Source organism: Neopelma chrysocephalum, unplaced genomic scaffold, assembly GCF_003984885.1.
Source record: "Neopelma chrysocephalum unplaced genomic scaffold, ASM398488v2 Primary Assembly neopelma1_69, whole genome shotgun sequence".
Lineage (NCBI taxonomy): Eukaryota > Metazoa > Chordata > Aves > Passeriformes > Pipridae > Neopelma > Neopelma chrysocephalum.
Genome location: NW_020897729.1, coordinates 1,783,914 through 1,854,388, shown reverse-complemented (window position 1 = coordinate 1,854,388; position 70,475 = coordinate 1,783,914). Strand labels below are relative to the sequence as shown.

The window sequence follows — 70,475 nt, the reverse complement described above, 5'->3', positions numbered from 1 at the left end:
CATATTTATTCCCCCTCACTGATCTCAGTTCAAATGTGCTCAGCTCACAAGTCAAAAAGATGATTTCTTCTAATTATCAGTTCTGCAGAGCTCATCTTGGGCTCTGCAAATCCAGCTGTATCCTTTGTGCCTCTACCATGCTGTCACCAAGAATAAAGTGTTTGCAATCAGGAGGCAGTCAGTCATGTTTTGTTGCTAATATGCAAGGCAGAACGGAAGCTCATTTGCTCCTCCACCCTGCTACTGGCTCTGTTGAGTCAAGAGTAGAAAAATGCATGTTTCCAGCTGGGGCATGACTGCAGGAGGGAAATGCAGGGACTCGTGTGGGGAGAACAACACGAGAGGGATGTTCCAGGCTGCAGGAACAGCAGATGAGGTGAGGTTGATGAAAGTTGTGGGGGATGAAATCACTCATGAATCAGTCTCCTTGCACAAAGGTTGAGTGGAAGGGCCATGTCCCCTTGCTTGAAAGCTTCCTGCTCTGTGGGCTGGGATTTTACACCAGGCTCCTGCAGCCTTTGTGACTATTTCTGCACTCAGGAGTTTGGGTCACGCAGTCTTATTTATAGGTCTATGACACAGTCCCAGAGCTGAGGCCGTACTTGTATTGACTGATGTTTAAGCAATTTCTGACATAGACACTGTGGACCTTCCTCACTGAAGTTGTGGTCTCTGCTAATTGAATTCCTCCTGAACTCTCAGATCTTGCATTTGTGTTCTAAAACCAAATCATGGCTCTTGATGAGAACCCGGGGTTGGGCTACTCTTGCCATGGGAGTGGGAAGGGACTTGTGAAGGAAAGAGACACGAGAAAGAGACACATGTTCACAGCTTTTTCTCCCTGAAGCTGCTGTGTGAAGCCACTTCTTCCCTGTGGATGGAGCCACCATGGGCCACACTGACCCATCTCCTGGCAGCAGTCACAGTCAGTCTGACTCTGTGAAGTGTTGCTCTTGCCAAAGGAAGAAGTGGATCCACAGCTCTTATGCCATTCTCATCACTGTGCTGGCTTAGCAATGACTTAATTTTGTGCACAGAGCTGCCAGTGCTAATGGGTTTGATAGACAGCTCATCAAAATCCAGGGCTCGAATGGGCCTTTGCTAAGGACCTCTATTTAGCATGTCCATCTGTTGTGTGGATGACACAGATGGCAATAGCCATATTTTGGCAAGACCTCTGCACATCTCCTCACCTGGCAGCCTGGGGGGTGAGCTGATGGCAGGGCAAAGGGGAGAAGCTCTACGTGCTGGAGGGCTTTGTGAGCAGGTGGAAAAAAGTGACTGAGGATCAAGCAGCTGTGGGCTGAAGGCAGATTCCATGTTCCATGAGTCATACACTTTCACCAAAGTAGCTTCTACCTGGAACAGGCAGCCGAGGAGCATGGCGCCTTCTCCATCTCCCAGCACTTTCTGCCCCAGGCTGCAGGTCTTGCTACAGCACAGCTCTGTCAAATACAAGTGGGCTCAGCACAGAGCAGCTGAGCAAAGACCTATGGTCTGAGGTAGGTGGGAGTACAGAGCTCCAGCATCCCATCTCCTGAGCCAGGCATCTCTGAACTTCCCCAAGCAAACCCACTGCGAGTTCACACATTTGGTGATACATTTGCTACCTCTTCCCCCCTCTCCCTGTGCCACCTGAGAGCTGTGGTTTTGTTTTCTGACAGAGCTCCAACATCTCCAGGGGATATTGGGATGTCATGTTGGGGTGTGGACAAGATTCTCTGGGGACTCTTCTGCATCACGTGGCTGCCCTGGGGCTGTGATTGCCAGGGACGTGGCTTGAAGTCCCTTTTCTTCCCTTCCAGTCTTGTGTGCCTAATTCCTCTGAAACAATCTCAAAAGGGCAGTCAAACATTTCCATAATAAGGAGCATTCTAAATAAGCAGTTTCTGTCTCTGCCTCATCTGTAGGCTTTTCTTAAGACAGCAAGTAGTTACTTTTGAAAGTAAGAACAAAACCCCAAAGAAACTAAACTGAATTTATTTCCTTTAAACTGTTATAGGAAATGTTAATTATGATGGTGAGCTTGTCATTCTCTGTAGATTTTTTTTTCAGTGCTTCTACTTGAAGGGAATGAGTAAATTCTACCTACACAAAGTATGGACAATTTTATACACTTACACATTTTTATATATACATATATATAGCTTTCCTGATCTTGCCTAAAGCTTTTTTGGAGAAAACCTGTGTTAGTCTTGCAGATATGGGTACTAAACTTGATGCATGATGCAGTAGTTCTGCACCTGAAATAAAGATAAGGTGAACAATTCCCCCAGCTCTATTAATAATTTTCCCAGCAGGAAGAATAATATTCATCCTCCACTCTAGATTGGTCACTTTCTACAGTGTTATGCAATATCACTTATACATCAGAAATCCCCCCCAATGAAGGACTTCTTTTCTCTGACTTGAAACAAAAAGGATTAACACAAAGTACAAATGCAAAGCTGATAGATAAAGGCATTTCTTTCTAAAGCTCCTATTACTTTCAGATTTCCAATCACCTGATGGACAAGTTCACCCCGAGTTATAGGAGCAGGCGATCCCATTTGTTTACCCCTTCGGCATGATGAAGGAGATTTGTAAAAGCTTTTCCCATTTCTCCGAATTTGAGACTGACAAAGCAGACAGTCACAGTTAGTTCAGAGCAGACATTACCAAAAGTTGTCAAATATCTTGTTTCTGAGGATCTGCATTATTTTGCTATTTAGTGAATCCATCCATCCGTGCATCCATCCGTCTGCACTGAACCCCGCAGTTATCTGTGCACTGATGTACAACCATTACGTTTGCACAAACACACCAGCCCACCCATCCACCCTCGTATTGTGCTGGGGTTGGTAATGCAGTGGGAGCTCCCAGAGTGGGACCTTTTGATGCTTGTCAAGAAAAAACATCTTTTCTTCAGCAAATTTTTCACTGGTCCTCCCAAGGTCACCTTGCTGATTAATCCAACACTGAAGGGTTACCTTGGATGATATTTAACAGCCTCTCAACAGGCTATCGTGTCACAGCGTGGCAGGAGCTGTCATGCTGTGAGTGAAAGAAGCACCCTGCGATTTTCACATCCAGGCACACAGTTCAGCCAGCTCCCAGCAGAGCGTTTGGAAGTGCAGGGGTAGCAGGCAGGAAGGGCATGGCAAAGCCAGGAGCTGCTGCTCTGCATTTGTCCTCTACCCCTGCACATCTCACACATCCTCTTCCCACCTCATCTCGCCACTACTGTTGTGTCCCCTCCCGGGATAGGGAATGATGGTGTCCCCATCTCCACTGGCTCTTGCTGGGGAGGAAGGGGCTGGGAGGCATGGGATGAGGGAACAGGACAGCATTCAAGAGAGGAGAAACATGCTGGGACAGCTGATTCATGGCTCGCAAAGGGGAGGGATAGGAATCCACAACCATTCAAAGGCACCAGCCCAGGAGGTAAGGTGCTGAGCAAGCATCCCTCCCCTGCAGAAAGTGCCAGGGAGGGCTTTTACAGCTGCCCATAAGAGAGACCACTCCGTGGCACTACCATAGTATCACTCCTGCAAGACCTCTCCTTCTCCTTCTTGAGGGTTTAGAGAGCTCCCAGGGCAGCCCCAACCTTGCACGACCAAGGCTTGGCTCCATCACCTGTGCCTAGTCCCTCAGTCCTGCCCCTGCAATGCACAGCAGCAGGCAGCTCTCACCAGCCACACATCTGGGAAGGCTCTGCAGGATAAAACACTGGATTTTTCCTTCTGTGAGTGGCAGCAGGATGCCCAGGCTCTCCTGGCAGCTTCCCTGGGAGCAAGCACCTGAGAGGACCCTCTGAAGAGCAAGGCACCATTTTCCATGGGTGTTTGGCTTTGATACTTTGCCACATAGGAGAATGGAGAGCCTCAGTCATCAGGGCAACAGAGAGCCCAACTCATAGCCAGGCTTATCTGAGAGTCCTGGTGGTGTGGTTGGACATGCTGGCTGCAAACTGCTCTGTGTCCTCGCTGAGGTCACCCAGTGTCCATGCCAGCCATGCAGCAGCTGATGTGCAAAGCCTCCTGCCTGTCTTCGGAACCAAAAGAGGAGTAGGACTCTGGAGAGCCTCCACTGGCTGGTGTGCACCCCCAGTAGCCCTCAGACTCCCAGGCCAATTAAAATCCTCTTCAAACGATGTGTCTCATCTCCAGATCCCTCTGGGGAACTTGCACCTCATTAGTGTAATTGGGAGATGTTTTCACTATAGCAGAGCCCACCCAGCCACTGAACTACCATGGCTGTTGTGGGAGTCTCGTAACTTAAGACACAGCAGGGTGAAGGGGACCATCAGCTCTGACATCTCACAGGGACCTTCCGTAATCACTCCTTGAAGGGTTCAGCAAACAATGCAACAGCGGTTTTTTAATAGCATTTGTTGTTTCTGTGATGCCTTTGTTGAATCACCTCTGCCCTTGAAGAGCTCCACTCACTTCATAAATGCTGCTGCAGTGTCTAGGTACCCACTGGTTGTCTATAGCTTTGAAAACCTCCCAGTTTATCCTCAGGGACCAGGAGATAATTATCCAACCCCCTTGTCACAGAAGGGGGAAACTGAGGCAGAGGGCTGTGAATTAGAGCATGAACAGTGTGGTCTCCTCCTCTCTGCCCCCAGAGGGGTGTGGAGTTAGAAAAAACTGATGTGAGGAGTCCTCCCTAAAAAAAAACTCCCCCCAAGCTGTTTCCAAATTGCTAGAGGCAGGGAGCAGTGGCTTCATGGTGTGGATTTCCTAAGGTATCCTTTCTTCCAGAAACAGTCTGGATACGGCTGTCCACGTTCTACCAGACTCTCTGTCACATCAACTACGGTGTGGGTCAAGAAGCTTCTTGCTCACAATGGGGGCAAAAATGGTTTTAATGGGGTGGCACTGGAGGGAAAGGCGGGGGGAGGCAGGGGTGAATTAAACACACCAAACACAGAGGTTTCCCTGGATGACAGTTGGCATATGAGCCTGAAGTAAATGAGACAGCAGCATGGGGAGGTGTGAGACCAGTGCTGTGGAGCGAGGAGGGGACAGGTGTGCCGGCTCCTGCCCTCTACCCTGACACACATCAGGACTGGGGAAACTGAACCCTGGTACCCCGATACCCAGAGAGCTGCTGTGCTCCGGGGAGCTGGTGTCCTGAACGCTGCCTCACCAACATGGATTCAGGTAGCGCCATTGCCACCCCACTCCCAGCTGATCAAGGCAAACACCTTACTGAAGGAGAAGTAGCAGCACTAAAAGTCCACATGCTCAGCATGGCAGTAAGTCCTCCCTTAGCGAAATATCTGTAACCATATAAAATTGCCATTTTCCTGCATTTTTTCTGCCTGCAAGGATTATGCCTGCTGCCTAATGCTATAGACACAGAGAGGGACAAAGTAAATTCAGTGACAGCATAAGGACAGAAGGTTTTGATAGAACCTGGCTCAGTGGAAAACAAATTTGCATGCCATTTAAGAAGTCTTCTGCTTCCTCTAAGTATTGGCTCCAAACTGATATAGAGCAGGACCTGTATAGCAGGATTCTCCCCTTCCTGTCTTAAAAGTATTATGAAAGATTAGTGCCTGCTGTCATCATGGTTTGCAGGCATGTTATTGTTATTAATTATGGTTATTACTGTAGCACAGACCTACGCAGCATCTGGCCGACAGGCTGCCTGCAGAACCGGGCTGCCAGCCGCGGAGAGGCAGCTCCTGCTGCCCGGCCAGCTTGGGAGCCAAAAATCCGGCAGCTGCCCGAGCAGCAGGAGCTCACCCGTGCCTTGGCCAGCTGGCTTGGCAGCCAGAGCGCAGTGCCAGCGAGCCCGGCGGCGAGACGTAGCTCGCCTGCCCGCAAACACTGCCTGCTGCCTGCCGGGAAAGGTGAGAGACTAGTGAGTGCAGGGAGCTACCCCTTTGGAGCAGAGCAGCCATGCCGGGGTGTCCGGCAAAGCTGAGTGTAAAATAAGAACGAGTTTTCACGAGTGTTTTCAAGCAGTGAATTTAGCTCTGGAAGTTTTGCAGGGACCTGCCCTTTCATCAGCCTGGAATGCCTGGGAACGCCGGAGGGCTTTTATGTGGCGTTTTTGGAGGCGGGGGAGGACTTTGGTATTTTTAGAGTCTTTTAGAGGCTCTCCTTCATCTCTCTGTTGTCTCTTTGCTTTCTTTGAAGGAAAGTGAAGAGAGGAAAGGGAAAAAGGAAACACTCCAAATCTAAATGGGAGGGCTTGAAGCTTTGCTGGAAAGCAAAAGAGAAGAAACCTCCCCTGGTGGCCCTTCCCTGGGGGAAGAATGAAAGGAAATGTGGTGAAATCAAAGTATTTGTGGAAATGTAAATTCCTAGTAAACACCATGGGGGAAGGAGTCTGTGAATATTTAAGTAATTCTACTTAGTTGTATCAACGTCAGCTCAGCCCCGGTGGGGAGGGGACGTGGGGGGGCTGCCATCTCTCCGAGCCCTGTGATATGGGACCCCCCGAAAGCCCCACGGCAAGAGACTCATCCCAGGGAACTAATCAGCGCTGCCACAGAGAGACGCTCCCTGCTCCATGGGAGTTTCTATTTTTGCCATGACTTACAGTCATCGCTGCTCTAATGGGAATGACCGGGTGTTAATGAGCACCCCCGAATGGGATGTCTTGGCTGGCTGTGCTTGACAGCAGGATGCACGAGCCCCATCCAGCCTTGTCACTCCTGGAGGTGGCTGATGGGCCTCAGTGGGACCTTATGTGTCACTTGGACAGGAGAATTAATGAAGACATTTACTTCATCCAGAAGAATTATTTACTGAGAAAAATGTTGTAAGAGGAGCAAGGAGCAGCCCTTTGTAGGAAAGGGTACTTACCTTTTGTAGGAAGAGTCCAGATCCTTGCCTGAGAATCTGGGGTCCTGGGAGAGAGGGCTTAGCAGATACAATGCTTTGGCAGCACATAACTCTACCAGTGGCTTGTTGAATTACACAGCAGCTGGGAAAACTTTCTTATCTGGGAGGACATCTGTGAGCATCGCAGATCCACATGTTAATGGGGCACTGCCAGACACCCAGAGTGGAGGACAGGGACCCTAAGAACCCTGAAGGGTGAGCAGGCTGTGTCCTGAGCCTGATGCACTGACAGATATGTACTGCCATGGACACAGTCTGCAAAATTCAGACCTCACCCTCAATTGTCTGCTCCAGGTGATTCCAGCAAATTCAGGGAAGTCTGCTGCTGCTTAAACCCAGAGAAGGTGAAACCCTTGATCTGGTGATACATCTCTGTGTCCAGAGAACCCCTTCCCATTAAGTCTTTGGGCAGGAAAATGAGAGAAATCAAGTCATGGTATAAAAAAATCAGGACAGAACCATTTATTTTCCACATCCTGATGACTTTCTTCTCTAAGTCCTGGCCTTGCTGTGACCATGGGAGTTTGGAGCTTGGGCAGAGCTCTGGTCTGGCAGAAAAACAAGGCTGCAGGATCCGGGAAAATATGCCTGGACCCGGGAGGTCCCAAGGGTGCCCATAATGTTCCATGAGATTTCTCCTCCTGGTAGCCAGCACGTGAGCTCCTCACTGGACTGGGAATGCTGGTCCCATGTCCCTTCTGAAAGCGGGGATGGGTTGTTGTGATGAGGGAGGAAAAGGTGATTAGGAGCTCCTCAAATTTGCCAAATTAGTCTGGAGCTGGTAGATAGCAGAGGCAGGAGAGCAGACCTGCTCAGTCCTCAGCAGCATCGAAATGCGGCTGCAGTTCAAGAGCCTATTAAAGAGTCGAGACATACACAGACTTCATTAGCCACATGTCAGAAAGCACTTTTTACAGTAAATCCTACTTAATAGCCATATGCTAGGAGAGAATTAAATGCTTTTTAGCTCTCAGACAGTTATGTAAACTCAAGAGAGGAGAAAAAAAAGATAACAAGTACCAGCAGAGGAGCCTTCAGTACATACCAGTTATTAATGTATTTATCTAGGCCGTTTATTTATTGAAGATATATTTTTTTCTGGGACAGGCCTATTAAGTCTGACACCCAATGGGAAAAGTGCCATTTTATAAAGTAGTTAAACTCCCATTGATTTCAATATAAGCTCCATTTTTTATTTTGTATTTTTTCCCCAGCCATCATAGTCAGTTTGACAGACTCGTTAACAAGATATTAAACTACCCCACTCTTTTTTTGAGGACAATAAATTACTATGGAGAAAGATGCTGTTTTCTTAACAGATGCCTTTCACAGTGTAAACATCCCTTGACTGATAAGCAGGGAGGGAAGAAGTGTGCAAACCAGCCTTTTCATGCTAAATAAATAACAGGACTGGAAAACTGGCACTGAAATCAATGCTGTTTTGCTCTGCAAAGAATGCTGTACTGCAGGACAGGATGGTTTAGGAGATTCATAATAGGATACAGAGATTTTGCTTGGTTTGGTTTGCCATGTTAATCCATCCTGACTGTGGGGGAGAGGAGCTTTGCAGCTGCCTGGGAGACTCATGCAGGGATGTGGCTGATGAGGGCTGTGGTGTGGGGCTGGATGGTCACACCTTGCTCTGCCATGGATATTGGTCAGGTCCCTTCATCCAGGTGACAGGCACAGTATAGATTGCATCAGGAGCCAGGTGACCTGCACCTCAGAGGGCCAAAGGGATTATCCTGAGGAGACTGTGGTTGGTAGCTCACAAGCCAAACTGGCCCATGTTGCCACATCATTTGTCACAGGGGAACCCCTGCCAGCTACAGCACTGTATCTGGCAGGTGTTTGTCAGTGTGCACAGGGGTAGCTGATGGCAGCTCTCTGCTTGTATGTGGGTGAGAAACCCACCCCTTTGCACCAGGGAGCAGGATGGGGCTGCAGAGTTTGTTAGTGGGGGTCAGAGTCAATGGGTGCCAGCACCAAGCAGGATTTTCTGGATGTCCTTTCCAGGAGAGATGGGGAGGACAGACCTGCAGGTGTCTCTGCAGGGATACCCTGGGCAGGCACACAGGGGAATGGCCAAGCACATGGGGCTGCATGTGGTGGCTCAGCATCATCTGGCTCCTTTCAACTCCTCTCTGAGGTCTCTCCCTGACAGGCATTTTAGGATGGGTTCCTCCTTTGACAGTAGCAGCTCCACGCAAGGCGGTGTCACAAGACATCATGCCCCAGGATGTCAGCACTTTGTCTTCCAAGAAACAGATGCCTACAGTCAGTCACACCAGTGTGAGTTATCTCTCAGGGGCTGGGGCTTGGCCAATCCACCTGTGAGTCACTGATCAAGGCTCCCAATGCACCCTCATCTTTCACTGAATGCTGCTGGTCTGTATTGCTTCATGCTTCCTTTTCAACCACAAATAAAGGGACAGAGTTTTTGTTTTAAAACTGAGTTCTGCCAGACAAGACAGCAGCTCTGAGAGGGACAGTTCTGGGTGTGGCTGCAGAACATGGGCAAGATGCTCAGGGCAGCTTCCCCCCTGGCCTAAACAGATGGTCCCAGCTGCTGTCATGCCCATGGTGTTTGATGCTGGGATAGCAGTGGAATGTCACAGCTCCTGATGTCTCAGGTGCCTGGCACGCTCTCAGGGACAGACATTGGCTGTGCTCAAAGCCCAGGTGACCATCATACTGAGAAGCAAGGGGGAAATAACAAAGTTACATTTTTGTGCATTTATACTTAATGCTTGTATTTGACTCCGCTGATGATCCTTTTCTTATAACCACCACATCCAGGTCCTCTCCTGTGGGTGCTTTCTCAATATCATTACTAACCACAGCATTGAGACAGAAAGTTCCTGGTTTTCCTGGCATCCCCTTTCTTCCTCCTCCTCCAACCAGCCCTCTCCATCTTTGTGTTCCCATCTCAGAGCACTGCATTAATGCTCCATTTTATTGCATGCTCTTAATGACGCATCTGCAGATACTTCCCCTCTCTAACTGAGCAAATTCTTGCTGGGATGGAAATTTTAAAATGAGAGTCAGATTGTTTCCACATCACAGGGCACAGCCAGGCTTTAAATACAACGAAATTCCTGAAATTCGTTATCCTGTCACCTAAGTATTTAAATAATTAACTACAGAAACATCCCACAGGCCTAGCTAGGAAGGCGAGAGTGTTTGCATACTAATTGATCACTAAATGCAAAGCAAACAGCTCATGGATCTGTCAATAATTACTTTAGAAGAGGCAGCCACGGTCACTAAAATGAACTTAATCTACTCAAAGACTCAGCAGCACTTACAGGTGTAAGCACCAGCTCTGGCTGTTCACCCTAATGACTTTATTATTTCAATGTCATTAGTCCTGTTCCTCTCAAAGTTTTGCTAATGGGCATGCACATAACCAGCTTTTGCTACTGAATCATTCTCCCACTCCTTTATTTATTTGTTTCACTCTGTGGGGGCTGCAATTGCTTTATATATCTATGCACACACACATATTGATCTTTTCCTTTTTTTTTTTTTAATTAGAACTGAAAGGACAATTTTCTTGCTGAAGGTGGCAATCAGAGGGAAGCACGGTTCATTTCCAAGGGGCTTCCACCTCCAGATCCCCAGCACATGCTGTGTATCCTGGGCTCCCTTACGTAAAGACACATCAGAGCGAGGAAATGAGCCTAGCTGTTGTTTAACCATTGGGATGCTATTGCAGACCTTCTTTAGGAGCCTGGGATGCTGAAACAAAGCCAGATAATCCTCTGAGCCTGTTGCTTCCTGTATCCATCATGCCCTAGCACCTGGTCCATCCCTGCACCTCTCTCCAGGAGCTTGGCTGAACCATCCCCAAGCACACTTGCTCTCTCTGCCTAGCCTCTCTCTTCTATCCCCCTCCTTCCCTGCTGCCCCAAAGCCCCTGACCATCTTGGCTTCATAATGCTGCCCTGCCTGTACCAAAAACCCTGGGTTTGCTCCAGGGAGGCAGCTGCCTTCGCTCGGCTTCCTTGGCTCCCCCCCCCAGAGCCTGCCACTGCGGCAGTGGCTTGCTGGAGCCTCCGTTAATGAGGACTGGTGCAGGGGGCTCTGAAGCTCCCTTAGTAAAAATCTCCCTGGGACTGACCCAAATCCATCTCAGAACTCCAGGGGTGGTTGTTTTTCAGGATTTTCTGTGAAATGACATGTCAGCAGCTGCATTCATGTGGATCACACATGGAGATGGCTGCATCGGGGCAGTGGCTGCAGGGAGACAGGTAATTTTGCACTTTCTTGAATAAAAGGAGGATGGAGATGAATAAAAGGAGGTCTTGGAGGATAGAGAGCTTTACAGACTCACTGAGCTCTGCTGCACACCAGTAATGCCCCTCACTGTGCACACAACAGGTGAGGAGTCCAGGGACCATCCAGGTGTCTCTGCACCCCATAGCCAGGTGAACATGTCCCCTTTCCTTTTTGCCTGCTGGGACAGGGGCTTTTTCAAACAGCCCCCGCCACTGCATTGATGCAGCACATATGACTCCCCAGGCCATGCTGGGCAGAGGATGGAATTCCACTGCAGGATTGCTTTAAAAGCACTGGTATTTCTTTATTGAGCAATGAGCCCAAACTCAACATCCTTGTTTAGTCCAGACTCTAGCAGGGCAGAGGATCAGACTCACCATTTTCAAAGTCATTCAGCTAAAAGATGGGAGCAAAATTTCCCTGCAGGCATCTCAGCATTGCCTGGAGGTGGTGATGATGTTTCTTTGAAGTCACACAGCCCCAAGTGCAGGACAAGTGCAGCAGCCGGCTCTGACTCTGCCATCCCCAGCCCTCCCAGGGATGCAGTAGTCATGGGGGCTGCTGCTTTTAACCCAGAGCACAGAGCATCTCACTGAGAGTGTGAAAAAGTGCCTCGTAGGTGGATTATTTTCCTTGGCATTAAGCTTGAATAAACAGGCAGAGGACACTGGGTGAGGGATGGAGGGCACTGAGCTCAGAAACGCTAATGAATGTAGCATCCTTGAGTGTGTGAAGGAAGGAAAGGCAGACAGAGCTGTCTGTGTGGGAGGCCTCAGCACTGACAATACACTAATCAGTACAGCTTCTGCCTCAGCCCTGCTATTGCTCACCCATTAGTTGATCTGTTATTTTAAACCTTTACCATAGCTCACCCCTTTGGTCATGCTGGCTCACAACAAAAGGCAGCCTTTGGCTCCTACTTCCAGGATCACCTGTGACCAAAGAGGGGAAGTTCCCACATCCACCAGTTGCATCCTGTATTCCACTCTCCAGATTGCAACCTGATGGAGCCAGTCTCTTTTTTTTTTCAAGTTGTGTGGTGCAAATAATCATTCAGCCACTTTGCTCAGGGCATCTTCCTTTGTGAGAGATTGAAATAATTTAAAAAATCAGGTCCCCTTTCCTTACTTTGTGGGGCGAAGGGGTGATTTGTGTCACTGTCACAAGCTCCACTGTCATCCGTGGTCAGCAATGTCCCAGCCCCACTGTCCCTTGTGTCCATGAGGTCCCTGTGCTGTGTGTGCTGGGTTGCAGCCTTTTTCCTCTTCATTGCATTAATCACTGAGGTAGGAATGAGCCCGGGCTGTTCGGCTGTGTCTTCCCCTGAAGTAGCAGAACAAATAGCTCCCTTGGACAGTCTCTGGGAGAGCTCCCAGGAAAACGGAAAAGGCTGGAAACAGCTTTTTTAACAATTCCTGCCATGGCTCCACCACCAGCCTCTTTGGCTTCATGATTTATTTCTTTTTAGGAGTGAGCTAGACCATGAAATCACTTTGAAGTTTTGCTCCTGAGACAAAACATCAGGAAAGTATTAATACAACCATTTTTTTTCTGTGATAGAGGCAAAAAAGAAAACCAAGGCAGAAATAAGAAGAGCTCCTGCAGAGTTGTTTACTCTATATTAAACTGTCCCAGACTCTCCAGATTTTAACAGCTTTAGCTGAGGAACAGACTGAAAGTGATTAATTTATAAGGTGACAAATGTAACTTGCAGGCAAGAGGCAATTTGACTGAGAGCGAAGAGGCTGTAAACAGGTTGTTTCACCATGTGAACAATATATTTGCTTTCAAGTTGGAAATAAAATTCAGAGCTCTGTATACCTTGGGTTTTGGTATCAGACCCAGAGCCTTTCAGTCATAACTTTGCTGGTCTCACTGATGGTCTTTTACCAGCTGATGGCCACTCACAGCTCTGCGTGGCCCGAAGGTCACATAACCCCCTGAGAGATGCCACAGCGAGTGACTCAACCAGAACTCTGCTGGGTTGTTCTGCTCAGGATGGGGAGTGGGGGACACACACATTCAGAGGGAAGGCACAGCCATGTTGCCCATCCCAAGGGATGCAGCCACGTCTCTGCACCCATCTGCAAATGGCAGGGGCTGAGCTGGGACTGGAGCTGCATTCTGAGTGCAGGCAGTCACCTGTCTCACAAGTTACCCACAGAAAGCCAGATCATCTCTCAGGACTAATGACATTAATTGTGCCTGGATGAAAGCAGACACACGCCGCTTAATTTATTCTTCCTGTATTGCAGTTGATTGCTTGTTATTCTATTACCCCCTCACTGGATAGATCTTGTACTCAATTATTACACTGATGACCCACCTTTGCTGCTAATGTGACACTCTTGTTTCCTCTTCACTGCAACAACATCTGAAATAACATAATGCATCAGTTCTGTGCAGCGGCACACGGGGCTGGATGCTCTGTGGATCCCACGAGCTGATGCCGAGTGATTCTGGCAGTATGAGACACCATCCTTCTGTGGTATCACTTTAATGAAATATTTTGTGAGTTGGATTTGTCTCTGCTGCTGCCCCCAGGTCCCATGTTTTGTGCAGGCCTCAGAGGCCTGAGAATTATTGATCTGGATAAGTTGGGGAGTTGTGAACAAGCTTGTTCTCTCCAAAAGGAGTGATCTTGCAGGAGATATATGAAGGCATTGGCTCACTCCTTGTAGCTGCTGCAGCCTTGCCATATGTTTTCATGGTAAAATTAGCTCTGGCTCAACTAAAATAGTAATTTGAGGAAGGCTGAGAGCTGTAGGAAACACAAAAAGTTGGCAACCCACAACTGGGATGTGGGATGCCTTTGTAGCCCAGCAGATCACATGATGAGGTGCAATACAGAACAAGACTTGAACTGTCTCCTTTCAAATCATGTAGACTTGGAAAATCACTCCTTCTCCCTCGCAGCTGTGACACGATACCTTTTGTTCATCAAGATGGGATATTGGTCTGCCACCCAAACCCCCAGTTTTCACCTTCTGCATGGACTAGCCAGGCTCAGCGGGAAGAGGGTCACAACCACGCAGATTGAATGAGACTCAGAGGAGGCATGTCTGCAGAGCAGATGTTCATTCTGCCACAGCAATTTGCCTTCAGAGAACACCTGTCTTGAGCTGTCCACTGAGAACCTTGGGTCCAGGATGGCTTCCTTCCTTTGTGCTCTCTGTGGGGTTTGTCTCTAATGCCTTCAGTGTCCGGCAGTTCCTGTGCACTCTCAGTGTTGCTATGCCCATTCTGCAGGAGGAACATGCTAGAAATTGCTTGCTTATCCCCAAAATGTACCTGGGGCTGCCTGGAACAGACAGGTACGGAAGAGTGAGAGGTTGGTCCTCTGCAGAAGGGTGCAGGGTAACTGACCCTGCTCCTAGCAGACCCACAGTCTGTCCTCTCAGCCTGAGTGTACCTGCAGCTCCCTGGTACAGTGCAAGAAAGGCCTAGGTGGTTTTCCCTTCCTCACTGCCTTCTTCATCACTAATGTATTTCAAAACAAGGGTTTCTGTAGTTCATTTCTACCACTGTCAGAGAAAAACCCTTGATCAAGTAGGCATTCAATAGCTGTGTTTGTATCAATGACTGCAAACAAGCTTCCAGAAGCTGAGCTCCAACTTGTCTCCTAATAAAAAAGTTTCAAAGAAGACTGGTTTGAGGGAGGTTCCTGAAAATTACTATTTGTCCAGGTCTGACCAATGTTCATTTGCTCTCTGATAAAGCCAATGCTCAGGATAGTTTCTGGGAGCTGTGACCCTTGCATGGACATTGGACAGACCCTTTGCAGGGGTGGGGATTGTCTGCTACCCTGCGCTGGAAAACATAAATGCAAATTATTCTCAAAAGTCAGCCCCTGAATGGCAGTTAAAAGCTGTGCTGGGGTAGATTCTTCCAAACTGCAGCCAAAACCCATTAACTGAGCCACTTTCTGCCGCCAGTGGCATTTTGTCAGCTCTATGAATTCACAGTCAAGGGCTTGCTCTTGGCCTTTGGTGATGACCGTCTGTCTGGCTGCTCAGCCCCTGGGGCATCTCTACTGCTCTTCCAAAGTTTCTCCCCTGGACCAGCCAATAAAAATTCCCTGGTGCTAACAACTGATCTTGGAGATGTTTTATTCCTCCTTCACATAATGTCCTAGTTTCTTGTAAATGCAGGAAGATGCAGCCTCCAGTTCTGCGTGGTACAGAAGTGCCATTAGGGCAGCCGGTGTGAGCACTGAGCAGCAGGCAATTTAGGATGATAGTGTGCTAAAACAGTTGAACAACCCACAGTCAATTCAAAAGCTTTCTGGCAGCTCTCCCTTCATTTTGGAAACTTTTATCTTACAGATCTATATAGGAATGGATTAGTGGAGATAAATTGGATAGTAACTTTGCATAATGTGTCAGCAAGGCTAGATTATGGCTCTCTGATGCTCTGTAATGCTTGGTAGTGCTGTCAGAGGTTTCTCCTATCTCTTGAAAGAGGCTTTTGTGAGGCTTTGCTCAGAGCCCAGAGGGGAGCAGGCAATGCCTGTGCTGAGCTTTATGGTGGTGCTTTACTGCTGTTATGCACCCAGGTGCTGCCCTATCCTTGTTTGGCTGTGCTGGCTGTTGGGATCCCAAACTTCTCCACGGGCACTGAAAAGAGAAAGGGGTCTGTTAGAGCATGAGGAGAACTTCAGGCTTGGTGCCATCTCCAAATTTCTCTCTGGAGATGTTGATCCTCCTCCCTGGCTGCATGCAAAGCTGAGGAAGGACCCCCTACAAATTTATCCTGTTTGAAGTCCTGAAAGGCAGCAAGCCCTCCTCTGTGGGCGAAACTGCCTTGACACTTCTACAGTTCCCTTCTCTCTGATCTTGTCCAGATGCCACCACCACTTGTTAAATACAGCAGATTTTGCATCTTTGTATCCAGCTGCTTAGCATCACACAGCTTTGATACCACGAGCTTCACAATGGAGGATATCTTTGAGCACGTTCCTATCTACCCATAAATACAGATCTTCTTCCTTTTAAATCCTGACTATATGAACTCCATTCTATTTACTCCATTACCCACAGGCAAATTCTAAAATGATAGCCCTGTACTTTATCTGGGAGGCTGTGCTTTGAGCAGCCTCTGCAGCTCAGAAACTCTTATTAGTGCTGTGCTGTGGAGGGAAGGGTTGGAGATCAGGGAGCCTCTGATCACTCAAGATAAAAATGATGGGAAATCCTCCAAGAGGAATGTACTAAAAAGGCTCCCCAGTCTATTAACCACTGAGATTGGGGTGTGTACTGAAGCTATTTGGTTTAAACCTTACTTGCCACTCTAGGGGATTTTGCTCACTTTCCTCATTTAATCCACTTACTTTGTAGGCAGACAGGCAGATGGACAGGGACTCATCCTTCTCTCAGTCCTTACCACGTTATCTGCTGACTTCCCTCTGCCTGACACTATCATTTTGTGGCCTCTGACTGCATTTCTTTAAGGTGTTCAAAGTTGTTCTTTGATAGATAAATCCTCCTGCAGCTTAAACTGACAAATTTGAAATAGTCCTGGCTGGAGCAGGGATTAAGCAGCAAACCCTTATTTATTTTCTTCTCAATGCTCAAATCAGACCTTTCCTGCTGTTCCTATGAGGTGTGTCCTGTCCTGCCCCTGCAGACCCATGCTCTGCAGAAGGGCATTTCTGACACCCACCTGCCCTTGGAATTGAGAGAGAATCCCCAGACTGAGCAAGGGATGTTCTGAGGGATGGCTGGGGACCACAGGGACAAGGGAAGTAAAATGACCTCATCTGTCCGCAAAATTTTCCGACATCACGCTTTTCAACTATTTGTATTAAAAGCACTCACATATGTGGATGGGAACATCATTGGGCATAGTTATTTTATTAATATGCTGGTTTTTAACGAAATACACTACATCTGAACATTAAGTTGTGCTCACTGTACTTCTGGAGATGTTTTGGAAACCAACTAGCAGTAATCTGGCCTCTGACTGTAATCAAAATGGGAATCCCCAGAAAAATCTATGAAAGATGGTATCTGGGGTCCAAACTGGCAGGTAATGGAGTCTTCAGAGCTAATAACTTCATGCCCTTTTGTTGACTGGCAGCTGCAAAATTGAATGTCTCTGGTTGTTGCTCTTGGGAGCAGAGCTTCCTGTGGCTGTTCCTCGGCAAACAGTGATTAAACTGCAGCTTTATGCTGCTGGAAAAAAAAAAAGATGAAAAAGAAGTAGCTTTGTAAACAAGCTCTCAGGAGAAGCCCTCCAGCTTGCTCTGCTCACCTCGTACATTCACAAAGTGAACATAACCCTCCTTCTCCCAGAATCTGAGGTTTACTTAAACATTTCCAGACTGAACTATTTTTTTTTTTAATTATTATTATTTCAAACAATGTTGGGAAACTCAGTTGTCTTTTTAATTTTTCCACCTTGACTGTGATCTGCACTGGCAGAGAAGAGCAGAGACAGGGTACCTGGAGCCCTCGCTGCACAGGACAAAGACGTGGGCATCGCTCCTTGTCCAGGCAAACCAATCCACACCCCAAATGGGAACTGCCTTGGACAGACCTAGTAGGGTGCTAAGGAATAGCAGGTCCATATGGTATTGTTCCTGACGCACAGAGTTACAGCCTGGATGCAGCCAATGCTCCACTCTCAGCTGCTGTTTGCCCGTATTTGCCTGCTGAGCAAATCTTCTGACAGAACGTTTGAAAATGAGACACCCCTAAACGCCATAAATGAACTATCACTTTTTTTTTTGTTTGATTTGCTATCCCCTGACTTGTTTCTCCTCTCTTCTCCATTTTCACTTATTGGTACTCAGGGTCAGATATGACTGCAATGGGTGCAACACATGAGCCACCTCCAACTGGTCCCTTCCCCGTGCTGGGGCTCTGGAGCAGACACTGGCTGTGAGATCAAAGCAGATGCTGATAACAGTAAACACTGAGATTAAATCCAGAAAAATCACTCATTTTCCTTATGCCCTTCAAATAAAACCCACTCCTGTTGAACGGGGGCTTATTATTGCAGCATCTTGAGAGGAGGGATGTTGCCATATAGCTAATGTGATGATCTCAGGTATAGTTGCTGATGCCTGATTAAACATCTCTGGGATTGAGCAGACTGCTTGGATTGAATGGGCCATTTTTCTATCCCACTAACAGCAGACTCACAGAAGCATGTTATAATTAAAATCAGCATAAATGTCATCACTAAACTTTGATGAGAAGAGCTTCTGGCTTTGTGCATATCCAGGCATGTCGGGTGAAACGCAGAGGACAGATTCAGCAGCTTCCTCTGTTTTGGCACAGGGGAGCACATTGTAGTTGTGCTGCATTGGGGAATTTGGGGTATAAAATATAAGGTAATTCCAGAACTTGAAGGACTAGACTGGATCAGTTGCTATTGCCTGAGCTGATGATAGTGCCTGCCATGCCCTGGGTTCTGTCACAGGAGGTGGGTGGTGGGACACTGAGTCACAAGTCCTGCTGTGGGTTTTGGGATGGACCTGAGCATTGTGGACAGCCCGGTCTTTGCACTGATGTAGGATGAAGTGGGTTAGAGGGACTTCAGAGAAGACTGAAGTGATGCAGGAGATGGGAGAACTGCCTTATGAGGAGACAATAAAAATGCTGGGATTCTTAGCAGGGAGAGGAGAAGGCTTGAGGAGGATGAAATCATGAAGATTTTAGGTAAGGTGACTGCAGACTTGTTCACTGCAGCCCACAGCACACTCACTGAAACTAGTGGGATACCAATTTAAACCAGGTACAAGGTGGCAGGGATTTGCACAGAGGTAGGACATTTCTTAAACATGCTGTCTGGAGATTATGGAGTCTGACAGGGTCAGCAGGATTGGTGCAAGAGACAGTGTTATTGAGGCTGTCCTTCAACCAATTGCACAGGGCAGAACAGCACAGAGCACAGCACTACCCTGCTGCTCAGTGCTCAGCAAACTCTCCTTGTTTCCCAGTGTAAGCTATTCAAGTAAAGGCTGTAAAATTCCTGGGGCTGCTTTGCATGTGGGATGTTTGTCATGATCAGCGTGGGGTGTCACTTAAAACCTGATTCATCCAGATCCCCCTGGAATGGCACGTTTAAAATGAATTATTTTTTTATCCTCCAGCAATTTTCTGACTGCTCCTCTCTATAGATCTGTGAGATATAGAAAATGGCATATATCTCCTTCCATGCAGCCAATGTGGAAATTAAACATCTCGCTTCCTCAAGGGACAGAATTTCCCCCAAGCAGGAGCCCAGGTAGCAGAGCTGGCAGGCTGGTTTGTCACTTCTGGTTGCAGAGACACAGCCCTGGTCACAGCCCCTTGGTTACACAGGCCGTTTGTGCCTGTCAGCCTAGGTGGCACCCCTCTGTTCAGTGCAGCTGGCTCCCACATCTCTTTCCTTGAGATAAAAGCCTGCCGGGGATGCTCCAGAGCAGTTCCTGCATCATGAGATACCTGGAACTTTTTGTGAAGGTGAAGCCCCCAAAATTGTACAGATGAGGCATAAGAAAAGGGATTCCATCCACACCTTCCTGACCTGCACAGCATGGGTCATTTCCCAGAGCTTTTCCTCTTGGAAGTGCTTTCCATAATTTCTCTGGGTTTTCCCCTCCAGCCTCACCGTGGCTCAGTACCATTTCATTGCTCTCTCTCAGGTTTCCCTCTCTAAGCAGGATACGCTGCCCCAACCCTTGAGCATCAGGGGGGTTGCTGTGTCCCAAAGGCCCAGTGGAGAAGGCAGCCCTATGGCCGGGCTGTCCCTGGCCCATTTGCAAACTGCAGTAGCCATGCATGGAAAAATCCCTGAGCAGGACCAAGGTTATGGGCTGAGCAATGCCTGTCTTTGAGTCTGGAGTAGGACCATTGGCTGCTCCTCAAGGCTCAGCCTCATACTCCTGCATGGGTGGCTCAGGGCACAGCAGCCACACGTGGTACCAGTGTACAATGAGTGCCCATGAGTCCCTGCATGTGTCCAAACCATTTCCTTGCCTCTGGGAGTACGCATGTTTGCAAGCCTGCATGTCCAGACTCCTCACCCCATTTCTCTGTGAAGAAGCCACTCAAGAGCTCTTTCCAAGTAACATTTCCAATAAAGAAACCTGCGTAAGTGGTGCGTAAAGCTTTTATGAATCAAGCCCTTAATCAGAACGTCGGGTTTCTGAGCACATCCTTCAGGCCCTACAGCCCTTTAATGCATTCATCACATTAAGAGTTAATTTACAACACGCGGTTTGAGACGAGCTCTCGGCCCTTCGGTGAGGATCTGCCTGAAGTGTGAGCCATGCGTTAACAACCCAAATGTATTCTGCTCTCAGGAAAAAAAAATTACCCCTGATATTTTTGCCCTTCAAGGGAGACTCTGGGCCATGGAACAACATAGCAATGGTGTGACGGGACCACCACCGCGTTCATGAATTTTAGATGCCTGCAAGAAATTATCTATTTTTCTGGACCCTTGCTGGGCTCAATCAGCTCCTCCGTGGTTGGTGGCAATTAAAGGACCAGTATGATGCAAAAGGGATATTTCAGACACTGCTTGACACCAAGGCTCCCATCCCATTAGCTTTTGTCTCTTCCCTACCTCCCAGGACATGCCCCTTCTCTCTCTTTCCCCAGAAAGGTTCAGCACATTCAATGTGTTCCCAGTTTCGAGGAAATGGGCTTTCATGTCCAAAGGTTGTGTGGTTCTATGCAGAAATGATAATTATGTTGGAAGGAGAAGAGTTCATTGCCTAACACTATCTACCCACGCAGGATGCTGGGAAGTCTGGGGGCTGGACTGTGGAGCACTGTGGACTGTGCAGCGTGGGTGTCAGAAAGGCACATCTTCCCCTACTTCTCACTTCTCTTTCTCTCTCTGTTTTCTAAGCAGATGACAAATTTCAGACCATTTTTCTCTTTTGAGACTGCTATTCTGGAGCCAAGCAACAAATCTGCTAGTGAAATAAAAAGGCCATGCAAAGGCTTTGTTAAGTAACATCTTTCCTGGGGAGATCTTGCAGAGCTTTGCAAAGCTGTGCAGATCCGGAGGGTCACAATGGTAACAGTGTATTGTCGTCCCCATGTCCTCCTTTGTCTTCCTTCTCATAGGAACAGGACAAAAACTGAGACACAGGGGACAGGAAGGGAGATTACAAACCACATTTCCAGCACTGGGACACTCTCCTCGCTCCTCAAAACCACCGCCCCCCTTTGCTGCACCAGTATTGCTGCATGGCACAGCTCCCTGTCACATCCCAGCTGCAGGCGTGGGTTCCGTTGTATTCAATAAAGTCATACCAGGAGAAGGGAGATGGCAATCAGCTGTGTCCCTAATAGAGATGGCCAGAAAAGCTTTACAGTTTTGGATGAAAAAAGGCTATTTTGATTGAAATGAAAATCTTTTCCAAAACATATCAATTTCAGCACAATATTGTCTAGGGAAAAGAGGCTCAAATTATCCTGTATTCATATGCTGGCATTGGATGATTTCCATTTTTCATCTGTTTTGATTCAAAAACAAATCCACGGTTTACAATATGTATATACCTCTCATATAGCTCTAAAGATCATAGCAAAGAGAAGCTTGACTTTACTAAAACTATATATTTCAATTAAAACAGTTTTTACAAGTTAATAACATTGGAAAATTAAAACTTTATGGTTATCTACTTCAGAGCTGGAAAAAAAAAGAGGAGGATTTATGGAAATTTAATGAAAAAAATATGGGGTTCCCACACTGCTGTTCTGCTAAAGGACTGTCATGAGGGACCCAGGAAACCTGGGCTCACATCCACACCTGCTCAGTTTGGACTGGAGATTTGGATGCCTCTTCAAAAAAAAAAAAAAAAGCTCTACTTGTCTGTCATGAGTTTCTCTTATTTTGTCCCACTCAAATTGATTCACTTTTCTACAATGTAAATAGAATAAACCTGTTAAGCTTTGCCTGGACCCTGCTAAGAGAGGCATCCCTTCATCAGTGTGTTTTCTTCTGCCTTGGCCTGACTAATTTTAAACAGCCAGAAGATGCCATTGCTTTTCCTAGGTAAAGTTTGCTCTATCCTCCAGTTAAAAAAAAAACCACAACAAAACATTCCTTGGTATGTAGTTTCTTTCCCAGTCTCTGCCTATTCCTCCTGTTGTGTCTGCCTTGGTGTCCCTTGCTCAGCAGAAAGTCTCTGACCGTGAGCACCTTCCCACTGTTGCCAAGCCTGACTCACAGCTGGGGACATGTGCTCTCTTCTCTGTTATACACGGATCTGGGTTAGTGTAATGCCAGCCATTGAACTTTTCCTGTGTTTATAGTGGATGGTGAAAGCTGTATTGTGTTATTGAGAAAGCTTCAATTTCCCAGCCCATGCAAATACTTTGACTTTTCCAACAGACCAGAGACAAGTTCTCTGATGCACAACAGGCAGACAAATAATCCTCATGCAATTTATCACAAATCTCTTGATCCGGTCTTTGAATTTGGGAGCCTTATATCATGTAAATACATATGAAAGCCTATTAGCTCCTTTGATCATACTAACCTGCTGCTGTTCACAATCAGTTTGAAATCTTTGTCTGAAAAGCTCCATATTAGTGTAAGAGGAGGCGCAGGGGAGGCATTCAGCCTGTCAGAAGAAACTGACTCTCGAGAAGATGAAAATTTTGTATGGTTATGTGATTCAAACAGTAGTCTTGCTAGTCCAACGTGGAAAACAAATCCAACTGTAGCACAGAGAGGTCTAGGATGTGACTGAGCCCTCTGCAAGGCTTGTCTTGGGGCAAACACACTCTGGCTATGGGAGGACAGCATATGAAATATTAAGGTGACAAATGGTGACAGCACAGAAGAGAGGATGAGGTCAAGGTCTTGATATTAAACAATTTATGACCTACATAGATAAAGGTTTTGGAGAAATAAGCATAATGTTGTTCCTATTTTAAAAATCTTATCAGTGGCTGGTATAAAAAAATTTCCAGGGGAAATGCTGAGTTTCCAGCTTGGTATCTTCCCTTATCCATGGGATGATCATTCTTTCTCTGGAGAGACATGGTTTTGTGTTCTTTGAAAACTTGTTGATCAGCTCATCTGATGTAAGACTTTGTATAGTGCAGTTTCACCTTGTCTGTTGACTGTATCAATTTCACTGCCTGGAATACCCTTCTCTGGAAGTCCAAACACTGCCTGACATCTTTCTTTGAGTAAGCTATTGGGGAAGCTCACAATCCTTGTGAGATCTCTGCTGGAACCCATCTCCTCTGTCCCACGTAGACCATTCACCTATAATTTATGATTTTTAGCCTCTTCAATTAGGTGAAAGGATCAAGGATCAATGACAGCATTGTTTCTCCTATACAAGGCATGGGAATTAGTGCTTCTGCTCATGGATTTCTGCGTCTGCCTTGGTCTTACTGCTTGAGGCAGCTGGAGCTGCAGCTTCCCAAAGGAGATATAAAAACCAGTCACTTCTCCACTGTGCAATAGCAGCAGTGTCTCTTATCTGCAAAGATCATATAAGTGGTAAAATATTCTATCTGAGCCAGGCACAGCCAGGTTTCCAGTTTAATTAAATGTGAGGATCAGTTGTAGGGGGAAGGGAAGAAATCTAACCCTGTTCAATGAGGGTATTCCAGAGGGAGCTGGTTAAAGTTATCCATAAGGCTAATTAGGCATTTCATTTTCTTGTTATTTCTGTATCCTCTGCATGGTATCAGATGTTTACAGTGGCTATACTCCAATCACCAGCAAAAGGAGACAAAGAGCATCCTCTAAACACCACACTGGAAGAAAGTTTGCTGTATCACATCTTTATCTGTGCAAGATCTGGGGAGATCAGCATCTTTACACAGCTCCTTGGTCTGTCAGTGCTACCAAAATACAGTGATTCTCCAAGTTCCATGTGTCTGGAAGTGCTGACACACTCTGGTATTCCTGGAAAAAGCCACACTGCTCCACACTGCTAGAAAAATCTGTTAAGCTCCTTGTTCTGCACTCACCCTGCTGTCATCCCTTAGCTGACAGCCAGTCCACACAATTAGAGTTAAGTGCTTTCTTTCTCAAGAGGGAGACGGAGGCAGACAAGAGAGCTACACATGCTGCATGTTTTGTATTTGCACACATGCTGATTTAGCCCTTGCAAAGGTTTAAGCAGAGCAGCAAGGTCCTCTGAAGGACCTTGTTGGCAAAGGGACATGGCCTTATCGAGCCATCTATGAATTGTGTGGGGCAGAAGTGCACCAAGGTGGTGAGAGGAGAGTGTGAGTCCACTTTCAAACCTAACTGGAGTTTGGGAAACCTTTGCCTGAATGTGACATCCTGGTTTGTATCAGACTACAAAATTTTGGCTTATAATACCACAGCCAAACATTTTGGTGCACAGAGCCAAATGTTCAGAAGTGGGAGGAACTGGGCGTACAGGTCATCAGTTACTTGGTACCTGGCTCTTTCAGGGGATGTGGGACCTCATCATAGGCAGAAAACATGCACAAATTAAACCCAGTTTCAGACCTGTTCTTGCCTTTCTAGATGAAAAACACAGTGTCACACCAGGCAGTGAGCAGCAGCAGGGACAGAGGGGATGGCTCCCCACAGTTGCACACACTTATTGCAAAAGCAGTGCCACTTCGTATGGACTGTGGAAAAGCTGTATTCCTTAGACAATTTGATAGAGGATGATACTGGGAATAATGATAGCATCTGAGCATTGCCATGCTTCTCTCCTAGCTGAACTGAGTGACATGTACACTTTTTTGGCACTATGAGGGACTGCCTGCTAAATGAGACAACACCCAGGTGTTTCCAGGCTTGTGATAATTTGGGGAATTATAAAGAAATAAATTATTTAGCAGTTGAATACAGAAAAGAGAGGAAGAGGGAATGCTAACACTTGAGATATCTGTTCTCTGCTCCCCTGTTAGTAATGATTCTCTGAGCAGTGATAATTCAGGAACAGCCCTTTACCCGAATGAGATGATTTTCCAATTAGCCAAACTTTCAGGTTGTCTCCCGTGAGCTCTGTGGAGAATTCACTGATGCATTTTACCGCTTGTCATTTCTGCCCTTTCAACTCACCTTGCTTTCTGATCTTCAAAAACCAGGAGAGCCAGGAACAGGTTCATACCTGGACATGTTCTGTATACAGGAAAAGGCCGAAGAGCTGCTTTAAAACAGTTGTGGCAATAAGGAAGAAATGAAGGTAAAGGGAGCTCTGCTGGTCTCTCTGGGGTTTATCCTGAGTGTTGGACCCTTGCAAATGCTAATGGATCAATGCCAGTCAGGCACTGCTGCAGCAAAGGGGTCAGGTTCAGGGAGAGGATCTGCTTGTGTCCAAGCAAGGAGGCACCCACTGAGCTCAGCTGTCCCTTGAGCTCAATCAGCTCCTGCAGGGCTACACAGAAAACTTGATGTCCAGGTGAAAACTAAAGAAACCCACTGCCTCCCTCCCCACAGCGATTCCTTGCTGTTGGATGCAAATCACCACAGCCTCATGGGTGGATCTTGCTCTAAGCACATCTGTTCTGTGAGTACCAACTTATCTAACACATTTTCTTCCCTGAATCTGAGAGGCTTACACATGGCTTTTCCAATGCAGCCTGCAGGACCTTCTGCACCCACCAAAGTACCCTGGCTGAGGGGATTGAGGTCTCCATACAGGCTGAGTTAGTCTTGGAGATGCAGGAGTGCCAGGACTTTTCAGGTTTGCAGATGTTCAACATCCTGAACATTGATGGGAAACCCCCCTAAAAATATAAGGTCCATTCAATCAGGAGTGCTCATTGGATTTCTGGGTGGAGCTGTCTGAACTGTGTAGTGCAGAATGTCAAAAAAAATAATCAGATTAACATTTCTAAACTTAAGAATTTACTAAAATCCCCTGCTTCTCTGTTGCTTGGCTTTCCCTGACCAAAGACCAACATGCAACCAGACTTTCTACTGCCGTTTATCTTCCTGAGACTCAGAGAAAGAAAATTCCAGGAACTGACTTTCACTGTTTTCTTTAATAAGGACTCAAGCTATCCCTTCCTTGGGGTCTGTGAGTATGCTCACTCTGGTGACCTGCCTGGGCAAAGGAGAGTGCTCAGGACAGGAAAAGAAATAACCATAAGGAGGCAAGTGTCACCCAATGAAAAATTTCTCTGTTCTGCCAACCTTTAACTTTCCAATGAAACAGTCATCTCTTGTGCCCTGCTGACGAGTGGCCCCCAGCCAGTCTGCCTCTGTCATGGGCTCATGGGGCTGGAGTGGAGATATTGCTTAGAGTGTGATCACAGAGTTAGGATCTACTTGTGTGCTTGGTCTACAGCTGCTTTCATCACTGCTGAGAGTTGATACGTGGCAGCAGCAGGGAGAGGAATGTGTCAGGGGTTCCTCTCCTTGGGCATTTTTGCTTGTGTGAAGATGTAGTCATGCAAAGTGGCCTCTCAGCATGAGGCATGTACCTGTTACTGAAGCACTTTGTTCTCATTATTTTCTGAGCCTGGCGATAAGTGCTGTTGCTTCATCTGAGACTGTTTCTTATGCTTCTGAGGAGCTGATAGGAGCCCACCCACTCTCATTTAGCAGGGAGAGCTCCTCAATAAGCACCCTGAAGCCAAAGCACCAGCTCAGGGCCCAGCCTTACAGACCAGGATTGTATTCATAGCACCAATAAGCAGCCATGTAAGGAGGATCTGGAGAATATCCTGGATACCTAATCCTGGCTAGATCTGTGCCAAAAACAAGCTCACAGCCCACAGTAGCATCTCTAGCCCAGGCAGCCTTTACTAAATGGATACTGGAAGGCAAATAAAGGTGGTAGAGAGAAGCTGGAGGCAGGGAAGGACTTCAACTATAAGATCAGAGCTGTCTTGGTATTTCCTTTAGATATGGAAATTGTAATTAAACTTTTCTATTCGTCTATCGTTGGGTTTTGGTTCAAGCCCTCTAGGTCACTGCTGAAGAGACAGTGAGTAACAGACACTCAGAGAGTAAATCATGTCTCTGCTGGACTATTTGCTGTAGTGGCATTTAGTAACATTTCTCTCTCTGTCAGACCCGTCAGTTGTGAAGAACATCAGTGCAGAAATGCTGTAAATCCCACTGACCCTGGCAATGGGACTTTCAGGGTTGGGTGTATGCTATGGGAAATCAGAGTCTGAGAGAGACATTGGAAAGCCAGGCTACAGGCTGCTGGTATGCTAAAAGTCCCATTACTAAAACCTTTGTTTCTTGGGCATAACGGCATGCTTCCCAGTCATGATCCCTTCTTTCCATTGGCTCGAGAGTTTTGAGCCATGCCAGGTACATCAAATGCTCTCAGATCTGCGTGCTGAAGTGTCTCAGAGATGAATTACCATGTGCAATTGCTGTGATGGATAACACAGCAAGGTATTGAATGGGGCCCTGGAGTCATTCAGGACCTACATTCGCCCCTTTTGTTCAGATGGAAAATTAAATGATTCTTAAAATAATAAATGTTCACCCTGGAGAGAAATACTCAGCTGCTCCCTCAAGAGGTGCTGTGCTGTTCTTGTGTTGAGCAAGGAATAACGAAGGTAATTGAAAAATTATTACTTTGGGGGCAAATTTATCTTGGCTTGTATCGCCTTGCAAATAGACTTGGCTGGTGAAGCAGTCCGTGTACTGCAATGGGGGAACAGCCGTGCTTCAGAAAACCAGGCCATCACATCTGGGGTCAGATTTTGAATTGCCTTGTTCTTTGTGTGGGCACGAAGGTCTTGACATAATCCCAAGCCACGACAACTGGTTGTACGGTGCTGCCTGATCCATCCAGAGTGAGACTGTGCAAGCTAACCAGTGCCATCTGGGCTGGGACAAAGACCAATGCAGGCCAGGTCACGGGGCAGAGCTCACTGTGCTGCAGGCGACTGGTCAGGGAATTGTGTGCTTGGATATAAACAGCAGGATAAGTTCTGTACGGGAGAGGTTGACCCTGGTCCATCTGTTGGCATTACTGAATCATGTCAAGGGAGACCACAAGGATTTGGCCATGCTTCCTCTTGCTGTTACCAGCCTTTCCATCTCTTCCATGCAATTTTGTCTTCTCTGTGACCATAGCCAAATGGTGGATGTGAAAGCAGGATGAGAGGACCAGGTGGTGTGGGGAGGACTGGCCGGACCATCTGACTCAAAGCATAGTGAGCTGGAGAAAGCCTGTGAGAAGCCACTGAGATGGTGGAGGCAGATGTATGAGGTGGGGTGAAAGGGTTGAATTTGTTTGAGCCTGAAGATGAGAAGGATAAGGAGGATCTCACTGTTAGCTTCAGCTACTGATGATGGAATGGAACGGATGTCCTCAGGGATGGACAGGAACAGGACAGGAGACCATGGGCATGTTGCCCCACAGGGGCAATACCAACGAGGTACAATGAAATAACACCTTCATAACATGCAGTGTAGTCCCAAGACAAGGCAGCAGTTGTGAGAATCTGTCTTTGGAGGTATTAAGAACTCAGTAGGATGAGACCTGAAGCAACATGATCTAACTTTGATATTGACCTCTTTGTGCAGGGGGGAGGACTAGAGACCTCCAGAGGACCCATCCTGCCTCAGTTGTGCTGTAATTTTGCTACTGGTTTGAAAAGAAGAGGAAATAAACCTTACTAGTTCTGCAGAGGCAAAGAAGCTGTGGGAGCTGCACTCTGCCTCAGTAGAGAGTTATGTCTCAAACTAAGGTATAGCTGATAAATTCTTTATTGGTTGTGCTAAAGGTGTTGAAGGGCTTTTCTTGTCTCTTGGATGAGGAAATGATAGTAACTTTGTCCCCTGCAGCTCAAAGAAGGGTGGGAGTCTCCTACAGAATGTGCATTGATTCCTTGAGATATTTCAGTGATAGTGCAACAGTGGCTGTCTGAGCATCCAGTGTGCGACTGGTCACCCCTGCCCTGCACACCCTGAAGAGAGAAAAGCAAGAGAAAAACAAAAGGGAAGATATGTCCCAGGTCTGCCTGGGACGTGGCCTGGCTGCAGGGAAGTGAAAGCAACACTTTAAAAAGGGACTTTTGCTTTTTAAAAATTTGTTTGCATTTTCCTGTTTCTTTTAAAAAATTAATTCAAATGAAATTAAAGTTTTCACATAACAGTTTTCTGTTTTTAAAAAAAGCTCTCAAATAATTAGACTACTCAGAGTAAACAGTCTGTTCATGCTTTATTACCTGATGTGTGTTATGTCTCCATTAAAGCACTGTTGCACTTCTGCCATTTTCCGTATTTCAAAATGCTTTAAAGATGGGACTCAAATCATCAACATCAATTGCTAGCCAAACAGAAATGAACCTTCTAAAAGGGAAATAATTTTATAGCTCTAATTTGATTAAGTAGTAAAGCACATTGTTTCCATCTTAGGTGGACAGTATAAACATAAGTAAAGTTAATATTTATTAATCTTAATGTGCAGGCCAGGTAATTACACAGCCCACAGCAGCAGTGGGGGCTGCGTGACTCTCACTTGCTCTCTTGCTGTATGTTTGCACACCCTTCAGGTAAACAGGAAAGAGAGGGGGGTTTGGTGCTAATGAGATGAAATTCTCTTTCCAAACAGCTCTGGATTTTAATCGTGTTCTCAGGACTATGGATGCAGGTAGGTAATTGTTTGGTGACAATGGCCAAAATCCAGGAGTGGATGAGCAACTCTGGAAGAAGCTGTGACTTACACACACAGAAGTACATGTGTAGACATGCACACACCCACTCACCCAGCCACACACCCACCCACACACAGAGTCACACACATGCTCTCCCTGTGGGGTGGTCATTTCTCACACAGTAATTTTTCCACACTTCCAAAATAATTTTTTTCCTGTTGTTTTTTAATTCTTGTCCCTTTCCTTGCAGTCTTCAAGCAAACCCAGCTGAGATGAGCATCCTAATGCTGTGAGCAGGACCAGCACTGCACTGTCACCAGCACGATCTGTGGGACAGACATGCTGAGGCATTGCTGGAAGCTGAGACTTGAGTTCAGGAACTTTAGGGTCTGTTTCTGCCCTGCTGTGACTCTCCATGTGCAGATCATGACACAGGGATAGAGTGAAGGCAGGGGCAGGGCAGAGCCATGCATCCTGGCTGGCAAGGAGGAGAGGCTGTAGACCAGTAGAGCTTTAGCAGGCAGAGGAGGATTGCCTCTACTTGGCTGTGGATTCAAACTCACCTCAGGACAGACGTGTCTGAAAGGATTTGCCTTCAGCAGTTTTACTTGCCACGTATCTGTAATTCTGCTCACTTCCATCACTCCAGTGAGCTCCTGTCAGAACCTTGGCTGGTAGACATGGGGCTCTTCCATAGGAAAGAGGCTTTTATAGGGCAGGTGGAGATACACGTGTGGGAGAAAGGCCATGACAGTTGGCCAGGGCAGATCAGACCCCATTGCTTTGCTAAGCCAGAATCATGCAACATGCAAAGAGCTTTCATGTCTCTGACTTGCCTGTGCCTATATCAAGCTCACTCAAGCCATGTAGGCTTCACATGGCAAGCTGAGCGTTGCCTTCAGCCAAAACTTCATGGCTGTTCTAATGCCAAGCCTGGCTGGCACCTGCCAAGCCAGGGCAAGGTTGGTCCCACAGCCCTGCAGGCCAAGCAAGTGACCTCTGGCTCAGCACTGACCCAAATTAACACGAGCTACTTCCAAGACCATTTGTGCTGGGCAGAAGAAGATATAGAAATTTTCTGGCCTCCTCTCAAGTGACTCAGTTGAGAAGAAAAGACCCCCAGGACATCACAGGTCTAACATTTGATTTCCCCACCAAGCCTGCTCAGCATCTTGCAGGATTTGCCCTCCTGCATCCTGCCTTTTAATTGCTGACTGATTGTAATATAGGATTTTATTTTCCCTATAATGACTCTTGGGGCCCCCAGATGTTCTCCTCAAGTGTGGTTGCGTCAGCACTAGAGATTGAATGACTGATACCAGCAATTTTTACAGCTTGAAAGAAGAGAAATATGTGAAGGGGATTTAATTTAGCTCCAATATTGTGTCTTCATCTTCAAGACTCTACAAGAAAATGACACCAAAAGGTTATTTTACAATGAGAGGAGGGAGAATTAGCCCGAGAGAGGGAGAGATCACCAAGCTGGCTTTCTAATATCAGTTCATTACAGAGAACACATTTGCGCAGCCACTTCACTGCTGCCGTTAATTTAAACCTGGATGATTAAAAGCTGTAATTGCACCATTTTAAATAAATGTCCACTATCTTGATTATTATATTTTTAATTAGTGTGGCTCTGTCGAATGTTTTTATCCCTCTGATTGATTTGTTTATACTGTATTTGTTTATAATTTCTTGATCTCCCTGACCCTGCTATCTCCTGAGCACACAGTTTGGTCGTGATTCCAGCAAATGGAAGAAGACTGAACCAGGAAAGAGCAAAAGGTACCAGGTCAGCTCTCCCTTATGAGTTCTTTGCAGCTCTCCTTCTTTGCCTCCTGACCCAGGTGCTCTTCTGCTCTTTGCTCTTCCCCAGGGCTGTGAGGGAGGATGAACAGCCTGGAGGACTGGCTGGCTGGGAGGCAGGAGTGGCGAAAATTGAATTGCCATCCAGCAAAGCTCAGGCTGTGGTGCTACAGGAGCATCATCCTGTGTGTTAGGACCCATTCCTTAACCATTGCTTCGCAGGCAGGAACCTGCTCCTCTTTCTCTGGGGTAAGATCCAGAATAAGTACCTAGACCCACACGAGGGGTACCCATGATACCCCATTGCAGGCTGTTCTCTGCCAGGGGCAAGGAGGTGCAAGCAAGAATGGTTTGTAGATCATCATCTTAAAGCTCAAGGCACTCCTGATTCCTGCTCAGGGGCTGTCCTGAGGGGCACAAGTGAGAACATGCTGAGAATATTCAAGAGGCCACGTATTCCTGTAGGACTCCAAGGCATCTCTGCTGATGTACTTATCTCCTATCACATGTAATATCTGCAGGACAAGGACTGTCACTTGCTCTGACTTTGTTCTGCACCCACTACAGGGGGCTTCTGACTGCTGACAAGGCACTCTGATAACATGATGCATCATGATGCATAGACTGCCTGCCAGGCAAATATTGCAAAGCTTCCAAACACTTGACTTTCCCCTGTTTTCTACAGTCTCTGAAACCCTTAGGTAATGGATCAGACCTTCAGCATTGTAAAAAAGGAGTCTGCCTGTGTCCCCTGGCTACAACATAGTGTGTGGCCTCATCATATCAACTCTATCTGCTAATTGATAGCTATTCCTCTAGCAGTGAGCCAGATTTATCACTGCAGCCTCAGTGTGGGGCAGGAGGACAGCCTGGTGAGAGCACATGGCCAGAGAGGCTTTTGCAAGGGGAATGATATTGCTGGTCAAATTTCAGTGTGGACTGAGTGACTGTAAATGGACAGACTTCTCAGGTAACTGTACTTGATGTTTGGGCATCTGTACAGAGCATTTCCAGGAGCAACTGCTCATGGGGCCCTGGCTACCAACAAAAAACATTGCACAGCATTGAAGGTAACCTCCTGGAACAGCACATCCAGTTGCCTGACCTCACAGCTCAACAAGGATGTGAATTTGCTTTTGGAAGACCACATAAAGGGCAACCAATTATGCTGCATGTAAGTGACACATCTCCACTCCAGTGTATGTCCTTTAGCACAAAAAGAGAGGGTGTCACAAGGACAGAGTGGGAAGGAATCAAACCTGTACCGTCAGCCATGTTTTCAATGTGAATCCTTCAGCTACAGAGCCAGAAAATAAGGCAGAAACCACACATGGCTGTATTGGAGTGTGGTTTCATGGGTACTGGAGCAGCCCCTGGACAGGTACAGCACTGGATAAATGGGGTAGGCGAAGGGGTGGCCTTGGCTTTATAGCAGCATTAGAGAGAATTATAGTCTTCAACAAACAAGTCATTTTGGCCATTCAGAAAGGGTAATTACACTTTGAGATCTCAGGGTTGTAATTTTCTTGTTGGCTAGCAATCAGCCTGTGTGTTCCTTTTTTCTTATTTTAATTAAAATATTGGTTTGCCCATGTTCACCAGGCGGCTAACTCGCTCTGGCTGAGCACAAACGCTTAATAGCATTCTGTAATTGACTGAATTGTCTATTAGCAAAAAAGCCTTGTAATTTAGTAAGCATCGTTGAAGTGCTTACTTTTATACCTGGCACAAAGCTAAGGACTCCCACCTTAAGAACTTACAGACAACAGGGGTGTTAAAGACAAATCAAGGCAATTGTACATGAGAACAGCAGCATACTCCTTGGGAAAAGTGGAGCGGATGAAAGGGGCTTGAGACATTGGCATTCTGTAGTTGTCCATAGCAACTCTGCTCTCTTGAACTCCTTCAGTCTGACAAGTGGAAGTGGGTTTGAAAGTCTATGTCTTATTGATTTTACCTAAGAGAAAACAGAGACTTGTACAAATCACTTTCGTTAATGAATTTCCTCTTGCAACCTTTGTCTTTGGCAGGCTCTCCGGGCAAAAAGAGGTAACTCACACGGTTGTTCATGCTGGAGTTTATTCTTTATTAGTTCATGGTTCACACCATTTGCCCACTGATGTGTGTGTGTGGAGGAGGCCTGGATCATTCCGAGGTCCCAGTGCTATTTCTGCTGGTAGTTCCTCATGCCCCTGTGAGATCCCTGTGCAGCCCTGGAAAGGGGGGAGGAAGCATGACATTGGCATCCTTCAAGGTGACCTGGCTGGCAGGGAGTCTGCTGCGGGCTGCCTTGCTCTCAAGGTTGTGTTGCTGCTACAGGTGAATGGCAGGTTTTCCAAGTGGCAGGATGGCATCAACTCCTTCCCCTTTAAGGATCCTCCTGGAATCTCTGCTGACCTAAGAGGATATTCCTTCACCTAAGGATATGTCCCCAAAGGAGGAGGAGGAAAAAGCTTCTCTGGTGTCCTGTTCTGTCTGGATGATGGCCAGGCTTTGCTTCACATAGCTCTGCAAGAAGAGGAAGAGGTTTTCTAGGAAAAATTCTAACTTCCCCCCGGCCATTTTTTCTTACATTCATGTAACTCCTCTGGACCTTCAAACTCCACTTGGAGCAAATTTTCTAGAAGACGATTTTTAAAACATCACCCACTTTGTTTTTTGCAACTCTCTGAGCTGCCCTGGGCACCTCCCCTCCTGTTCCTACAGCTTTTCATTTGCCCTGTGCTTGGCAGTAGGACTGACTGTGTTTTGGAGGTAAGCTTCCACCTGGGAGCCAGCTGCATTCGTAGTCAGGGTGAGGTCGTCCAGGATCCTCACTTCTTTCAGTTGCACAAATTATGCAGCAGTTTTCAGGGTCTGCAGGGGGAGTTTGTGTGCTGCCTCAGTGCTTCCTTTGAGGAAGTCTTCACGAGCATGTGAGCATCCAACAGGATTTCATCCAGGTTGATGGTGCTGATGGTGTTGATGGTGTTGATGGTGCCTGGGAGGAGATATGTAGTCCTCCACAGGTACTAGACCAGCAGGTCAGAAAACTTACCTAGGCTGCCCTCAGCAGACAGGCTGCTTTGTAGTGTCAAGCAAGGCACAAAAAAAAATCATCATCTGGTCAGATTTTTCCAACACCCTCTTCATGAGGACATTAATGGCCATATTAGCTTCTGATATTTCTCTATGTCTCCATCCAGGAATTCTAGTATTAAGGTAAAGAGATTGTTCATTACATCCTTAAGCACTTCCACTAGGGCCTCTTGAGCCAGTTTCTTCTCCTGGAAGACACAGTTACGGGCCTGGATGACACAGTTACATCACAGAATGATTTGTTCCATCCTTCATTTCTTGTCTGCTTCCTGTTGCTGGTTGATAAACTTGACTGACTGAAAGCAGGCTACAAGGAACTCATTAATGTGCCCAGACATGGCTTCTGCTTTGTTCCTTTGTCTGAGGATCTCCTCAATTTCTTTTATTGCCTGGTTGCTGGTGTCAGTATCACCCCTCCTAATGTGACAAATAAGGGAATTGATGGTGGAGGTGACATTATGACATGTGTTATCATTGTCTGGGGAGATAAGCAGGGTTTGGAATTCAGTTTTCATATCTAGCTGAATGATATCCTTCAATCTACAGATGTGTATTTCCAGAGATCAGCCTGCTCACTTGCTCACCTACATGTGGAGGCAGTTTCTGGAAAGCCACATCTGCCACACTGAAATTTCCTCCTTGAGAGCAGGTGGGCCCTATCTTCGAGGGTGCACCTCCTGCATGCTGGCAGGAGACTTCAGATATTGTGTTTGAATCATGCTGAGGTTTCTCACTGAAACACATTGTTGAAGAAACACTTGACCTGCCAGGTTCCTGTTTTGCAATGTGACCCAGCATCCTCATATGTTCTTCAGGAAGAACTCCAACTGTTTTGAACAGGACACTTCCTTCCTCTGCCCCTGCCATTGCTGCTTAGACTGTGAAGTTTCAGAAGAGCTGAGTGAATAAGAAGAGGATGAACAACAACAAAAAATATTGGGGGAAGAAGGTTTGCATGGCAGCAGATTCTTGCAGGTTGCCATTAGTAGAAAAGCCACTGCATTTAACCCTAGGTAGAACACTTAACCTACTTTCATATTATTTAACTTTCTTCTAACTCATTAAAAATTGTCAACTCCGACATAAGAAATGCCTTTTAGAAATTATGAGCAGCACTGCCTGCATCCTGACATGGTCTGGTCCACAAAAATGCTGCTCCATGAAAAGCCCCTCTTTGCAGGACCCCTGACTCCGGCTCATCTCCCTGTGGTGAGGTCGTAGTCAGAGCTCGGAGAGCCCCTGGCACAAAGGACCCACATCCTGCGCATCTGCTTTTGCAGACACAGACCATGAACTGGGCAATCTGTGCACTTTGGCTCTCTCTGCTGGCTGCAGCACACCCCGACCCTGGGCTTGTGCTCCACACTGTCCCCCCACACTTCACCCTGAGAGGAACAGGCTGGCTTGGGGGGGAGACACAGGTGAAGCAACATTGTGTTTAAGCCTCTGGGAAGAACCACAAACCCTGACAGTACAAGAAGTAAAACGGGGAAGAAAAGAGGTGGCAGAAAAGATTTAAAAAAGAGCCTTGCAAATGTGACAGCCTGTTTCCAGGTGGATCCTTTTTCTTCCTAAACCTCGGTCCTGAGCAAGAGGAGATATTTTCCTTCAAGGAAGAGCACAGAACAGTGTAAGGGAGCAAATGCTCTACCTTGGGGCAGAGATTCACCAACTTTGGCTCTGTGCCCAGGACATCTCCTAACAGGGCTTGAGGGATGAGCATGCAGGGCCTGGAGCATCTCTCAGCTCACCTCCTGGGAATGCTTTGCCAGGGCTGTGGGTCAGGAGCGTTTCATCCCTCTGCACATGCAGCACAGCAGTCTGTTGACTGCAAGAGCCAGTTGTACAGGAGGGGGAGGGAGGCAGAAGAGAGCATCGGGAGGGACGCTCTGTTTCTGTACACAGGACTGCCTCCCTCTCTCTCTGGTCCAACAACCAACCCAGGTGATGAACAAAGTCTGGATTTGCATTATTTTATGCTTTCTCAGGGAATCTCTTTGTAGGAAATGCTGGGGACATTCGTTAAATTAATTTTGTTCATTAAATGAGCAGGTGTGTTTCTTTATCAGATCACGTTGGAAATAATAGGTCATGGCACAAAATGGCATTTGAGGAAAACTGAATTTGGGGATTTTTTGGTGATCTTGTTAATATTTTTTTGGTGTTCTACAAGTTGTTCATGGGGTAAGTTTCCTAAGACTGGGATTCAAAAAGTCTTCTGAGGTACTCACTGCATCTGGCCAAACAGCTATTCTCAGAAGTAGAATTAGGTGTTGGGAAAAAGTAACAAATAATTCCCTAATAAAACAAAGACAAAGGAGAAGAAAAAAGAAGAAAAGTGTGCTTTATTGCATTATTCTGGTGAGAAGCTGTCAAAGAGTCAGACGGTGTTCAGAGAGCAGAGAGTACAGTCTGTTCCTTTATCATAATAACTTTTATTGCCTAGGTATAACTTTTCTCACCCTGGTCAATAAACATCCTGCTGCTTTTCTTGCTGAGAATTAGGACTCAGTTGCAGCAGTGAATGCTTCTTTCCGAGTCCCTGGTGCTGACCCATACAGGGGCTGGGGATTGCTCTGGTGCTCCCCAGAGATTGGATGTTGGATGGGATGAAAGGGAAGAAGATTCCTGTGGCGAGAGCAGAGGTCTGGGAATCTGAGATGCTCTTGGTTGCTGTGGTCAGAGTGCTGGTGTAATGCTTGCTAGGAGCCACAGAGGCAGAGTAAAGGCAAAGGCAGTGCAGAGCATCTTATGGGCTGTTCTGGGTGGAGGATAGTTGTGCCCATGGGTCCAGGCTCTTGGTCATTTCTGTGGAGCCAAAAGGAGTGAGCTGGTGCCAGAGTGGACCCAGGCTACGAAATCTGGGTCCCACAAGTATTTCCTCTGCACCACAGCGAGGATCACTTCAAGCTATCAGTCACCAACAAGCCTTCTGGACCAAGGCAGACTTGCCTTTTTTACCAATTTGGGCTGCAGATAAAAAAAATTAAATCCCAGCCTGCTTGCTAGACCAAGAGACACCTCCTGGCATCACTGGATGCTTTGCCTTTGGGGATGGTTGAGAAACTGCTCACTGACTTCCAATAGAGGATGTGTATTTCCAGGCCTTTAACAACTTTTTCTGGTTTGCAATAAAAACAACTCTTCAGGCAGCAGATTCCAGTCCTTTTATGTGGTTCCTCACTGACATTTCCCTGCACTGCCTCAGATGAATCACCAGGCTGAAGGTACCTGCTGGAGTGGGATTGCTCTGGGTCTGCCTGTGGCACCAAGTGCAGGAGGGCACATGAATCAGCCGAGTGTGGATCATCGCAGCCCCTAACCTCCCCCAGACCCTTGCTGAGGCTGTTTCTCCATGGAGCCTCGGCTCTGACCTGCAGAGAATGTCACTTGAAAACCTCTTACAAGAACTGCTCTCGCCTTTGGCAGCTCTGGCCTGTAGGAGCTGACCATACCTATGTGCTCATCCCAGAGTCAGCCTTGCCCAGCAAGAGTGTTCCCAGCCTGGAACACTGTTCCATGACTATGTGTCTAGGGATTAAATATAGCCTTTTAGTCTCTTTAGCCCATAACTCCCACCTATCAAAGAGAAACAATAAATCTTTGTCTTTCTAGTCTTTCTAGCTCAGCATGGCAAGGCCATCTCTTGCATTGTGTTTGCACAGCTCCCAGCACCTGGGATTGCTGGAGCTGCCACAGTGCAGTTAAATGTAGTGATACTGTAGTTAATGCCTTAGAAGCCATGTCTCCAGACTCCAGGAACTCCTGAGCTGACAGAAGGAGCAGGTTTGTCTTTCTGTCTCTGAACTGAGGGCATTTGCGTGTGCCTCCACCAGTATATCTTCATTAAGCTTCCCAGAACCTGCCATGCCGTGTTGTGCCGTCAGCTGTATTGAAACAGGCTGGTGTAGCATGTGAATCACCGTCTTTAATTCCTGCTTGTGCTTGAGGATCATCCTCATCCCTATTTGGGATGTTTCACTCTGGCAATTGGCAGGATTAAATTCCTTTCAGAAGCACTGGTTGAGCATTATGAACAAGGGGAAAAGCCTCAGGCGAGTAGTGGTCTATTTATATCCCATGAAAGATGGACTCAGTGCATAAGAATATTCAAGCCCCTGGCACCTCCACCCCCTTCATGTTCCTATAGCCGCTCTCTTGAGGCTGTCTCAGCATCGAAAAATCAGATGGTTTTTGAAAGCTAAAAGGAAGCTCAGTCAACAGAGGACTGAGCAGCCAGGGATGAGGAGGTGTCTGCTTTACTAGATTCCCTAAAATCTGCTCCCTTGACACTACACAGCAGTGCAGGAATCAGATGTGAGCTAGGACTGTTGCTCACTCTTCACACAGTCTGTCTCCACGCTTTCAGATGGGGTCCTCTTCTCACCCTGCCTGCTTTTAGGGCTGAGAATTGATCTGCGTTACCTACACTTCTCAAGTGTCTTTTTGGAGGCTTTCCCCTGCACAGTGCCAGCCCCCTCCCTCTCCCAAGGGTGTGATAATCCTGCACCCTCCACAGCTGCACCAGCCACAGAAATCCAGAAGGTGAAAAAGGGTAAGGCTCTCCCTCTGTCCTCCTGAAGTGCCGGGAGGATCACCGTTCCCTGCCCGGTGTGCAATGCATCCAGCTCCAGTAGAGAGGGCAGAGCCCCTGACCCCACGGCACTGTGTGTAGGGCAGGGGAGGCTGAGGGCTGAGCATTTCCCCAGGTCACACCACAAAACCTGTTCCACTTAGAAGGAAGGAGGAGAGGAGGCTCACAGGAGCTGGGAAGACACAGGATCATGTCACAGCAAGTCTTCTCTAGCAGGTGCAGGATCTAGCAGTAGACCTTAGCCCAGCCTGCAGCACAGGCGACAGTCACTGCTGCCCTGTTCCAGGGAGGGAGGACAGCATCCAATCCTGCCACCGGCTCCCTCAGGGTTGATACCAGCAGGTCCTCTCCCTGTGAACATTCTTGCTGCTCTCGCCTGTTGCCAGTCGGCTGCAGAGCAGCCCAGCCGAGCTCTGCAGGGAGTTTGCGTGGTAGGGCTGGGATTTCCTGCTGGCACTGCTATAGTTCCCAACAGCAAAGGGTTCACCTTTCCCCCTGCTGGAGTCTAACAACCCCCTGCCCACAGGGAGAGGAGTGCAGACTAAGAATAAAAGCAATGGTCCATATGAACCATCAAGAATGATGCCCCACAGAGAGCTACGCTCAGTACAGACCAGATACAATTTAACATGCATTCATCTGGGCAATCCACCCCCACTGGGGTCCTGCTCAACTCTCCACCCAAGAAGATACCCTATTTTTCATCTTTCTTTCACATATGATGGCTACAAAATATTTGTTATCTTTAATCCTGAAGGATGAATTTCTCATCAAAGTGGCACTTTTCCCCTGTGCAGACTGTATGGCTCCAATTCACCTGTGAGTGTATGTCACAAACCAGCATGGCCAGAAAGCAAAGACTCTGCAAAAGCATGAAGAATTTTTCTTCCCTTAAGAGAAGAATGTCTTTCCTCTGTTGCTATCTCCTACCCTGCTGAACCTCTTAATATTGCCTTTAATGTTGATGAGGTAGGTAGAAAAACTGCTGTGACTAGTTTATTAGATGAAGAGGGGATGATGGCATAGGGTTAACATCTCAGCTTTACAGGGATGCAAAACCTCTCCCTGCACAGCAGAACAAAGAAAAACTTCCCTGAGGAATCCCAGAAGCAGTGTTTGTCAGAGATGCTGCAAGGAGTAATGTATGCCAGATAAGAAAACCTTTTAGTGTTTGTGGCTGAGGAAGGAGTAAGATGTGTGGTGTAAATTTGTATGGTGAACCACTTTTATCATCCCCGTCACTTGGAATACACAGCTGTGATTTATAGTGATGCCTCTGGTGATGGGTGTAAATCCTCTAGACTGACTTGGAGTGCCAGTGATACAGATTTGATTCAGCCACGATTGCAGGGATTTGATATTTAAAATACCACTGTGACTCTAGATCCTTTAGTAAGACCACAGAAAAAATATCAGATTAAGAGATACCCTGTGTGTGTGTGTGTGTGTGGATGTGGATGGTGTTTGCTGCTGCTGCCCTGAGACGGGCGGCATTTCAAAGACGAGCAGCCTGAGAGGTTACTTAGGTTTTCTCATTGACACCGAGCCTCAGCATCACCGTTTGAAACATAAACTTTATTGCAACAGAGAATTAAAAATAGTACATTTGAAAGAGTTGCGGAGTGCATGTCATTAAAGAACTAGTCAGAAATCACAACTCAAGCGTATCATGTACAATTGGAACAGAAAGTTTTATTAAAACAAGTGGAAATCAAACTCAAAATTTCCTTGTTTGTTTAATTTCACCATAACTGTGGATTGTGTATTTACAGTCTTCGCCTCTTGTGGTGAAGGTTCTGCTCAGGGCAAGGGGCTAGGAAGAAGGCAGGGATGGATGGGGTGGAGAGGTGGATTTCAAAAGCTAACAGGATGTGAAAGTTTTCCAGAAGAAGTTTTTGCAGCCTGCTTTGCGTTCCCGGGGTGCCAGAGCGGGGTTTGAGTTAGCCGAGCGCTCCAGCTCCAGTCTCACTTCATCCTGCTCAGCCCCTCGGGACAAGTCCTCAGACTCCAGGGCTTCATTTTCTGTCTGACTTGGCTCTGAGAGCAGTTCTGCCAAAAAGTACTTGGCCAGTTCCTTGGGAGACAAGAGAGAGAAAGGGAGAGGTAGAGAGACCACAGTTACTCCTTGGCTTTTGAGGGCTCACAACTCTGTCCCTCTAAGACACCTTTGTGCCCAGATTAGAGACATTCAGGATGCTGGAGGAGAAGGGGAGCCCTGGTTTTCCCAAGAGCCCAGCCCAACAGCTGCTACGCAGCAGCTGCATCTGTGACATAAAGCGGAGCAGAAGAGCACTGACATGTACCTGGTGTGTGGCAGAGACTGCTGCCCTGGCTGTGACAGGGAATGGACTCATTCAAGCCCCACATCACTTGTCCTTCCCTTCCCACTGCTCCAGCACACAGTGCCCTACTCAGAAAGGATGCCATGGGGCTGCTACTAAAGTAACACGGGAGAAGTCTTTGGGCGAGCTGGCAAGGGAGGTTGAGTCGAGTCACTGTCTCACTGGGACTTATTTTTCTTCTTGTCCCTCCAAGCCTTAGCTGTCCCCTGCCATGGATAAGGACATCCTCCTATGCACTGGGGCAGCTCCCTTAGTTCAGTGACCCAGAAAAACCCTGGAGAGCTTCAAGAGGGGCTCTGCCGCCCGCCCGGCAGCATCGGCTCCTCATTCCCCACCAGCTCCCAGCTGGGCTGTCTCACCTCCCAGCCCCAGCTGCCTAGCCTGCCGCTGGGTCAGCCCCAGCGGGGAACCAGGGGATCTGTCATGGAACCAGGATCTGCAGCAAGGAACTGGGCGTCTGAAATGGGGACACTGGGTAAATCTGGTGAAGAACTGGAGGTCTGCACTGAGGGTACTGGGATGTCTGGTGAGGAACTGGAGGGGTCTGCAGCAGGGGTGCCAGGCGCTCTGCAGCAGGGAATCAGGGGGTTCTCTGGAGGAGAAGCGGGAGTCTGCAGCAGGGCCGTCGGGGTGCCCAGCGAGGTGCCCGAGGGGTACCCGGGGTGTCCGTCCCGTCGCGGGGCTCTCACCTGCTTCCCGGCGGCAGCAGCCAGGGACTTCTGCAGGAACTGCCGGAGCCGCGGGTCCGAGGGGGCGGCCGAGACGGTGCCGAGGGCCAGGGCGATGGAGAGCAGGGCCAGGGCGCACTGGAGACGGCACGACAGCATCTCGTCGGCGGGTCGGACGCAGGAGGCGGCGGCGGGGAGGCGCTGGCGGCTCCGCTGCGGCTCAGCTCCGGCGTTGGGGATCTCCTCGCCGCCCGCTGCCTTTATAAACCCTTCTCCTGACGTCAAGGCGGGGGCGCCCCCCTCGCCCCACGCCGCCGGGGGTGGATCTCTGCCCGGGACCTGGCGGGAGGGGGGGACGGGACTGGGGATGCTCCGCTCTGCCCGAGGCCGGCCCAAGCGTCCACGGTGCCCCTCGAATTCCAGCTTTCCGGCCGCCCCCCGGCCCCGGCGCGTTTTGTCCCCAAATCACCACCCCTCCGGAGCTCCCGACCCTGCTTGTCAGCTCCCTCCTCCCCAGCCACAAGCCCCCCGTCGCGGCGGCGGTGGGTCCCGGTTGTGCATCGACCACCTCTGTGCCGAAGGTCTGAGTCCCTCAGCAGTCCCTCTACCAAAGCCCCTCACCCCAGCGCGGCGTCCCGCCCCGTCGGGTAAGAAATGGCTGCAGGGGAGCTGGAAAGGATCCCCTTAAGCGTGGATTGCCCCCGGCTCTTGCAGGGAGTGGCGCGGACTGAGGTGCCCTCGAGGGTCCTTTCAGTGTCCCCAGCCCCTGAGGGTCTCTCTGGCTATCGATCCTTGTCCAAACTCTCTCCGACGGGCAGCTCCGGAGGCAGCGGGAGCCTCCCGGAGAGTGCCCCGGCTCTGCCATGGCTCTGCAGCTCGGGGAAGCGATGACAAATCAGTGTCTCGGTCGGGGTATACTGGTCCCTGGCTGAGCCTGCAGGGACTCCTGTGTCTACCTCAGGGTCATTGGACCTGCTGGTCCCATGAGGGATGCACCTGTCCCGCTGGGATGGCCAGTCTCCCTCACTCCAACTTTTCTCCTTTAGCTGGCTGGTGCCCATATCGGAAAAACTGCTTCAAACCCCCCAACTGACAGGAGCAGAAGCAAGATGTGCAAGAAAGGGGCTCTACTGCTAACTAAAAAAGGGATATCAGGATTTCTCCCATCTCAATTTCCAGCTGAGGAAAGTCAAAGATTTGTGGGGGCAAGAATTTAAGTGCTGCACAAAGATCTCCAGAAACCTCCAAAATGACATTTTGTTTCATGCTGAATTAATGTGTGTCCCCTGCTCTTCCTTTAACCCTGGTGTTGCTGGCTGGGTTTGCTGAGGTTGACCTGGGAGCATGAACTATAAACCAAGATGTTCCTTCTCTGCTTTGCAGCCAAACAAGAGGAATTGGTGCTGGTTGCTGGTTCCAGACCAGGCAGAACTCTGGGCTGGACTACCACTGCCCTCCCTGGATGGTGCCTCCCTTCCTTTGTGCAGACATCTGCAGCCACACATAGCCTTCATCCTCTGCATCCTTCCCAAATCGAGGAGCAAAATTAATGAGAACCATGAGAGAATAAGCCTTCCTTTGTATCCCAGGAGACCCTGAGTGTTGGGTTTACTTGTGCTGCTTTTACAGCCAGTTTTTCCACGGCTGCCTGACTCTACAAGGCCAAGCTCTGCACTCCTAGGACACTGTCTTCTAGCCAAGGCTAAGGGGAGTGATTTAGACAAAAAAAGAGCACATTATCCCCAAGGGCCATGAGTCCCAGAGCTTTTCTCTCCACCATGTCCCCATGTTAGCAGCTGGACCAGCATCTCTCTCCTCCTGCAGTCAAAGTAGCAGAACCAGTCCTTTTCAAGGCAAATGGCCAAGGCAGCAGATGCCAGGGCATCAAACCTATCCTGACCCTCTTGCCTGCCTTGCAGAGAGGTTTCCTAGGAAAGGTTTCTGCCAGCAACAGTAATTTCCCCACTTTTCCCAAATGTGCCAGTAGCAGTAAGCTAAGCTCTCCCCATTTTTTTTTTCACTGGGAATAGACTTCTTTGGTAGTCCTCAGGCTCTCCTCCTTGGCACAGCACAACCCAGCCAGCTGTGCCACACTGCAATGCAACCCTGGACCAGCTCTGGTAAAGGCTCTAACTCCCCACCAGATCACCCCAGCTCCCATAGCCCAGGTCAGTATTGGTGAGGAGCAGAGATGGAAATGGGAGGCAGCACTGGGTTATTTCAGATGCCCTTGTGGCTACTGGAAGCTGTTACCTAATGACCCCTTGCCACTCCAAACAGCAGGCAACTGTCCAACCTGGCACCGCTTTTGTCATTCAGCTTGTCACCTCAAAGGCATGGGGGCGCTGGGATCCCCCATCACTCCTGAGTGGGAAGGAATGGCTACCAGCTCCTTAGGCTGCCACAGCTATGGATCTGCCCTGATGTGCCACAGGGATCAGTTCAGCATCTGTATTTCCCAGGGCATTGCAATGGGCTGGAGTGCAGCCTTGGACTGCTGCATAGGATGGAAAACTGTGCTACATTTCAGCACCCTTGGAACCCTCCTGTACATCAACATGGAGATGAGAACTGTAGGAGTTGGCACAGTGCAGGAACAACCTCCTTGGTGAGCTCTCCATTTTTCTTGTTTCTTGACAATTTTGTGTGTGGCCATCAGGACTCAGACACATTTAATGGGATTTTACAGAGTTGCACAGCTTAATCTGAGATGGGTGGCTTCCAGGCAGGCTGGCAGGGATGATTTTAGGAAGTTGGTATGGTCATGCTGTCATAAAATGGGGGAAGATATCAGACTTGAGTACTTAAGGGGTTTTGAGAGGTCATTCTTGATGTCCTGCCCAACCCCAGGCTGCTCACAACCCCATTCTTCTTCTGCTACCTGCTGCACCTCTGTGTCCATGAGGTCAGCCTGATTAAAGACTTTCAGCCCAGAGCTGTTTCTTCCTAGTCCCTGTCTTCACCCACATTTTGTTTTTCATTTTTGCATCTATCCACCCCTGCCCTGCCCTACCAACCCTCCCTGGCCACCTGGCAGTGCAGAGCATCCTGCAGCAGAGCAATAATGCCCAACAGATCGTTGGGCCAGGAGCAATGTTACTGGAGTTGTTATGCTCCCTATAGTCTAGTTCCAAGCAAGCACACACCCTCGGTCACACTGGGCTTTGATGTTCACTGGCTACTATGGCTCTTCCAGTCACAAGGGGACAAGATTTGGAAGACCAGGTTGGCTATGACTCCACTCCTCCATGCAGCACTGGAACTGGGTGGCTGTCCCCCTGTTCTCCCATCTGCCTGGGGGAGGCTGAGGGAACTACACCAGTGTCCTCTAGCAAAAGGGAAAATATTACTACAGGGAAATGTCTTGGGTTTGTCCCACTGAATTTCAGAAGCTCAGCTGAGGAAAGCAAGGGTGTGCTTGTTTTCTGCTCTCTGATCCTGTGCCTTACCAGGAAATGACTTGGCTCCTGAGCAGGAGCAGCATCAGAAAGCTCTGACATCCACCTTGACTGTTTTTCTCTGTTCTGGGGATTTGGCTGAGATTATGAGGCTGGTGGAGGCAGGACTGGAGACAAGGCTTTGGTGGGAATGTTCCTTTAGAAACATATCACCCTGTTTAAAGAAGAGAAATTGAACTCCCATCATGTCTGAGCCCTGTTGATGGATAGAATGTTGAATGGACCAAAATTCTCAGGTAGTGATTTCAAGAATCACTCCAATGTTCTCCATTTGAAAAGTTTTTTACGTTCCATTTCAAAGAAAATCCAGAAGAAAAATACCACAAGCTTTGGCTCAGAAAACCACCTTGTGCTGACCTGAAGGAACCAGCAATGAGGCAGTGGAAAAGGGAAGTCCATCTGGTCCATACAACTTCAGATTGTCTCCCACGGAGGACTCCTGGGGAAGGGGTAAGGGCAGACCTCCAGATGTCCTTATGACTCTGCTGCAGGTATGGCGCGGCAAGTAAGTTGCAGATTGACTTATCAGTTCCCTCTCCCCCAGATGTTCTGTGGGAACAGTGTGCTCTGAATTTTTGTACATTAATTCCCCAGCCAGATAAATCCATCATCCACTTGGCTGTGGTGAAAGCAGTTCTGTTCCTTTCTTTCTGCTGCAGTACCGTGGGGCATGTGGTTTTGCAGATGCTTAAATTACATTGAATTCCTGTGACTGATTCCTTGCCCTCATGTTTCCAGCTTGCTCCACAGGTCCAGAGTAGACCAACAATGCCCTGGACTGTGTGCACAGGCTGTGTGCTCAGCACTGTACCAGCAAAGCGTGCCCTCTGCTGTCACTGCAGCCGCCAGCCTGGCTCCCATCGAACCTCACCTCCCTCGCTATCACCTGCAAAATGCTCTCCACACTCTCTCAGCTCAGCTTTCACAACCAGGACAGTTTTGTCACAGGTCACTATCTTGCCAGCAGGGAAAACCTGTTTTCCTTATATTCTAGCACTTTAACTGGTAAAGCTGAGCTGTGATCTGGGAGCCAGGGCAATGACATGCCTCATTCTGGCTCTGGACATGCAGGTGAGGCAGGGCAATGCTGAAGCTGCCACAGCCCCACAGCTCTATCAGCTTGCTGAAAACCTAATAGAGAGGTTCCTGCTTGCTTAGGGGTGATGCTGCCCCAGGAGATGCAGATGAGTGGAGGAAGAGTCATGACTGAGCAATAATGAAAAACAAGAGCTCAGTAAGGGAGAGAGACTCACACTGTGTACCATGTGTCCCTGGAACGGGCAGTGCTTAGAGCAGCAATGTTGGTATTGTACAGGGACTTGCAACAACCTGAGAGGTTTCTGTTTTTATAATAAAACTTTGGGGCACAAATTGAAAAAAATTTGACTCTCCATTAATTGCAGGCCTCTGGGATTTCTGCTCCAGGTGGCAAAGAGAGAGGGGAGTCAGGCTGTGGAGGTTCACAGACAAGAGATCCTGCTATCTAATTTTTGAAATGTGTCTGCCTAAGAGCCCAAGCTGTATTCAGGATTTCTGATACTGCTACCTGAGATTCATTCCCAGTCTCAGCCACCTAGGATACTTCCATGGTGTCTGTAGGGCTGAGAGAGGGAAAGGGGAAAGGAGAAGGGAAGCAGAAGGGAAGCAGAAAGGGAAGGACAAGGAAACAATCAGCACAAACACGTTCAGAAGCAGAGTTGAACAGGCTGATCTAAGAGTTAAATACCAGGGTATTTACCTGTACTACTGCAGTGGCTTCCAGGAGTCATGGATGGGGCTGTCAGGGACTGCACAGACAGGTGCTGCCTGTGCTGTAAGGAATTAGAAGCTTAAGGCAAGAGATGATGGGTAAAGATGGGTGAGCGCACAAAATCATGAAATCCAGAAATAACACTGGAATCTGCTTTACCTCTGAGTATAGCTGTCTTCTATAAACACCGGCTCTGTTCAGCCCGAAGAAGAGAAGGCTCTGGTGAGAACTTAGGGCACCTTCCAGTAACTAAAAGGGATTATAGAAAGTTGGAGAGGGACTTTTTTTACAAGGATGTGTAGTGATAGAATAAAGGGGAATGGATTTAAACTGAAAAAGGTTAATTTAGATTAGATACTGGGAAGATGTTCTTTACTGTAAAAGTGGTAATACACTAGAATAGGTTGCCCAGAGAAGCTGTGGATACTCCATCGCTGGAAGTGTTCAAGGCCAGGCTGGATAAGTCTTTGAGCAAGCCGATCTGGTGAAAGGTGTCCCTGCGACAGAGGGGTTCGAACTGAATGATTTTTAAGGTCCCTTCCAACCCAAATCACTCCGTAATTCCAGGTCTCTTTGCTTAAACTCCGTCTTCCACTGCCCTCCTGTGGAGACTCGGCAGAATGCAGAGGAACGACCCGGCCCAGGAGGCCCTGGCCGCGGCCCCGAGGGGTCACAGACTCACAGAACATTCTGAGCTGGAAGGCACCCACAAGGATCAAGTCCAACTCTTAAGCATATGGCCCATACAGGGACTGAACCCACAACCCTGGCATTATCAGCACCAGACTCTAACCAGCTGAGCTGGTCTCAGGGTGTCACCCATGAATGCTGCCAAAAGAAATAAAGCATCCCCTCCTCGAGCCCTGCTCAGTCCCCTGAAGTTTGAATCCCCATTTCCCTTCTGGGCCTTCCTGACAACCAGCTATTTCATGGATTTGGTGATGACCTTCCCTCTGAGGGCTGTCAGGACCCTGCCTCTGGAGCTTTTCCAAGGGCAAACAACTCAGCAGTACCAACACGGGCAGGGCTGAGCTGTTCGATGTTTGTGGGTATAAAGCAGGCATAAAACAGGTGTAGGGCAGCTGTGGATGTGATGGCTCCCTTGGCTCTCCAAACACCATCCGTGCCAGATGCCTCCAGGTCTTTGACCCTGCAGATTGTTATCGCTTCAGCTGAAGTGCATGGAAAAGCCACGACATCACTATTTAAAAAAAACTAAAATCTGTCACGAGGAGGAAACCATGGTCCAGGAAAATACAGTATTTATTTTGCAAATGCAGCTGAACAAGTCAATGGGAAATAGAGGTCATGGCTACGCAGCTGCTTGTCTGGGGCAAGCGGGGTTGTCAGCCCAGCCCAGCCGCTTCCAGAAGTGTCAACTGTGGTAACCAGAGAGGTAATGAGCTCAAAGGCAAGCAGCTCCTGACAGAGAGGGGAGAAACATAAGTATGTGTGTCAAATGAGAGCAGTATGTGTGTCAAAACCCCATCGTGAGGACAGCCAGCTTTACTAAACATTAAAAACCCCACCAGGGAGAGGTGGAGAGAGGAAGCAAGAGAGGGAGCAAGGTGGGAAAGCAAATTTTGCTATTCTCAATGCTCAGGTAATGCCCCATTTGTGGTCATTTTTCCACCACCCTTTGTCTAACACAAATAACCTGGTGAGGGCTCGTGCTGGGCTCTGCCTGTGGGGTGAGCAATAGGCTCCTGCCCAGAAGGATGCTTGGGAAGACCTCACTCCATGAAAAGCCTGCCCCAGAGCAGGCAGGCGCTTGCCTCAGGCTGCCAGGTAGCCATCCTGCCTGGCCAAATCAAACAGCAGGAGGGAGAGGCTGGCTCCAGCTCAGTGCTCAGTCCTTGCCTTTTTGGGGAGTTCTTCATGTGCCAGCAGAACTGGTCTACTGGGAGACAAGCCAGAGGAGCTGGGGGTCATAAAATCATGGAATGTTTTAGTTTGGAAGGCACATTAAAGATCATCTGGTTCCAACTCCTTGCCATGGGGCAGAGACACCTTCCACTAGTCCAGGTTACTCAAAGCCTCATCCAGCGTGGTCTTGAACACTTCCAGGGATGGAGCACCCACAACTTCTCTGGGCAACCTGTTCCAGCATCTCACTACCCTTATAGTATAGAATTTCTTCCTAATAGCTAAGCTAAATCTACCCTCCTTCAGCTTAAGGCCTTGTGCTATCACTACATGCACTTGTGAAAAGTCCCTCTCCAGCTCTCTTGTGGGCACCCTTTAGATACTGGAAGGTGCCATAAGGTCTCCCTGGAGCCTTCTCTTCTCCAGGTTGAACAGCCCCAACTCAGCCTGTCTTCACAGGAGAGGTATTCCAGCCCTGTGATCAACTTAAGTGTCTCTCCTCTGGATTCATTCCAACAGGTCAGTGTCTTTCATTCTGTGTGGGGGCCGCAGAGCTGGATGAACACAAGGGACCCACAGGTGGGGTCTCACAAGAGCAGAGTAGAGGGATTTTAATTTTCTGCCTAAAGCAACATGTTTATTTAGAGGCAAACAGGAGAAGGCAATTACTTTGCCTTTAGATGAGCACCTAAAGCAAGAGCTCAAAGATGTCCATGATAAAAAAGACCAAGTATACCCAAAAGTAGCAAGCTCACAAATATGATGACCAGCCACTCTGTCCAGGTCAGCAGCCTGTCCAGATCCAGAGGTTATGTTAAGCAAGACGGTTCTTCAGGAGAAACAGCTCTAAGAACATCATCGCTGTTATTGGTCATCATGATCCCACCCATGGGGTCCAAAAGCATCTTCATAGCTCTTGGTCCTAAACATGTTCAGATAATGCCAGCAATAGTCATCTCTTCCCACTGCAGCCTCCAGAAGGCTGAGTCAGAGCAGAGAGGGTCCTGCAAAGCAGCACTGCCAATTGGCTCCCCCTCTTCCTGGCATTTCCCTACCATGCAGGCCTGCTTTGGTTGTCTCATGTCCACCTCTGTCCCATGGTGTGTTGAGAAACTCATCCTCCTCTTCATCTCCAGCTCCTCCTTACTGCAGCCCCTCCTGACCCTGAAAACAGCCAGGCCCTTCCCTTCCTGCTGATGCTTCCAAGACCCCCCATTGTGAATAATCACCCTATCCCTGCACCAAAATTATCCATGAATTAATGAAACTAAAAATGAAACCAGCCCTATGCAGGTCAGACCCCACCCCAGGCCATGCTGAGCTGTGGCCGGGCTCCACACACTGGTTCCAGCCAGTCCTGCTTGTGTAATTCAGAGAAACTTTTTCCATGAGGCTCTTTGGTTTTCTGAAACTTGCAATCCCTCACCAGCACAGGGCTTCTGGGTTGCCTGCACAGACAACAAGGCCTGGTCACTCTGTGGCTTCACCCAGCTCTGCACAGGCATGCAAATGGAGCAAAGCAGCTCCTTTCCTACTGGGGGTGAGCGAGGGACTCCCTCAAGCTGGGCTTTCTCATGTCTGGCCCAAAGCCAGCATACAATGGCTGGAAGCCCAGAGATGTTATCAGCCAGTGAGTTCCTGGGGGGGGGAGTTACAGACCCTGCTCCACTGAACTGTCTCACAAGGCAGGCAGAACAGCAGCCCCCCCACCATCCCAGGCACTGGAAAGAGAGGAGCAGCAGGCAGTCATCATCCCTGAGCAATTTTGGCAAGTGCATTGGTTTCCAGGAAATATAAATAACTACTCAGCCATCTGTAACTGGCCCTGGGCTGGTCAGCAAAGGTCTCTCCCAGGCTCTGCACAGTTTCTGCTGGCTACTTGGTGCCAATGCAGAAAGTACCAAGGAGGTGGCACAGTCCCCATCAGGATGCAGAGCAGCAAGCTTGAATCTTGCTCAGACTTCAGACCCACCAGAGACCATCTTCACTCAGTGCTGAACAATCTCCTGCCTTCAACACAGTGCCAAAGTTGCACCAGGCCAAGAACTCACCCCAGGGCTTGGGATGCTCAGTCCCTTCCCAGGGCACCAGCCAGTCTTCAAGCTGCTCAGGGAGAAGGACAGGCAAGAACAGACCTCTCACTCCATCATACATCACTTTTCTTCATTTTATTTTTTTATTTGTACAGCTATATTTTACAGAACGCATTAATGCAGTTTAGACACAGCCCAAACCCTGTCTCCCGAGATTGTTTATAACACAAGCATGTAAAATAAGACCAAAAAAAAAATCCAAAACCAAAAAAAAATAAAACATTCCCCCACTAGAGAGTTCTACCAAATCTCCTTTTGCAACATCAGGCTGTACCTTGAAGAAACTGAGCTCAATATAGTCCATACATTGAAAACTTCCATTGAAAAGAAAGGCACCGTGCGAAACCACATTTTACATATATACAGACTGAGAACTAGAACAAAAAAATTACACTTTATTATTATTTTAAATTCCTTCTGCAGCTTTGTTGGTTTAATACACACTTTTTTGTAAATTGTAAACCTTCACTTGCAAAAAAATACAAATACACTGATGCATTTAGACAAAATATTTTCTTACTTGTACAGATGCAATACTTTAAAATATCTCCTTAAGTGCTCTATCATAATAAAGATTCTCAGAGTGGCTTCTGCCTGCAGAGTCCAACTGAGCCTTTAATGCATTTTATATATTTTTAATATAGCTTTTTTAAAGGTCTATATATATTTATTTTATATATATATATTTATATATTTATATCTATATATATTTACAACTCTGCCATAGATTCCTTCACCTTTGGTTAAAAAAGTTAAAGCCCTCTCTTTAATAGCATACTTTCTCTTTAAAAGAACACACATTTTGCATACAAAAGAAAAAAATCTGTTCCCATAAATCAACATTACATTCCTCATCTTCAAACGGCAAAGGCTGTGAAGGTTAGACTCCAGAGTTTATCAACACTCCACTGCACAGACATTTAAAATGACTATTTTTATTTTTTTAATGTTTTATATACAGTAAGATCTGAATAATTTTATTTTTTCTTTTTGTTTCACATAACTGGGAAAAATAAAACCCGTGTATTTGTAATTTTTTTTTTTTAATTTCTAATGTTTTTCCACCTATCTGTACTATGGGTTTAGAGGCACTCCATCATGTGACAAATTTTTTTTCCTTTCTTATTTTTTTTCCTTTTAAAGTGTTGCAAGTATCCTTTGGACAGCTCCTCCCCCTCTGGCCCCCCAAGACGACCTCCTCCTGGGAAATCCTGTGCCTTCAGCAGGCCTTGGGGAGCTCCGGAGGCACCTCGCTCGCCGAGATGCGGTACTGCACCTTGGTGTTGGTGATGGCCCCGTGCTTCTGCCGGAGGTGGAGCCGCAGCTGGCTTTTGTGGCGGAAATGCAGGTTGCACTTCTCACACTGCGGGGAAAGAGGCAAAGGTAGAGGGTGTGAAACGTGACAGCAGGGGACACGTCCTTCCCTTCGGGGCAGGGGGCCCACACCAAATGCCTGTCCCCCCACCAGTGATCCCAGAATGCTGCACCCATTATACAGGTGGACGAGGGGAAAAGTGGGAACGTGGTGGGAGGAGCAGCGCCTGACGGCATCCCATCCCAGGCTTTCAGCAGCATATATAGGTTTATGGGGTGAACAAAGGACAAAGTCCCTTGAGAGAAGACCCTGGCTTTAATGGACAGAGAGCCAAGCTCCATATCTAGATGATCAAGCCAACTACAGGGCTATTTCAGGAGCTGCTTTTGACCCCTGCCCAGCTGGATGGCTCCAGAGGGATGTTTGGATGATAATCACTGCTTTGATTCCCTCTCCAGCAGATGGTGAAAGCAAGGAAAGCCCCAACAAATAACTGGGAGCCCACAGGGCTGCAAGCAAGGCCTGGCAGGCTGCTTACTGGGTGCAGGTTATCGCTAGCAAAGGGGAGCTCAGGCCAGGCTGTCTGCTCCTTTCCCCCATCCCTGCACAATGCAGGCAGCTGTAATTTAAGCCACAGCTATTTGAAGAAGTGTGACCTTCTTCCAGATGGGGTGGAAGAAAAGAGCAGCTAAGATGCACCCAGCCTGGGCTGCATGTCAGTGTTCCAACACAGCCGCTCCTGACAAAATACCGCATCAGCATCAGCTAATGCACGAGAGGGAGATGGGGCATGAGGAGCAGGGACGTGACCTTGGCCTGGGGCCTCATGAGGCTGGTGAAGGGCATTGGGGTGCTGCAACCAGTCCATGTGAATGCCTTCCTGCCTTCCCAGCACCTCAGGTTTGGCAGCATCCTCCCCTAGTCCTAGCTGAGATTCCCCCTCCCCCCCAAAAAAGCAGGGCCACTCACATGATACGGTTTCTCTCCCGTGTGGATTCGAAGGTGACTTTTGAGGGTCTGCAGGTGCCGGAAGCGTGTGCCACAGATCTCACAGGGATATGGCTTCTCCCCGGTGTGGATGAGCACGTGAGCACGGAGGTGGGCCACCTGGAGAGAGCAGCTCTGGGTCAGGACAGCACCAGGGATTAGGGGTATCCCCATGGGAACGGGGGTTCTGCCCAAATGTCTTTCTTTAGTCTATTAGGTTCTAGCTGGAAATCAGGGCCACGTGTGTCTGAGGTCTGGTATCTCCAATCCTTAAGAGCAAATGGAGCAGAGTAGCTACAACCAGCAGTCAGGCTTCCTACTAAGCCAAACTGGCCCCCATGGACCTTAAGGTCCACACTTACCCCACAACACGATGGGAAAAGTCACCCAAGGTAGTGAGCTGGGTCATTATCAGCCTCCTCCCTGCCATGAGGCATCACCAGTCTTGGGCAGAAGATCCAGCCACATCCCACCTCCCCAGAACCGCAGATCCCAGAGGCCACACGCACCTGGACAAATCTGGCCCCGCAAGTCTCACACTTGTAGGGTTTCTCTCCAGAGTGGATGCGTGTGTGGGTTTTCAGGTTGGCTGGTCGGTTGAATTGCGCCCCACAGATGTTGCAGCGGTACGGCTTTTCTCCTGCAGAGCCCAAAAGAAAGGGTGAGGGCTTAAGTAGAGGTATGCTCAGCACCCAGGATCCATAGTGCTCCCCAGAGCTAAGTCCCTTCAGGTGCTGGACTCCATGGCATGAAGCACGAGCCCTGACTCCTGTCACTTTTGGAGATGGCTGTGGACAAGCAGCATTGGTTAGGACAGCTTGGGGTGTCTCCAGAGCAGGATGAGCTCAGGAGACCTTTCTTTTTAGGATTGGGAGCTGCAGCCTTCAGGGCAAGACAAAGTCAGGCAGCTCTGCCAGCAAGGATTAACAGCATCATTGCTCCTGGCCATGGGATAGTGGCTGGCACCTACATCTCCCTACAGCTGTTAGTAAGCACCCTCGAACCCTGCCTTGGCACTTGTGTTGTCTCATCCACCCATGCAGCGCTCCTGGAGCTCAGCTGAGACTGCAGGAATTTAGGTCTAATTTAGTGCAGCAGTACTGAGTCGTCAGTCCATATTTCCCTTCCCCAGCTAGTGAACTGGTTGTTGACAAGTAAAGCATTAATAAAAGCATGAAATAAAATAAGCCTTGGGTTTGTCAGCAAATGACTAAACCCTTAATATCCCCTTCATTTCTCAGCTTTCATTATGCTGATTCACAGAGTCCATTCATTCACAGATTTTCCCATCAGCAGAGTTTATGCCAAGCTAGATATGACCTGGATTTCTAGGATGTAAAAATAAATCTGAGACTTCTCCCTAAATGTTCTTTTGACTATTTTAAATTTTTTTTTTTGCTTAAGTTTACCACAAAGTTACCTGGAGGCCACACATCTGCTCCCAGTCATTCATTTTGTGAGACACCTTTAGAAACAGTGGTGCCCACTGCTTTACACCAAAGAAGCTTGAGCTCCATCCCTACTGCAGGGCAGGTATCTCCCCCATTCCCAGGTTTGGCACTATGTCCAAGGGCTCCCTGGCAGTGCTGAGAAAAGCACCTTGCTCTTCCCATCAGGAACGCTTGTGGCACAGAGGATGCTGCACCCTGGGACAAACCCAGCCATAAATGCCTGCACACCCACCAACACACAGCCTTCCCCAGTAAGTTGTCCCCATGGCAAACACTGTACCTGTGTGGACGGTTTTGTGGCTGGCGAGGTTCCCCTTGTAGCGAAAGGAGGCCTGGCAGCGGTCACACTTGTAGGGCTTGTCACTGTGGACTTGCAGAGAGTGTCTCTTGAGAGAGGCCTCCTCAGAGAACCGGCAGTCACACTCGTTGCAGAAGAAGGCTCCATTCTCTGGGAGGGCAGAGAGGAGAGCAATGAGACGGGCAATGCATGGGCCACCTCTCTGATGGGCCACGGGATGGATTTCGGATGGAGGGGAGGGGCAGCCAGGGCAAGTGTTGGAACAAGCAGCCAAGTGCAGATGTTCACAGTCAGTGGTGCTTGCACTGTGCTGTCACCTCCTGACCTTCTCGTGCACACAGCAACAACGTGCACGGTTTGAACGAGCAAAGTCATCATGAGCTATCTCTCTCCTTTAGTGCCACACAAGCTGCTTCCAGGAAGCCAGCATGTCACCTGGACATCTTTCAGAGAGGTCCATGAAAGCACCCAAGTTATCAGGCATCCTCCAAAGGATGCTCAGCTCTGGAGCAACTCCAGCACCTTTAGAGGTCTTAAACCTTTACATGTAAAGAGGTCTGCCTTGAGCATGGGAAGACAATCATCACCCAAATCACAAGGTAGGTACCCTCAGTAGGAGGGTGCCCAACTCTTAAATACTGTGTGTAGCTTTGAGTGTCACCACAGAGGGGTTCCCTCTGTGGATCTCTGCCCACGCTACAGGCGGCAATCCTGCATTCCCCCTCACTGAGCTACAGGCAGATGAGTTCACAGATACCTGTTTCTGGGCTTGTGGGGTTTTGCAACAAGATTGCAAGCCTCATTATCTGCATTTCTCCAGATGTGTGCATTGGGCTCCCCGATAATAAAGATAGCATGACAGATGCGTGAGACATGCCATCTTGCCCAATCCCCATTAGGGTCATTACATCTGTAAAGCTTGTTCTCCTGTGGTTCTGGTGGGGTGGGGTGCACTTGTTTCCTGTCCTTAGCTGCCAGGTTTGCAGCAGGTGACTAACTCCCTGCACAAAGTATCTGGACGGTGCTGGGGAAAGGGAGGAAGTAATTCCAATGTGCATGTGTCCCCCACATGCATGCACACAGCTGGTCAGAGAGTTAAGAGGGGACTTAAAGCACCGTGGGATCCATCAGCATAGGGATAGGTCTGCCTGCCTGTTTGGTCACAGAGCACTGGGCGATGGGCCCCCAGATTGCACAGCCCCTGACTGCTGGTTGAGGAAGATGACCAGGGATGCAAGACTCACCGCAGCTGGAGTCAGAGTATTCAGACTGGGTTTCCCCCATCTCTTCTCCGAAGTTTGAGCCAGGGGTATGAAGGCACATCTCAGTATGTTGTGGGGACTGGCAACCACAGGAGCTGCACTTCGACGAATGCATGTACAGTGGGGACTGCCCTTCACTGCTCCGAGGGGACCCATCCCGGGACCTGTGGGAGGACAGCAACATTGAGAAGGCTCTTGCTGTGCTTGAGCTACAGGACCCTTATTTGCACCCCTCCAGACACAAGGGACAGACATGTTTTATAGGGACACCTCTTTGGCGAGATGCACAGCATAGCCCTGATCAACAACAGGTTCTTGAGCCTCAATCCTTCAGGTGCCCATCACCAAATGACCTCAAAGCTCTCTAGGAACATTCAGGTCCAGATGATTTTGTTGCTTGATACTTTGGCCACTCCAATGCTTACAGCCAGCCAAAAGCTCAAGGCGCAGGGAATCTGGTGGAAACCAGGGTAGGTAAATCCAGGCTCCAAAGAAATCATCTGGAGCTGCCAGAGCCAGGGATTCATAACCCAATGTTCCCATATCCATTGCGAGTCCCCACTACAGTGGGGACAGTAGGTACCCAGCCAATGTCACTAGCAGCACTCCACCAAATGCAGAGGCTTCCATCTGCTCAGGACTGGACCTCCCATACCAGTGCTACAGATATTTCACGACTTCCAAACCCTCTGCAGCAACTCAGGAATACCTGTTTCCCAGGGGAGGAGAGGGTGGTGTAAAAATATTCTCACCTGTTAACAATATTGTTGAGTCTGCTCGCTTGAGGGATAGTAGAGTCTTCTCCATTCATGCTTATCTTGGTGGGGGATTGCACATTGAGATGCTCTGGCTCCATGGACTGCTGGCAGGTGGACATGGGCACATAGGTGCGAGGAGAGAGGGTCCCCATTTCATTCTGGTCAGCACTGTCTTGCTTGTTGTTCTGATTGAGAGAGTTGAGGACAATGAACTTGTACTTCTTCCAGTTGCAGGCTTTGGGGTCTGTGGGGCTCTTGGTGAAAAGGGAGCTGGAGTTCTGACCGATACGGGCGTTCTTGCTGCTGCTGGACTCAGTTGGTGAGTTGGGCTGACAGTCTGACTTCTGTGGGCTCTGGGGGCTGATGAGTCCCTTGCGGTCCAGGGGGGTGTTGGTGGGCTCAAAGTGCTGGCTGATTTCATCCTCTGAAGAGGTCCGCTCCTCCTCTTTGGCCACTTTGTCACAAGGGAAATAGGGATTGTTTCGGACTGAAGGGATGACAGGTTTGGGGCCAGAGGCTACGCTGTAGTGCATGTCACTCCTGGCTTCTTCAGCAGCACCTTCTTTCGGAGCATAGATGGTAGCATGGCACATGTTGGCAGAGATGTCGGTGATGGTTCTTACGTACTCGGTGGGGATTGTTCTGGAGCTGTCACATGGCAGGATCCTCTCCTTGGGGAAGGCACCTGCCCTTGAGAGTTCAGAAAGAGGCATCCTCATCTCCCGCAATTCATCATCCACAAGGAAGCTATTTAGAGGGAGAGGGCTGTATCCATGGTAGGAAATGGGGGATCCAGACAAACTGTTGATCAAGCCAGGTGCAAAGGCCCTCCCATTGCAGAGGGATCCATTTTGGAGAGGCATGCCGTTCTCTGAGACATCTCTGCTCCGATAAGTCATCACCTCTGGGTGGCCCAGCATCCGTCCAGCCAAAAACTCTTCCCTTGGGGTCTTCATAGCAGACACCATCTCTGCTTCACTGGAACCAGGGAAAAAAGGAGGGAGACACAGTCACTTTCAGCCCGTAAGAGCACATTTGCAGATACTTTGTTAGTTCTTCCTCTGCCCACCCAAACACCCCCAAAGTTCACCCATGGCACCTCTCCAAAGTTCACCCATGGCACTCACCTAGACTTCACAAACCTTCGGCAGGTATCAACCACATGTTCCATCTGCAGGTAGAGTGCCGTGGCCATCACAGCCATGATATTGTTCTCCCTCAAGTTCAGGCGGGATGTATACATGAAGTCCAAGAGGATGCAAAACCCCTCAGGGTTAATTTCAGGGTCCAGGTTGATGACATTCAAGTTGCACTTGAGCTGGTCAGTGAAGATGCTGTAGAAGAGGCCACTGCAGAGAGGAGACAGAAGAGAATACAAGTGTTATGACAATTCAGAGGAAGAAAGAATTTGTCCGAAATCCCTGAACACAGAGGGGTTCATGAATGGGAAGGGAGGAGGAGGCAATTACAGAATTCCCTGAGCTTCCCCCTTATTATCAAGCTTGGTTCTCAGCTTAGTAAGCGTCTTCTGCACTGCACTTTTCCCAACTGGAACAGCCTGCTTTTAGATCTCACCTGCTCAACAACTCCCCACTGCCTCCATTTAGAAATTCCCTCTTTCTTTTTTTTTCCCCATTGTTGTTCTTACCACCACCCCCTTCCCACTGTGACTCATTTCTTTCACAAGTCTCTTGGGGCAGCCATGCTCACTCTTAAACCAGAAAAATTAAAAAAAAAAGGGAAATGTTGGCAAAACATTTTTCAGATGTTTCAGTAGTCAAAGCTTGGTTTTTTCAAATCTTTATACCTTGTCAGCAAGAGACTCTGGAAGGCATCTGCCATAATTCAACTGGGAAATGGTGGGATATTAACTAGTGTTCAATAGGAAGCAATTCCAGCAATCCTAGGAGCTGCAAAGGGATTTCAGACCCCATCAGGCTTTGAAAAAAAAAATCAACAAAGGTGGGAGCAGGCAGCAGTCTGGGAGCCAGGGAGTAATAGCTCTAAAAATAGCAGTGGCAGGGGACACCTCAGTCACAGAGGACTCTCTCGCCCCTGTGAGCATTCAGCCCTCCCTCTCCTCCCCTCTCAGGGATGTGCCTCACATCTGCTGCACTCCTGTTTGTCTCCATAGGCTGTCTGTGGGCAGATGTGGGCACAGAAGGAGAGAGGTGAGAGCAGTGTGCTGGAGGGAAAAGGTCTCAGCTCTAATCCTATTACAGGTACAAATTTCTGGGCATCCCCTTTCAGTTCTGCTTTTCTGTCTCTGCTTCCCTGTCTGTGAACCCCATGAGCCCTCTCAGGACTGCAGCAGTGCTGCTGACAGCCAAAGGCTGAGGGAGCAAGGAAAGAGGCAGGGAAGGACCCTGCTCTCACCTGCAGGCCATCAGGACTGTTTTGTGGGCTCTGAACTGTTCCCGGTTCACAATGATGACAACATCAGTCAGGATATCCCGGCTTCTAAGGCGGTTGAGATTGAGGAGGACATCGCTCGCGTGGCGGGTGAACTGGATGCAGCTGTCTGCCGGCGAGGCCATCTTGAGTCTGCCTGGAACAGAAGCAGAAGGAAGATGAGAATGGAGGAACAGCCAGGCAAGTACTCTAAACCCAGTGAAAAGACAGCTGCTGCTCTGGGGCAGGCTCAGATGGCCAACTGCCCCTTGTAGGGGCAGCACCAGCTCCTTGGTCCCAAAGCAATCAGCCCTTCACCACACCACACTCCTGCCAGTCTTCCTAGTGAGGTCCCTTGGCCGACAGCAAGATCTGGCACGCCTCATCCCACCCTGGAAGCTGGTGAACAAAGGTGGACAGACCCTTCTGAGGATTAGCTCACTGTCTCCTCTTTCCCCCTGCCTCGCCCATGGTGGCCTAGCCCACTCCTCCCATTCAGGTTCATCTCCATGAAGGTCTGAACACAGATCCTAGCCCTCAGATCTTCCTCAGGAGCCATTCCCCTCACCTGTCTGATGTCTGGCTGTAAATTCAGCCACAGAATTCAAAACAAGCCTTAAGGTCCCAAGTGAAGCTGAATGATTTCAACATTTGGAAAAAATCCAGCCCATAGTGGAGCAACAGCCCTCACCCACAGGAAACTACCTTCCTACTCCCAAGTGGTGGCCACTCTGGAGAAGACCTGTCCACAGTTTCCCAATGAACTGGTGAGAAGTAGAACTCATCTAACCTGCTGGGCTGCTACCCACACCATAGCCCAGTCTCTCCCAGTGAGCAAGGCTTGGGTTAGTCGAGGAACTTGAAGCCTTCCCCAAACACAACCCCTGTTGTCCCATCTCAGGTGTTCTCCCAACTAGTGCCCAAGATGGCCCATATCTCTCTGCCTGAAGTTTGGGCTGGAACGTGCACCTTCAGCATGAAATTCCTCCATGATCAACCTCCTCTCATAATCCTGACTCCTCCTCCCTCCCCAGCAACATATGAATGTACAGTATTTTCTACAGAGCAGCTGCTCTCCTGAAAACAAATTCCAGCTGGGTCTAATGAAACATTTCATTCCACATGGTTAAAGGGAAGGGGGAGGGAGGTTAGGAGGGAAAGCACAAAATTTAAATTTACATACCCAATGCCTCAATTCACAGTCCAAAAGTTTCTTTCAAACCTACAAATAAAGCACAAGAAAACAAACGCCGCATTAGCTGGTAATTATGAATTGACCGTGGCAGGACACAAACAGGCTGTTTTGTTTGAGTATCAGTTGGATAAAAGCTAGAGATAACCTTACTGGAGAGTAGAAGGTTTGTTAACATTTGTTTCTTCCGGTACAGTACGTTCTTATCACAACCACAGGCTTTGAGAATCCAATCATAGCTTCTTCCACACCCTCTAGGCCAAACCATGGGCGTATGCCAAGGAGATTTTCATTTCCATGACTCAGGAACTTAAAGGCAGGTGGGGAAGGGAAGTCAAGCGAGAATTTTCTCACCACGTCTTTCAGAGATAACTCTTCTCGTGCCAAGACTGAATTCCTGTCCAGTGCCACATTCAAAACCCATGCCATTTTCCCAGCACCCTGTTAACAGGTATGACATGTACACAAACATCTGCTGCCACTCTGCTCAGAAGCCTGGAAAGAGCCTGAATACAGTCCTCCAAAACACCTTCTGCCCTTGTCAAAATACCCACGTGCCCCAGCTGGTGCAAATGCCCTAAGACGGGACTGCTGAACAGATTTGGGAGGATACAGGTATCAAGTACCAAAGTGACTTGGCCAGCACTGCATAGGAAGCCAGTGGTGGAGACAGATGAGGGCCCAGAAGAAATGTCTTCCTCTTGCTGCTGCAAAAGCCCTTCCCTAAAACCACAAGCTGTGTCTCCAGCCACTGGCTTTACATGCAATGTAGCTGGGGCAGAACAGCAAGGAAACCCAGGAGTTAACTGCCTTCCAGAACTTGTACTATTCCTCCCAAATTTACTTAAAACCAAAGACAATTGATCTGCCACCAGAAAAAAGGTCCTCAGACAATCACCCCAGCAGGTAGAAGCCAAATAAATAAGCGAACAAACAAACCCCAAGATCTTCATCACACTACTTGGAGGACCAACCCCAAGATACTGGATGGAGACTCTAAGACTGCCAGCACTTGCAGAAAGCCCATCCATCCCTGTGAGAACAAGTGTCATCTTCCCTCTCCCTTGTGGGAGATGTGCAGATCTGGAGCTCGAGCTCCCCTAACATCCCCAGAGACACCAGGACGAAGAGATGAGATTTAAGGCAAGGCATCACACACAAACCCCAGAGCGGTGTCTTACAGCCTCATTCCAGCCATCAAACGCAAATCTTCAGAGCCGCCGTGAGCCTGGCCAGCTTAAAACTTTACACACATACAAAAAGTGACTCATTTCCCAAACACTGCAGACTCTGACCTTTCTGTACATGCTCACTACCAGCCACTCACTATCATCAGTTGCAAGCCAAAGGACTCATGCCGTTCTGCAAGGAGCCCAGCACACACCCGTGCGTCCATACGAGCAGATGTGCGCATTTGGGGCAGCCGGGTGGCATCCCGACCTTGGCTACATTGGCAGCTGTAATCTCCCAGGCTCCGGGGAGCCACCTCAGCGTCACAGACATGAGGAGGTGACCCATCTGTAAACCAACAGAGTTACAAACTGCGAGATGAACTCTGCACCCGCGAGCATCACGTGAGAAGCTGCTGCTGTCACCAAATTCCCTTACCCACAGCGAGGCCGCAGCACTGCCCGGGGAGACACCCGGCTTCTCTCCCAGAGCTGGAACCCCAGCACAGCCGCCCCCCCACCCTCCCAAATTATCCCTCCCAGCGCAGTGCTGCTGAAACGCCCAAAGCCCCGGGAGTCAGGCAGGTGCATCCCAAGCAGCTCCCGGCTGCAGGATGTGGGCATGCAAAGGGAAAGGGGCTTTCCTTCCCCTCGCTGTGCTGAGTCGGCTTAACCCTGCCCCTCCCAGTCTCTGCACAGCACCAGCTCTGTACCCCAGCACGGGAGGATGCTTGGACCAGAGACCAGAAGAAAAAGGGACAGAAAGGAGCAGAGACCTGACAGGAAGCAGGAAAAACCGCTGCAACCAAGTATGGATTTTGCCATCCTCACCCCCCTCAACGCCCATGAGGCTCCCCCAAGCTCAGCTGGAGCCAGAGCACCATCCCATGCCCCCCCTCCAGTTTTCCTGCCCAGTACCTTGTAGGTGTGGGCTCTCTAGCAGTGCTCGAGGCTGCATGCCAGGGCTTGCTGTACCCATAGAGGAAGGTTTGGATTAGGCACAGAGCCCATTTTGGGGGTGGTCACACGGGACTGTCACTGCTGCTGCCTTCCAGGAAGGCAATGGGTCTGCCCCAGCGGTTCAGGGAACAGCCCTTCCCTGCCGGCACCTCCCCGAGAAAACCCATTCCTGGAAAAGAGCCCAGGGCTGGCTCTGCCTTCCCTGCAGCCAGCTCAGTGAGCGTGGGGAGGGTGCACCTTCGTGTGGAGGAACCCCTTTCAGTTCAACCTCATACAAAGGGGAGACCCTCTCAGCTCCCTCACCCCGGGGGCAAAGGGGAGAAACAGGGACTTCCTCCCCAATTAATCTTTCCACCATGCCTCCCCATCCATCCACTCTCTCAGTTATAGGGAATTCCTTTTCATCCATCCTCCTCCCACTCCGCGCACAGCAGGGAACTCTTTGCTTCCCTATCCTTCTTTGGATAGGGCATCCCCTGTAGTCTTAACCCTTCTCCCACCCCCATGCACATAGCCAGGAGGAGGGCACCAATCACTCCCCGTCCCTGAGCCCCAATCTCCTACCCCTCCAGAGCCTGCAGCGCCGACTCACACCACCTTGGAGGGGTGGTTGGGTGAAGTCTTCCTTCCCCACAGCCTCATCCCACACAGTGCTCCGAAACTGCCCGCCCAGGGGAAGCTCCATCCTGCTCCCCCTCCTCTCCAGTCCCCGCACCCTGCAGGGTCCCAGCCCCATGAGAACATCCCCTCTGCCCAGGGCACAGCGCCAGCTGCCTCTCCACCCTGCCAAGGAATGCCTGGTTTCTGCTGAACAGGGAGCAGGGGGACAACCAAGAAAACGGGGTGGGGTGTGGGTGGCTTCCCTCCCCTCCCCACCACCAGGAGTCATGGGTGCTACATGCCATGGTGAAGAAGACGCTTTTGGTTGGGAGCGTGCAAGCACTCAGCTCAGCTTTCCTGATACCGTGCAATCTGGGGGCACTAAACGTCCTTTAGCTGTCACAGCAGAGTTTTATTAATTTAGTAGCTTCTGGTTGGTGTCTAGGCCAAAACGTGGCTGGGTTAATAATAACCCAAGAGGAGACCGAGAGAAGTCCTAGTGCACAGCGTCAGCACAGATCAAAAGCAGCATCACTAGTGCAAGCCCTGTCGTATTTTCCACCGTACCCTTTCCGTGAGTGGATTGCATTCGCTCTATCGAGCGGTCTCAATCTGATCCAATTTCCTGCCAGCAAACAAATGTTTCTAGGAAATGCAATACATTATCTGGACGGGTTTATTATCAGCATTTGGAACCAGGAAAACCACATATTTTCTCGAGCGCTGCAGGATACTTTAGTTTGTACTTCAAAAGAGGGTTTAAAGGATTGCCCTTGAAAGCTGGCCCGGCTCAAGTCTCCACATTGTTTTGGTCTTTGCAGAAGAAAATGCAGAGGAGGGAGGGGGTAAGCATGCTAAAACTGCCTCCAATGTTTTCCTACTAAAAAGGACTCCCCTGCCCTCTACAGAGCAAAGCTCTGGCTGTGAGGCAGAGGCAGCACGTGCCCTTGGGAAGCGAGGACTCCAGCCTTCCTCAACGACCCCAAGCAATTTAGCACATTAATTTTTCAAGGGAAGGCAGGAACCACGTCCTGGCTGAAATTAAGGGAGCTATTCCAGAGAACAGGAGACAGACTCCATGCCCTGTCAACACTGAGCCCTGCACTGAGATGCCGACCTGACAGTGGGGTGCAGCTGGAGCCCAGTGTCCCCAGTAGCTGAGCCAGATCCCTGGCCCTGCTGGGCTCCAAGGAGGTGTCTCATCATTCCTACCCCACACCAGGGCAGAAAATCACTAGCCAGCACCAGCCCGACCCTCCCTGTTTCTGTTCTCCTGGGGCAGAGGGTGGCACAGCTCATTTTGGCAGTAAGGAACTGCTCTGGCATCCCGCCTGGATGGGATGAGACACATACACAGCTTGGGGTGCCTTGGCCAGGGGAGAGATGTCCCCTCGCCCCTATATTTAACTAAACAGATTTAAGGAGACCCATTTTAGAAGGTGCCTGGTCCTACAGGACACCTTCTTCAGGACCCACTGTCCCGCAGCATGCTTGTCCCAAGCTTTCCCCTCCATAAACAAGGGTCCGACATTCCTCGTGGGTACACTGTGCACAGCCCAAAGGCATCAAATGACTGGGAGAAAGAGAGGAAGGAAAACGATATAGACCAAAAATTTCCTACCCCTCTCCCACTGCCCTTAGTTCTCCCTCCGGTTTAGATGTGAAGCTCCACTGAGATTACCGGGGTTTTAAAGCAGTCCTGAAGACTACATGCTTGCTCTGATTTAGGGGTGTGTGTCTTTTGGCTGCCAGCACCCTGCAGCAATGAGAACACATAAGATCTAGCATGGATTTAAAAGAAAAAAAAAAAAAAGGAGGACTACAATTGTAGTCTAAATTTGCAGTCTGAAGGAGTTTACTGGTCAGATCCTGACTTTTGGATACTGATCTAACCAAACTGCAAACTGTGAACTCCTGAGGTTTGCCAATGCCTGCTGTAAACATGGAAACCAAGTGTCACTTTTTGCCAAACAGAAGAATGGTTTAAAAATAGATCTAGAGAAGAATACAGGCACTCGGCATACAAGGCTCCCGTTTATAGACTCCCATGCTACTATAAAATGGAACAAGAGGTTATGAGCACACAGGCAACTTCTCACCAAATTTAGATTTTACCAACTTCTCAGAAACCTGAAAACAACATGTCAGGCTCCAACTGAACCAGTAAAAGCTCTCTGAGTGAAGTTCACAGCCCAGATATTACAGCACATAGACTAAAACAGGCATGAAACGGATCTTCAACCTTAACACCATAAATATACGAAGGTACATAAGCTACACACTGAGAAATGCACCTACAGGTTTGATCTTCATTTTACTAATCTACAGACTTTGTAAGAAGGTTTTTTTTTTCATGGAGTATGCACATAAAATGAGAGGACAGTCCTACAACATGGGACTGTCTCACAAAGTTTTACCACCTGTATTTGTAATGGAATTTTGAGGATAACATTGCTGTTTACTATGGGAAAAAAATAGTAATCCAAACCCAAAAACTGTTCTTACAAATTAATATTGGGCTGCTGCCACTGGGGGCTGAAAGCTTTCACTGACCAAAATAAAAAAGATTAAAAAAAAATTAAAAAAATAAAAGAAAAAGAAAAAGAAAAGAAAAAGAGCACAGATTTACGATGCATCCTAAATTAGGCAGAAATTCAAGGGCAGATTAGCACCACAACTCGGAAAGATTTTCACATGTGATTTCATGACTAGACCCAGAGAGAACTCCATATGGAAATGTCAGTGACTTTAATAAGCACTTGGTTGTTTCCAATTAGGCTCCTTAAGTAAGTTCAGTGGCATCCAGAGTTTCCTCCGCCACCTTCCTCCTAGCTGGCAAGCGTTTTTTTTTCTTTTTTTAATAAGCAGTTAATAAACATGCTCCCACTCTCCCGAGGCTGCCGGCCCCGCCAGCCCCGCGCGGAGCGGCGAGAAATGACACTAGATGGCACCAGTTCGCTTTGCTGCAGGAACAATTTTTCCCCTTGGAAAATAAAACACCCCAACCAAACCTGGAAAACATATAATTTTGTCGATGTAATTCTGTTCCTCTTAAAACGCGTCTGAGCAACATTATTTTTATGAGCTTTTCCAGCCTTGTTTTGAAAAACTTAATGTTTCTGCTAGGTTTATTTTTGTCTCATCCGACAGCCGGCTGAATCCTCCCTGCGCTGCAAACAGGGTTGTCTAAAAAGTGTCACAAAGACTTTTGACGGATTTTTCCCCCCCCCTTTTTTCTGTTTTTGGGGTGGGATTTGTAAGAATCACTTCTCATTCTGACTTCTTCCTTCACAATAATAACTAACCAGTTAACCTCCACTTCCTCTCCCAATATTGACTCAGACAGTCAGAACTGAGGGGGATTGGAAATTGGAATTTAAATGCATCTCGAGAGATCTTTGATCTGTTTTGCCAGTCAAAACTGAACGCTGAGAAATGAACTCTTTTCTTACTGGAACAATGCAATAATCCATTCTCCTGGAAAATTGCTAGACACCCTTTGAATATTTTAACGGCCTGATGATTTGTTTCATGGGGCAACATTTGCCATTTATAATGCAAGTTTTTAAACCTGCAATCCTACCCTTAGGAGAAAAATAACAATCTCAGGTTCCGCCTCCCCACGTATATATAAGGAGAGCTTTCCCCTAAAATATTTTTTAAGCAATTTTTGAACTGTAACCTCCTCAAGGACTGCAGGAAGAAGCCTGTATTTGCTCCTAAAGCTTTCATCCTTTAAACCCTTGAAACAATACCCCAAACAATAATTTTTAAAGCGTTTAAAAGTTTGAGAGAGGAATCAATAAGCATCCCCAGACGAAATAATGGCCTGTTCCAAACCCAGCCCTGCTGACACGTCCACTGGCACAGGTACGAATTTGGCTCCAAACAGAGATGTCGGACCAATGCAACACTTCTCACTGAGCCTCATCCATCTGGCCCCAGCCTCCCTTCGCACTGATCCTGCACCTACTGAAGTCAGTGGAAAAAACTAACCGGGGCCGTGTTTGTTTTTGTTGATTTTGACTCATGATTTTAAGCCCAGATTTGCTTCTTCCCTGGAAATGCAACAGGGGGGTCAAAGGCAGCTTTTTAGGCACATCTGAGAGGCCGCCGTGGATTTTTCTAAACAAACGCCTCGCTTTCTGTTTCCCTCCTTCCCAAGAGGCGATTTCATAACATTTCATACTGTGACTTTGCAAACTACAGGCGGGGGGGGGGATAGAGGGGGGGTGCGGGGGGGCGGCCGGGAGAGGTCGCTGCCGCCCGACCACGAAAAGTTTTCATAACAAAGTTGGGTTTTTTCGGTTTTGTTTTGCCCTTTATTTTTAAAGGGGGTGTGTGTGTGCGTGTGCAAAAAAATAATACATACACGCACACAAGAATACGCACCTAACAACAACAACAAAAAAAACCAAACCAAACCAAACAGTCCTCTCCCTTCCTTGCCCGCTTTTGGCGGGTTTGGGGGCGCGGGGGACGCAGCGGCGCGGGGCGGGGGTTGCGCGGCTCCCCGCGCCGTTCGCTCCAGGAATAGCGTGTGGCCGGGGGCCAGCCCCGCCGCTGCCGGCGGCAGATTTACGAGCGCCTGTCTCCGCGCCAAGTCCGCCGCGGTAGTAAACACAGGGGAAGGGCTGCGATGGGGGCAGCGGGGGGCTCCCCCCGCATCGCGCCACGAACCCCATCCCTCGCACGGCCGCGCTCCGCTTGCCCCGCCGGCTGCCTTCCTCCCGGCAGGGCACTCCCTCTCCTCCCGGCGGGTGTTGTTGTTATTATTATTATTATTATCACCATCATTATTATTATTATTTTGAACTCTCCTCGTCATATTCAGAGTCGTTCCACACACTTTTACCCCCTTCGCGAGTTTTGCATCGCCGTTTGTTCCCCAGCCGGCAGCCGCCAGCCCCGCACGCCCCGTCGAGGCGAGCGCGGTTCTCCGCCGCCCCGGGCCGGCGCTCCGCCGTGCTCCGGGGCCGGCAGCCGGCGGTGGCCGAGCCTCCCCGCGGGCTCCCCCCTTCCCCGGGCAGGGAAATGCCGCAAGTCTTCTCCATCACCGCCCGCTCTTAGCCCGGGGCTTGACAGATCGCGGCGCAGCCCCGCCACAGGTTGCAAAACGCACCAGCCCTTTCGCGGTTGCACCGGGGAGGGGAATAACAATAATAATGATTTAATAATAGAAATAGAGAGGGAGGGAGGACGATGCGGAAAGGCCGGTGCCCGGTGTCGCCGAGCCCCCGCGCTGCCGCCAGCCCCGCTCCGCTCCGCGGCGGCTTCGTGCGGTGGCGAAACGACAACAGCGACACAACACGCACCAGAAAAAAAAAAAAAAAAAAAAAAGGACGAGGGAAAAAAAAAAAGGAAAAGAAAAATAACACACCCCGACCAAGGGATCCAGCCATTGAGAGCGGACCCCGAGTCACGCCACAAGCCCAGCGGCCACCAGCGCTCGCCGCCGTCCTGCGCCCGCGGGGCGGCTGCAGGTGCAGAGAGGAGCCGCCACCGTCCCCCCCGTCCCCACCCGGCCGTCACGCGTGCGGGAAAGCCAATAATCCCAGATAACCGATAATCCCCGGGAGAGGACGGCGAGGGGAGACCCCCCCACCCCCTCCCCCCGCTCCCCTCCCCTTATACACGCTCCCAGCGTTAGAAACATGCAGGCACCCCTATTTCCCTAATTTTTTTCTCCCCTGACAGCGGGCAAGGAAAGAAAGGGGGGATGTGTGTGTGAATTAAATAAATAAATAAAGGAAAAAATTTAAATTGAGGAGATGACAATAATAATAATAATAATAACAATAATAATATAAAGGGCACCTGCAGCGGGAAAGGGGGGAGAAGGAAAGAGGAGGGAGAGAAAAAAAAATGGGTAGAAATATATAGAGGCGGCTCCGCGCCAAGCGTCGGAGCGGGGCAGGGAGGGAAAGAGGAGGGAAAAAAAATGGAGAGAAAAAAAAAAAAAGCGAGCGAGAGAATTAAAGGGTAAAATCGGCCGCGGCAATAGAAGCAGCAATCACCTGGTCTCCGGGCTTTCCTAGAAACTCCTTGCATCACCACTTCTAAGAACCCCAGTTCTAAGAATCAACAGAGCCCAATTCTCGGAATTTGAGCTGCGGACTCTACCACTGCTCTCAGCACGGGGAGGGCCACGGACCTCCCTCCTCCGCGCCTTCCCTGCCGCCGCGGCCCTCCCGGGGTGCGCTGCCCCTCTGCGCCGCTCCCATCGGGCGCCCAGCGCGGTGGGCGCGCACCCCGTGAGGGCGGCGGTGGTGGCGGGGGTCCCTCCGTGCCGCCCCCCGCCCGTCCCCCCGCCCGCGTCCCCCCTCCCGCGGTGGTCGCGCCCGGCCGGCGGGGTCACGTGGCGGCGGATGCCGCCGGTGACGTGGGGGGCGCGCGGGCGCGGAGCAGCGCGCGCGGCGCGGACCGAGCGGCGGCGGCGGCGGCGGCGGCGACGACAGGGACAGGAACGGGAACGGGAACGGGGGGTCCCGGGGAGCAGCTCCGGGCGGTGCAAACACACATCTCACCCCTCAACTCCCCGCTTCTCTTCTCTCTCTTTTTTTTTTGTATTTTTTTTTATCCCACTCCTCTCCGAAAAAGAGCGAAGGGATCTGACCAGAAAAACACCCCCCAAAAATGCGCCTTTAATTTTTTTTGTATATTTTTAACTATTTTTATTTTTTAATATTTATTTTTTTTTATTTTGGGGCAGGGGGTCACTTTCTCGTTTCTAAAACATCCTCCCACCCCCCCAAAAAAACCCCAAACCAAACCAACCAAACAACCC

General features: G+C 48.8%; 2 protein-coding genes across 6 annotated transcripts; both read right to left on the bottom strand.

Moving 5' to 3' along the window:
- Positions 1-40,684: 40,684 nt before the first annotated feature.
- Positions 40,685-42,371, bottom strand: SST (somatostatin). Its single transcript, XM_027685557.1, has 2 exons — positions 42,160-42,371; positions 40,685-41,202 (listed from the first exon to the last, which is right to left on the bottom strand). The coding sequence occupies exons 1-2, from the start codon at positions 42,295-42,297 to the stop codon at positions 40,990-40,992; spliced, it is 351 nt and encodes a 116-aa protein (XP_027541358.1). The 5' UTR covers positions 42,298-42,371; the 3' UTR covers positions 40,685-40,989.
- An 8,990-nt stretch (positions 42,372-51,361) lies between these two features.
- Positions 51,362-69,800, bottom strand: BCL6 (BCL6, transcription repressor). 5 transcript variants are annotated; one of them, XM_027685552.1, is made up of 10 exons: positions 69,706-69,800; positions 60,951-60,989; positions 59,753-59,924; positions 58,504-58,725; positions 57,371-58,354; positions 56,601-56,782; positions 55,339-55,506; positions 54,117-54,247; positions 53,590-53,727; positions 51,362-52,668 (listed from the first exon to the last, which is right to left on the bottom strand). In XM_027685552.1, the coding sequence occupies exons 3-10, from the start codon at positions 59,911-59,913 to the stop codon at positions 52,525-52,527; spliced, it is 2,130 nt and encodes a 709-aa protein (XP_027541353.1). In that variant the 5' UTR covers positions 59,914-59,924; positions 60,951-60,989; positions 69,706-69,800; the 3' UTR covers positions 51,362-52,524. The 5 variants fall into 5 exon arrangements, with proteins under 5 accessions (XP_027541353.1, XP_027541356.1, XP_027541355.1 ...); XM_027685555.1 differs by having other exon boundaries at positions 51,366-52,668; positions 59,753-59,920; positions 69,706-69,793; XM_027685554.1 differs by lacking the exon at positions 69,706-69,800 and adding an exon at positions 62,287-62,375 and having other exon boundaries at positions 51,366-52,668.
- Positions 69,801-70,475: the final 675 nt, after the last annotated feature.

What these genes read in the sequence shown, in the direction of transcription:
- SST (XM_027685557.1), bottom strand. Translation starts at nt 42,297, where the DNA reads ATGCTGTCGTGCCGTCTCCAGTGCGCCCTGGCCCTGCTCTCCATCGCC. An exon ending in CTGCTGCCGCCGGGAAGCAG is followed by an intron (nt 41,203 to 42,159) that starts GTGAGAGCCCCG and finishes TTGTCTCCCAAG; the next exon opens with GAACTGGCCAAGTACTTTTT.
- BCL6 (XM_027685552.1), bottom strand. Translation starts at nt 59,913, where the DNA reads ATGGCCTCGCCGGCAGACAGCTGCATCCAGTTCACCCGCCACGCGAGC. An exon ending in CCACAAAACCGTCCACACAG is followed by an intron (nt 54,248 to 55,338) that starts GTACAGTGTTTG and finishes TGGGCTCTGCAG; the next exon opens with GAGAAAAGCCGTACCGCTGC. An exon ending in GCGGGGCCAGATTTGTCCAG is followed by an intron (nt 53,728 to 54,116) that starts GTGCGTGTGGCC and finishes TGCTCTCTCCAG; the next exon opens with GTGGCCCACCTCCGTGCTCA.